Raw genomic sequence first — 72,089 nt, 5'->3', positions numbered from 1 at the left:
TGTTTATGTAGATGATATTATTTTTGGCAGCAATGAAGAAACTATGAGTCAAAACTTTGCCTTGGTTATGCAGAAAAGTTCGAAATGTCACTTCTTGGAGAATTGACATATTTTCTTGGATTGCAAATCCAACAAAATGAAGGAGGTATCTTCTTGTCTCAAACCAAATACCTCAAGCAGATCTTGAAGAAGTATGGCATGGAAGAATCAAAACCAGTATGTACACCCATGGTTACAGGATGCAGCCTCAGTGCAAATGATGAATCAGCAGCAGTTCACCAACCCACTTATAGATCCATGATTGGGAGTTTGCTTTATTTGGCAGGTACTCGACCAGATATTACTCATGCAGTAGGGATGGTTGGAAGATTTCAAGCCAACCCAAAGGAAACCCATCTTCAGGCAGTCAAAAGAATCTTCAAATATCTTCAAGGGACCCAAAACTATGGCTTATGGTATCCTAGAAATACAGATCTCACTCTTCATGCTTACACAGATGCAGATTGGGCTGGAAGTGTGGATGATAGGAAAAGCACAAGTGGAGGTGCTTTCTTCATGGGTTCCAGATTAGTGTCTTGGTTCAGCAAGAAGCAAAGTTCGATTGCCTTATCTACAGCTGAAGCAGAATATGTGGCTGCAGCATCTTGTTGCACACAACTTCTTTGGATGATGCAGACCTTGCAGGACTTTCAAATCACTTGCACTCCACCTGTCTCTATCTTATGTGATAATACAAGTGCAATCAGCATTTCAAAGAATCCAGTCATGCACTCAAAGACCAAGCACATACCAATCAAGTACCATTTTCTTCGGGAACAAGTGCTTGAGCAGAAGGTCAAATTGGAGTATGTTCCTTCTAAGGAGCAAGTTACTGATATTCTCACAAAACCATTGCCCAGGGAAACTTTTGAATATCTCAGACAAAAGCTGGGAGTAGTTGATGCTTCATCCTGTTGTTGAAATTTGTTTTGTTCTACAGAAAAGTTGGTATACGCAGGTTACGGAAGGGATATGAGTGTATACACGCGGATTTATGGTGAGTAAGTCGCGTATATGCTGGACGCTTGTTGCAGAAAGAATATCCGCGTACATACGCTGTTTTATACAGGATAAAACGCGTATATGAAGTTCTGAACAGCAAAGGAAAACTCTGAAGTTCTGAACAGCAATAGGAATGTCAGAAGTATTCAGGCACAGTTTCAGGGAGTGCAACAGGCACAGGTTCAGGGGGAGCAGCTCAAAAGTCTCATAAAGCATTGTTGGCGTTCAGATGTTTTGGTTGTTGGTTTAAGAAGAAGGAGCTCAGAAAGCAATTCTAGTTGCTGATCTAACAAGATGTTTATCCGATGCTGCTGGTGTCTTTTCTAAATCTTGGTCTAGATCTGTTGTCTCTATGTCTTTCTTGTCTCTTTTATGGTGTCAAGGTCATGTAACGGCCTTTGTTGGTTTCCCCACTATGCCTGGGATGAATGATGAAATGTTCATGTATTATCATGTGTCTTCACATGGTTAGGTGGATGAGTCAATATTGGTATATCCCCACTAGATTGGGTGATGAATGTATGTTGAGTCTTTTGATGATAGGAAGGTCTTCTTTAATGTATAAGTCTTTGTTCTTCTTGAAGAACATATTTTGCAGATCTTGCCTACAGTCAAGGGGAGCATGAACAGCACTTGGTAAGCAGGACGGATAGATTGGTACACTTTGGCATACACAAAGGGGGAGCACACTTGGAGATTTCAGCATGTACTCAGGGGGAGTATGGACAGCAGAAGGAATACCAAGGAAGAGAATATTTTGGTCCACCCTTTGCCCTTGATGTCAAAGGGGGAGAGTGACTTGGTGTGGTGGTTGCCATCAAGTCCAAAGGGGGAGATTGTTGGCATTATGGTTCAAGTGTTGTCCTTGATGGCAACTCACTCAGTGGATGGTACAAGTGCTCAGAAGTTGGTACAGGTGATGGCAACTTAATCAGAAGACAGATCTCAGTACAGCATGCCAAGGAAACTCATACACGCTGTTTCGTTAAGCCCAAGTCGCGTGTACACGCAAGTTCGATTCAGAAAAAGCGCGTGTATGTGGAAAGGTTCCTTTGGTTCATGGTGGTTAGACCTTGGAAGTTGTGCCTATGATTTCGGACCATTATGTCTCGACGGGCGTGTCGATCCCTAGTTTTAAAGTTGATGGTATTGTGTTACTATGGTTTTGGCTCTTGGTATTGAGAAAGGCCTAAGGCTATATAAGGAGAAGAAGATCATTAGGCAAATATCATCTTTCGACAAGGCATGAATATCTAAGAGAGAAAGAGATCTGATATGCAGGTTCTGAGTTGGTTGATCTAAGCCAAGGAGAGATCACATCGGTTAATGGAAGACTAGATCTAAGGATAGATCGGGATCTAATGGTTTGAAATGCACTATCATGATATGGTTGATTATGCGTATTTCTAGATCTGCATATTGTCGCAATGTTACGTTCTGAGTCTAACTAATATCTGGTACAGCTGCAAGTTGAGAAAGTTTATTTTTAGATCTGTACGCAGGTTGGCTTCGGTAAAAGGGCGTGTATACGCGGTTTCTGCTCATTAAAGTAGCGTATATCTTTTGAAGCTTGATTTTGGTTTACAGTGGGGTCTGACTGTTATTACAGAGTTCTGTAGTCTGCTCTGTGTTCTGGTAACTGGTGATTGACAGGGTTCAGTGGTTCAGTGATTCAAAGTTGGGTTGTTTTATGCTTCAATGATCTGTTGTGAAAATTGAATGAATTGTGGTCTTCAGATTGTAATGTTGTGCTTCAGGAATATCCAAGTCTGAAAATGTATGAAAAGTGATACCTGGAAGAAGGAAGATTGTAGGTCAGCACCTACATACTAGTATCTTGGCTAGTACAAAAGCAAAGGGGGTTGGAGCTCCCTTCCAAGGAAGTTTGGAGAACGAGAGAAGGTTGAAGCCTTCTGCAGGTTGTAGCCTGCGTACTGGTATAAGGCTGCACCAGTACAAAAGATTGTAAACTGAAGTTTCATATTAAGAAAGATAGAGACAACTTGCAGCAGGTGGTTTTCACCCACATTGGGTTTCCACCTTATATCTTGGTGTTCATGTGTGTGGCTTTTTATCTGTTCTGTTATACTGCACATGTTTACTGTTAATATGATGAATAATGTCCTGATGCACTTAATTGAAGAATAAGCCAACTAAATTGTGAGTTTTCTGCTTATACGCTGTTTTACTTCGTCACAGTAGCGTGTACACGCTGGTTCACTTAACTGAAGTAGCGTATATGCTTTTGGGCATTTAAAAGTTTGATTAATCTGATAATACTGATTCACCCCCCCTCTCAGTATTATTTTCAACATGGTTTTGCAGTGTGGAAATGCAGCATCTCATTTATGCTCTCTGGGGTGATATGGAACAGAATTGAGCCTGTGGGGCTGAGGACAGCTCTTTGGCATGGATCATAGCACTCCTGGCATCTGTGGATCAATTCTGGCATAGGATTTACCTGGGGGAGGTTGTAGATGGGCAAGTTTGAGTCCCAAATCCCTAGGATATCAGCTCCACTAAGGTGCTGGGCTTTCAACTCTTTTAGCAACTGAATATTATATTTGGAGCCTAATGGAAAATAGTCTAACATTTGATAATCCATATCCCCCAGAGCTTTCCATTCTAACTCCCTGTGAGGGGTATTGAGAGGCTTGATGTTCAGTGCAATTGGAGTTTCCATGGTCTATCAAGCTTCTGACTTGCAGGTGAACTGGTTGAAATAAGCAGAACAACACAGAGGTGATTCCTTACAATGAAAGTATGAATTTTAGGGACCAGAGGGTTAATTGAGCACACAACAATTGAAATACTGTTTAACAGATTGATAGAGACAAATAGCAGGGCTGACCAGAACTTTTCTATGGTGAATTTAGCCAGCAGAGGTTTCTAGCTCACGGTTGCGCGAGCTACCTGTGAATTCAGGTTGTTTCAGTCGACTGCAGGTTTTATAAACCGTTCGTTGTCTTGCCAGAGGGAAATAGGTGCAGGTTACTGGATACTAGACGGTGAATTCGGTGTTTTAACACTCCCTTAACAGTTTGTTCGAAGAAATTTGGATAAAAACCAGGTGCAGAGAATAATTTCGAAAAATACCTTGCGGATTGTCACTGATAGTTGCAAATGCAGGTACGGCGGAGGCGCCCGTGGTTTCAGAGTTGGACGTGCAGGTTGGCGCTGGTATGGTCGTCAAATTCATGCAGCAACAACGACAGTCTCTTTCGGCAAAAGTAGAAAAAACACGAAATTTTGGCTTAAAATAGATTTTTGGCAATATTGGCGCGCTTTTGGGATGACGTCAGCATGACGTCATCAGGTGGGGTCAGAGTCGGATGACGTCAGCATGACGTCACCGGGTGATGTGGCAGGCCCTGGTTGGTCCACGGATATGCTGAGGTGGCGGACATGTCAGCGAAGGGACGGACGAATGAGGTGATGCGACGGCGGGGTGGCGGCGACGTGGCTCTGACGTGGGCATGACATGGGACCAGCAAACCGGGCGGTAAGTGCAATAGTGGTTACGGTTTTCTCGGACCGCTTACGATACGGCCCCGGTTTTGTCAGAGGCCGCTCCGAGAGCCTTGAGAGGGTGACGCGTGGCCGAGGACTGACGTAACCCTTCGTCATTTTCTCGGGCGCTAACTGTCAGGCGCGGGGGCCGCTCCGATATCAACGAGGGCCGTCGGATCACATGGGTCTGATCCGACGGTTGACGGAAGGGCGATGTGATCGAACAATACGGAGGGGGGGCGGGTTTAATTTATTATTTGTTTTGAAAGCTGCGCCCGGCGGAAAACATTAGGATATGGGTTTTTGCAAAGTTTTCAATGTATTTTGGAAAATCAAACATATGCGCCGAAACTTTGGATAAGCGGCAAAAGGTGGGTTTTTTTGGGTTTTTTCACAATTTCAAAGGGGTTTATGGGTAGGAGGGGCTTTTTACAAGGTTTTTTCTTTACAAACAAAGGCTTAATGGGTGGAATGACTTCAAAGAAGGGAGAGGGGTGATGTTTAGGTTCATCAAAGTGACCAGATGCCAATTTGATCCCTGACAGAGGATTTATTGGCTATAATGCCAAGGGGAGGGATATTTATACAAAATTTGGGGTTTATACACCATGGTGTTAATACTAGTAGGGGAAGGGTAACATAGGGGAATTACATAGTAGAGTTAGAGTAAATATGGGGGAAAATGTGAATGAGGGGGAAAATCACTAAGTTTATTTGAGACTTACTTAGTTTAGGGAGTAGATCAAAATGAAAAGAGTTTTAGACAAGAAATGTGGCTTCTAAAAAGATTAAGAACCACCATGAAACCATAATCTCTTCCATGAATCTCAGCTGATGAGGGAGTGTTAGTAATGAAATGGAAAGGGGAAGAAGGGAGGTTAGACATGCTTCTTGCTTGCTGCAACTTGATGAAGAATGACACCTTCTCAATTCATTGATTTTGCTTTGGTAAACAAAGTTAGCACATATGCAACTTATAAGAAATGACCTTTCTGCAACCCCAACTGCCTACCCATCTATTTGCCTAGCATTTTTTATTTCTTCTTGGAGGGTGCACTTGGACTTGCAGACCCTTACTAGCCTTTTCTTTTCTTTGGCTTTTTCTTTTGTTTTTCTATCTACTTCTACCCTTATTTCTTCCAAGGTCCCAGATTAAGCTGTTGGGAGCCTTTTTTCTCTACCTAAACTACTTGTCTGCCAAGATTAAACAGTTTGGACAGACTCCTTTCTCTATTCTACAACTGAAAATTCAAACATGGCATGATCCAGATTAGACTGTTGGACCATCCATCAAAATTTGAGTCTATATCAAGCTATAAGCACAGATTGTATTCTTATGGAAATATGTGATCTTTGCATCATCAAAGCAGAGCATATTTGGACCTTTCATTGCCAATCATGAAATATGAAACCTATTGGTATAGGTAGCTAACAGTTTCATTAGCATGGAATTCTTTAAATTATCTTGTTTGTTTCTTTTCTACAATATGTAGCCATAAAATCTCTATAAAAGATACAAAAAGGGTTAAAGCAAACAACTTTTAAAGTCCATCATATGGTTATCAAGCCATTAATCTAGAGGATTAATCCATTGCAAATAGGAAGGAGACTAATTGGGCCTTCTTCTTAGGTTTAATCCCTACTATTGAACATTGTGAATCCAACTCGGTCAACACATAAGCAAGGAACTAATGGTCACTAAGGAATAAGGATTGACACCATACAACTTACCCCTTAACAAGAATTTGCAAGTATTTAAATCTTTAGCCTACCCTTTTAACAACATGTAACTTCCAGAAACCATAAATCATATATTTTTCAACCCATTCATAATAGCAAAGAGGTTAGCCAACAAGAATAAGCAACATATATCTTCTATTCTTAATATTACTCATGTCACATCTCATCATAAAACCCTTTGCTTTAGTGCAAGTTTATTTGGACATTATTCTCTTTTCTATATGCATCTAGTAACAACTTATCAAATAACATTATCTAATAATCATAAATAAAAAATGTAAAAAATGAACAATAATATATACATGTGAACCTTACATAACATGACCCATCATGTGTTCACATATTTTGACTCAATTTAAAATTTATATGGACCAATGATTTTTTTTCACACCAACAAAAATATCAATAAAATTATATAATTCATATGTATTCATTTCATTTCCAACCTTCCATAGCATTATAGCAATATCACAACCTAAATCATAAAAGTTATATAAACATATAAAACAATAATTACATCAAATGAACATTCTTAAAAGTAGGATAGTCACATCATATTAGTCCAATAAAGTCAAACCTAAAGAGGGTTAGTACACATTTTTTTTTGCACGAAACTATTGTGTAATTATAGGGGGATTACACTAAGGGGCTAGAAAAATAAGTAACATTTTTTTTTTTTTCATAGAGCGAGTGATAATTACGGAGGGGTTTACACTAAATGTTTATAAAAATATTCAAAGATTTTAAAAACATGAGGATTTTAGAATTTTTGATAATGCATCTGTTTTGAATAATTAAGGTTTAGAATAAATTTTAGTAGATGATATTGTGTATGGTGGAATTTTGATTTATTATGGTTGTTAATGGTTGATTATGGCTGATGATAGTTGACTATCATTGATTTTTTTGACCAAATGTGATTTAATATGGCAAACCATGTTTGATTCAAATCCATGATTTGTTATACTTATGGTTGATTATGGTTGATTATGGTTGACTATAGTTATATTTTCATGATGGTTGACTATAGTTATATTCTCATAATTATGTATAGCATATTGTTGCTTATTCTTCACTATAATTATCTATGAATAACTATAATTACCCATAATTTGTCTTTGTACAAAAATAAAAATTCACAACATGTTACACACCAACAACTAGCAACTTACTTCATTAATAATTATAAAAGCAAAAAATCATCCAAAAACCAATAAAAAAGTATTTAACTAAATAATAATAATATGACCACTCTTAAAATATAAGTTTAACAAATAAATTTATAACTACACAATTTTGTAATAAATCTTAATTATAAATTTTATATAATACATACACACTACATTTTTAAACTATGTATAAATAAAAAATTATTTGTCCCAAATATTCTTATTCTTGTGAGATTTAACTCTTTTACAATCTGATTATATAAATTCTCTTTTCTGTTTTATTAATTATTATACTTACCATAAGCCTGGCATAACACATTTAATTTGTTTTTACCAAAAAAATTGATTTTTTCCCCATATTTTAACGTCATGCATTGATTTTTTATTTTATTTTTTTATTAATATTTAAAATTATTTATATGTAATTGATTTGGGTTTTATTTGGTAATAGTTGTTATTACAACTTTTTCACAACACAATGTCATCTGGACAACTACTTAAGCTTCATAGCTTTATAGAGAACAACCAAAAATTAAGATCCTTGAAAATAGCTCATAAATAACATATTTACCATCAATTACTAGCAACAATAATTTAAGCAAGTACATGCATAAAAAATGGATAGAAATAAATACACTTACCAAGTATATGTCAATTAGCATTTTAAAATTACTTAATTAACAATTTCAAAATTAATGAATATCGTTACTTAACATGTTTAAATTTTTATTACTAAAATTAAATAATTTGAATTTCGGATAACTGTGTGACATAATTGAAGAGCTCATTGTTAAATGTAGCACTTGTTAAATTATTCCGGAGAGATAACTGTGTGACATAATTGAAGAGCTCATTGTTAAATGTAGCACTTGTTAAATTATGCCGGAAAGAGATGCTCTCAAACTAATATAGTAGAGATGTTGTAAAGTATAATACAAATGATGTAATGTAATGTATGTCCTATAAACACTTAACTTACCAAAGTAAAAATAAAAATAACATCATGTTAAAATTTAAAAAAATGACATTATTAGTAATTTTTATTGGATAGTTAAAATAAAAATTTAATTTGGTCAAATTACTCGTAATATTAATCTTTAATTTGATCTTTCTAAATATTTAATAAATAAAAAATTAAAATAAACCACAACTAATTTAATATATTCATATCATTTATTATATATACATGTATATATATATATATATATATTCTAGAAACATGAATACTTTCACTTAAATACTTTAACTGAAACCACGATATGGATCGTTGACATCTGCTTTTTGGTAACGACATGAATGAAGAATTGAATATGATAGAGTAGAGTGGAAAACACTTAAAAGTGTATTATATTGAATAACAATGAAATATAGTTTATTACGATGGTTCATCGTAATTATATTTAATTATAATTGAACATAAAGAATTAAAACTTATTTTAATAAATTATAATAATTTATACGATATTATCATCGCACCAAATGAAAGAATATAAATAGCCATGAATCAAGGCATTCTTCGCTTTTCTCAAATACCTTAAATTAGGAAATCCAATCTTGGTTTCCAAACCTCCTCCTCAACCGAGACATGACAACTACGATGGTTGTTAAGTAAATAAAGTGAAATTTGCGTAATCTTTCCCTACTTTCCATTTGAAAATTAAGTTTTAAAATGTGAATTTGTCCGCTAAACCAACGACAATCTCGTAGGAATTGTAGCAGCAATTAGCCAAATGTGGACCAACCAGTTAAAACATCCTGCTGGTTCAGTGAGAATGAAGCTTGAAATTCGTGAGTTAATGCAACTTGTCATTATTTTGATTCCGTTGAATGCTGCCTATACTTTTGAACCAATACCTTTGTTTATTGGTCAGGTCATTTGGAATTTGTTCTTATTATTCATGATTATTCATGAAGTAGGGTGTAGTGTAATTTATAGGTAAAATGATTTTTTTAATATTTTTTAGGTAATTTTAATTATTTTTAAAAATTTGAATTTAAGCTATTTAATATGTAGGATTGGAGTGTTTATGGGATATTTAAGTCTTGAATCTAATTATATATTTAAAAAGTATTTTGAATAACAACAAAAATCACGATCATTTTTAAAATTGTCTCATTTGATTAGTGAAAAAACCTATTTTATCTATAAATTAAATTAAGCCGCATTCAACATTAAAAAAAATAACATTTATCATCATCCTCTCGATTTTTCCCCAAATACTTTTTGACATTCTTCGGGCCACCAAAAATTTATGCGATAATTATGCTAAGTACCATACTACATCTCGTATATTTTGTAATCTAATTGATATATAAAAATAAATTTATTTATTTTACTCAAAAAAACCTCACATCCTCTTAAAAAAATTATATTTAAAACAAAATGTCACAACTTCTATTAAAAAAACATATTTATTAATTTATTTACACTCAAAGATAAGTAGTCAAAAAGTAACCCAGCCTTCCATTAATAGTGCATCGGATAGATTAAAAAAAAGCTTTTAGTCAGTATTGCGATGCTCGTTAAATACCGTCGGTAGTGTGATGTCTTCAATAGATGTCGTTGGAATACCACAAATTCGGGCTAATTAAAAAGAAAATTCAAAATTTTACATTAATTCTTATAATTTTAAATGGTACGAGTTTACCTTTATAGCTTTCCGTCGAAGTTTATTACCATATATAATAGTGATTCATTTCCAATATTCCATAGCATCATACAATATCAAAACAAAATCATAAAAGACATATGTACATATCAATCAATAATCACATCAAATTAAATCAAAGGTCTACATCACATCATAAATGTATCTGTCAACTATGTCATTCTTGTAACTAGGATTCCTTTAAACAGTGACATCATATTAATCGAATAAATTCATAACCTAAAGAGGGTAGTATACATTTTTTTGCATGAAGCTATCGATAATTATAGAGGGGATGAAAAATAAGTAATGATTTTAAAAATATGGGAAGAATCGTTAGAATTTTGATAATGTATGAGTTTTGAATAATTTTTATTATATGAAATGATATTTTTTTGGGGCTGAGGGAGTTGAAGGCGAAAAATTAAAAAACTAGGGTTTCTGAGTTGTTGCAGGAGCGATGATCCATGGAGGGGCATAAAGGAGGGAGCTCCACTCCCTCCTTCAAACATGCCGTGACCAGCAGGGGAAAAAACTATGGAATATGAAAACAAGATGGACAGAAATCCAAGGAGAATATTATTAATAAAGAAAATGAGGAAGAGGACAAGGAACAGGGAACAAAAAACAAAGCACACATCGGCCCATGTAAGCCCAAAGCTGTTGTAACTCCTAGAGTTACGTTAAATGAGCCTGCTCTGTAAGAGCACAGCGACCATATGCAAACCAATGCAATCATTTGCAAATTCATGGGTTTATGGCCCACTGAAAAAGCCTTACAAATGTGGATAAGATACCACTGGAAACCAAAAGGAAGCATTGACCTACACCTAGGATCAAAGGGTTTCTTTACCGTGGTTTTTGTGAACATCGAAGATAAGGATAGAGTTTTTGAAGGCAGGCCTTACTTCTTTGCTGCTGCGGGTCTCTATATGATACCTTGGATCGTGAATTTTGTCCCAGAACGTGAGACCTTTACTTCAGTCCTGGTTTGGGTAAGGCTCTATTCTCTTCCGCTTGATTATTGGCAAACAGAGTCCTTAACAGCCATAGGAAATAAGTTAGGACGGTTTGTTAAAGTTTCTAAAGCCACTAGGAGGGGAAAGGGGGAAGAAAAGAAAAAATGGGCCTTGGTAGCCTGGGAAAAAATCTGCAAACCCAGAAATCATGGAGGCCTAGGATTGGATGATCATGAAATTTTAAGCAAAGCTCTAGGGCCTAAATTATGGTGGCGATGGCTAAAAGAACCAAAGGCTCAATGGGCTACAATTTGGAAAGAAAAATATGTCAGTTCATGGCCAAGTGAGGATCACATAAGAATGGATGGTAATATCAAGAGATCATACATATGGAACAAGGCTTGGGACAATAGAGGTCTAGTCCAAGATAATGGTTTCTGGGAAATTGGAGAGGGAAACTTAGCTCTGTTTTGGGAGGACAAATGGCAACAGGAACCCATTCTTTTAAAAGAAGAATTGAAGGAGCTTAAGACAGAGGCAGATGCTAAAGGATTAATCAAAGTTAAGGATTTCTAGGATCAAACCAACAATGTAGGAAAGTGGAGAAAATGGAGGAAATTTGATCTTAAAGATAACAACTATTTAAAAGACAAAGCTGAAATGCTAATGCAAGAGTTAGATCGAAGGAAAATTCTAGTTTTAGAAGGGAATGACCAGCTAAGATGGGGCAGTAACAATGAGGGCACCTTTAATCTTAAGGATGCCAAAATAATTCTCCTTGGTTTAGCTTCCCAGGTTCTGGACAAAGCATGGCAAAGACTTTGGAGACAACAAGGCTGGATGAAAATTAAACTCTTTAATCTTAAGGATGCCAAAATAATTCTCCTTGGTTTGGCTTCCCAGGTTCCGAACAAAGCATGGCAAAGACTTTGGAGACAACAAGGTTGGATGAAAATTAAACTCTTCATGTGGCTGGTGCAACACAGGAAGATTTTGACTTGGGACAATATTAGGAAAAGAGGTGTTTTGGGGCCTTCCAGGTGCCAGCTATGTGAAGTGCAAGAGGAAACAACGGAGCATCTTCTCAACAACTGCTCCTTTTCCTCCAAGCTGTGGGATTCTTTCGCCTCCATCTTCCAACAGTCGGATAGAGACCAAGGAAGCATCATCAACACCCTAAGCAAGTGGAGAAGCAATTTTACGAATAACGAAGTCCTTAGCATTGCCTGGGCTCTAACGTTGGGCTTCATCATCTGGAACACTTGGAAAGAAAGGAATAACAGGATTTTCAAGGAGGAAAAAAAACCACCCCTTTACCTTTTTTATCAGATCCTAAAACAGCTTCAAGAGACTGTGGGTTCTATTGTCCGAAATCTCCCTGAGAATCCTCCCTCGGCTCCTGAGTGGAGGATTCTATGCTAGCTAGGATTACAGGGTTTTATTCCTCAGAGCCTGGGCGGGAAGAATCTCTTTAGAGACTCTGAGCTCGATTTTTGGCAACCTCCCCCCAAGGGTTTTTTGAAGTTCAACATTGACGGAGCCTCAAAGGGCAACCCGGGCACAGCGGGTCATGGCGGAGTTTTAAGGGATGAAAAAGGAAACATCCTGTTTATTTTCCATGGTCATCTTGGAAAGGCCACCAATAATATGGCAGAAATTCTGGCTATGGAACATTGTTTAGAATTCTTGCTTCAAGATAATCGACACAATGTGATTGTTGAAGTTGATTCTGAGTTAATCATTAACTCAGCCAAGAGAATCAGCTGGGGTACGACACCAGAAAAGGTCTCAAAGAATTGGAGGCTCATCCAGATCTTTCAATGGATCCACAACCACCTTCTAGGCCTCCGTACAATAACTTTTAAACATGTTCGAAGATCAACCAATAAGTTGGCGGATCTCCTGGCTAATCAAGGAGTGAATTGCGCAGCAGAAAAGTTTGCAACAAAATGGCAAGAGCTACCTCAACTCAGTCTCAAGGCGAAATGCCATGATCAGGCCGAGGAAGATTGGTTGATGTTCAGAAGCAGGACCATGGAGGGCAGCACAGATAACTCAGAAGCGTGATGAGCAGAGGAGTGTACATTTTTGGTTTTACAGCGAATAGTGAGCTGTGGCGGTTTAATGTTTGGAGAAGTGAGCTCAATCAGGGCTTCAGTGGTGGCAAAGCGGGTGGCTTTTCTCTGAGGGTTTCAGACAGGCTGGCAGTGGCCTCTTCTCACAATGTCACTGGCAGAGCTGGTTTGTCATGCAGTCGGGAGCAGGGAGCTCTTGGCGCCCCCGACATCCTTAATCTCTCGCCTCCGAGAGGTTTTCCGTATCCTAAGCGGTTTTGGAGTGATCGCAAGCCCCGCGAGCGAGAAGCGGTTTCACCTTTTTTGCAGCGATCCCATTCAGTGAATAACACGTGGCAGGGGGACCATTTGGAAAACCACCATGATCGCACGTTAAATAGCGGCATGTGGGGTTGTGCGATTTTCTTTTCCGTCGTTGGATCTGTTGATTGAGATCAACGGTCGGGCTTTTTCGGGCATCTTTGTGGGGCCGGGGTGTTAAGTTCGGTTAGTCGTTCCTGGTCAGATGTTCATCTCCGCCGTTGGTTTATGATATAGTTTAGATCATGTCTTTTTTGGCATTTTTAGAGAGTGCTGCTACGGACAACTGTTCGTTAAGCTTTTGTCTGTTCGTTGGTCTCCTTTCGGGTCTGTCGTCCATTTGTTTTGGGTTATAAGTTCGTACCATTAGTAGACAACACCTTGGTTTTGTGTCCACTCGGTGCGTGAGTGGTTGTAATATATGTAAGTTATTTTTTGAATTAATGCTATAGAAGGTTCATCTCTTGCACCAACAAAAAAAGAATAATTTTTATTATATGATATTGTATATGGTTGAATTTTGGTTTATTATGGTTAATTGATTATGGTTGAACATTAGTAAAATGTGATGGATTAGAGTAGTCAATTATGTTTAATTGAAATCTATAATTTGTTATAATTATAGTTACCTAGAAATAATTATAATTAATTAAAATTATATTTTCATAATTAACTATAATATATAATTGATTATCTTTCATTATAATTAATTATAATTAACTATATTTAATCACAATTTACCTTTCTATAACAATGCAAAATTCACATGTTTCACATCAAAAAAACTAAAAAACCAGTTACTTATTCATTAATAATTATAAACTAAAAACGTCATCCAACCACTAATAAATAATATAACCAAATAATATGAGAACACTTAGAATACAAGTTTAGTAGCTAATCTTATAAAAGTAAAATTATTGGGAAATTTTGTAAAATCATATATATAATATTAATAATAAAGAACCAATTTATTTAAAACTTTCCTATTGTCTAGATAATTTTCGGCAAAATCACATGATCAATCTTTTGTCGACGCGTTTCGAACCAACCAGTGTGGTTCATCGTCAGGACAAGTTGAAGAACTGATCTGGCTTAGCTGATTAAATAGAGTGTGCAGAGACTCCAACGGTTATATTACAACGGCTAAATTTGACCTGAGGATCAAAGTCAAACCACTGACTTTATTATTAATAGAAGTTAATTTAATAATATAATAAATTTATTGTTTTAAATATAATGGTCATTATATCTTCGAATTTATTAAATAACTTATATTTATTATTATCCCTAAATTATTTAAATATAAATCAATAGTATTAAATTACTTATTATACTTAGAATTTAGTTACAATAGGTAACTTGGTATTTATTTAATAATAAATGTTTAAATTAAAGGGTCCAATGGTAACCAAATAATGGTAAACTAAACAAAATGGTCATTAATAAAATTATAACTACATATAACCTATATTTATTATTATTCCCAAATAATTTAAATACAATAAATAGTATTAAATTACTATTATTATAAAGTTACAATAGGTAACTATGTATTTATTTAATAATAATTATTAAAATTAAGGGTCAAATAAATCATTTTTATTAATTATCTAAATGGCCTATTTGAAACTAAAATACTAAGTTCATACAATAGTTTAGTTTATTAATAATCTATATTTACTTAATAATTTATAATTCTAATATTATAAATCATTATTATGTAAATCAAAGTACAAAAAATAGTATATCCATTAACTTAATCATATATTTCTAATAATTTCTTGTTTATCATTACACCTCTTATAATTAATTTAGTAATTTATGTTCATTAAACAATCAATATTTATTATTAAAATTTTTAAAAATTAACTATGTTATTACTTATAAGTTGTAAAAAGGGAATCTTTATTAATTCAATATATAGGAAATCAGTTAAAGGAAATAACAAGGGGTAGAAGAATTAAAAATCGATGCAAAATCTAACTTTAATCTACCCCCTGGGATAAGGTTAATACCATAATTAGCCTGAAATTACTTAATAACATATTACTCCTCCTGCACCCCATGACAAACCCGCTAGAAACAGAACTTGAGGCGAGGGACGACAGAAACCCTAAGACCTAACACAAGGGGAATGAGGAGACTAGGAAGCCAAGGCTGGGACCCAGCAACTGCTAATCTTCCAGCCATCATCCCTATTAAGATTGCTCGGCCTTTTCTCAATCTCCAGGGCCTCTCTAAATTTGCGATGGTGAAACTGCGCAACTTTGGCAATGACTTGAGCATCTTCTATACAAACATGATGCATAGTCTTCCCTGCATGCTCAGCTAGGGTTGAGGACTTGGTCCTACCATGCCTTAAGTCAACCGAATGCTCACTAATCCTTTGATTGATAGAGCGACCAGTCTCACCAATATAAGGGGTCCCACAGGAACAGGGAATGACATAGACGCCTTTCATGTCCTTAGGGTCAATCGGGTCTTCCACAGACCTGAGGGAGCTATGGATAGTGCGGAGAGGTCTAAAAGTTGCGGGCACATCATACTTCCTCAGAACCCTTGCAATCCTATCTGTGGTCCCTTGGATGTAAGGAAGGTTCACACCAAGGTTATGGTCTTTAGGGACTCTTCGGATTGAAGGCTCCTTCTTGGCCCTGAAGAAGGCTTTTTGACCTAGGTGCCTATTGTAACCATTCTTCTCAAAGACATCTAGGAGATGAGCCTTCTTTGCTTCCAGGCTCTCCTCATCTCCAGGGCCTCTCTAAATTTGCATAGTTTCACCATCGCAAATTTAGAGAGGCCCTGGAGATTGAGAAAAGGCCGAGCAATCTTAATAGGGATGATGGCTGGAAGATTAGCAGTTGCTGGGTCCCAGCCTTGGCTTCCTAGTCTCCTCATTCCCCTTGTGTTAGGTCTTAGGGTTTGTGTCGTCCCTCGCCTCAAGTTCTGTTTCTGGCGGGTTTGTCATGGGGTGCAGGAGGAGTAATATGTTATTAAGTAATTTCAGGCTAATTATGGTATTAACCTTATCCCAGGGGGTAGATTAAAGTTAGATTTTGCATCAATTTTTAATTCTTCTACCCCTTGTTATTTCCTTTAACTGATTTCCTATATATTGAATTAATAAAGATTCCCTTTTTACAACTTATAAGTAATAACATAGTTAATTTTTAAAAATTTTAATAATAAATATTGATTGTTTAATGAACATAAATTACTAAATTAATTATAAGAGGTGTAATGATAAACAAGAAATTATTAGAAATATATGATTAAGTTAATGGATATACTATTTTTTGTACTTTGATTTACATAATAATGATTTATAATATTAGAATTATAAATTATTAAGTAAATATAGATTATTAATAAACTAAACTATTGTATGAACTTAGTATTTTAGTTTCAAATAGGCCATTTAGATAATTAATAAAAATGATTTATTTGACCCTTAATTTTAATAATTATTATTAAATAAATACATAGTTACCTATTGTAACTTTATAATAATAGTAATTTAATACTATTTATTGTATTTAAATTATTTGGGAATAATAATAAATATAGGTTATATGTAGTTATAATTTTATTAATGACCATTTTGTTTAGTTTACCATTATTTGGTTACCATTGGACCCTTTAATTTAAACATTTATTATTAAATAAATACCAAGTTACCTATTGTAACTAAATTCTAAGTATAATAAGTAATTTAATACTATTGATTTATATTTAAATAATTTAGGGTTAATAATAAATATAAGTTATTTAATAAATTCGAAGATATAATGACCATTATATTTAAAACAATAAATTTATTATATTATTAAATTAACTTCTATTAATAATAAAATCAGTGGTTTGACTTTGATCCTCAGGTCAAATTTAGCCGTTGTAATATAACCGTTGGAGTCTCTGCACACTCTATTTAATCAGCTAAGCCAGATCAGTTCTTCAACTTGTCCTGACGATGAACCACACTGGTTGGTTCGAAACGCGTCGACAAAAGATTGATCATGTGATTTTGCCGAAGATTATCTAGACAATGTTATGGATCACAGAAGTCTAAATTCCTTAACTTTCCTATTCATTTGAAATTCAATCATTTTATTATACAATATTTACATTTTAATTATATAATTTTTAATATAACCAAATAAGATGAGAACACTTAGAATACAAGTTTAGTAGCTAATCTTATAAAAGTAAAATTATTGGGAAATTTTGTAAAATCATATATATAATATTAATAATAAAGAACCAATTTATTTAAAACTTTCCTATTCATTTGAAATTCAATCATTTTATTATACAATATTTACATTTTAATTATATAATTTTTTTTAAATACTTATTTCATATAATGATTCCTGAATATTATATATATACTTTGACTATAATAGTTTGAAACCATCATTTGGATTACATCTACTTTCTCATCTAACACTGGGATGATAATTGACTATGGTAAACACTAAAGCAGGCCATCGTGAATTGACAATTAAAGTGGAATATATTGAATAACAATGCAATATAGTTTATTACGATAGTTTATATATATATGGTAATTAATTTAATTATTTATAATTGAATATAAATAATTATAAATATTTTAATTTTAATTTTAATAAATTATTATGTTTGAATTAATTATTATGAATGATAAAATTTGATTTCACAAAAAAAATATTATGTTAGTAGAAGTGTTTATTGGAGTAAGATTTTTAAAATTTTAATTTAATTATTAATAATATATATATATATATATATATTTTTATAAAATATTTTATAATGAATAATAGTTAGAAATTAAAGATTGAGATTATTTTTTAAAAGTAGTTATGTTTTTTTCATCTTTTAATTAAATTGATTAATTAAAAATATGTTAGATTAATATGAGTTATGTGTTTTTGGGCATGTGGTATTAATAAGCTATTGTATTGGCTCATAGTATTTTTAATAAAGCTTTCCATAATAAAGTGGGGTTGTTAGAGATGGATCAAATCTCTTAAGGTTCAAACCTCTTTTTTGAGTGCAAAACTTGAAGAGAGTTTTGCACCTTGAGAGATTTGATGTACTCAATAGATCCGAAATCAAAATGAATCTAGGAGATATATATATATATATATATATATATATATATATATATATATATATATATATATATATATATATATTCTTTTTATGGGACTGAATCAAAATGTTTAGATAACATAACATAATAGGAAAATTACATCTCTTCCGTATTGGGTTGGAGAGCGTCGGGTGTGTTATATTGTTTTCACTACTAGCCCCACGTGTGTAGCCTGGGGTCTGGGGCAACACCCTGGGAAAATATGTCTTTTTATGTAGACCCAATAATAGTTGGGTGGACACAAGGATGGGGGCGGACCCAAAGATGGTGGGTGGACCTACCCATCGTTTTATGCATGAGTTTTGCACATGGTTTTGGGCATGATGGTTTTCTACCCATGGTATTTTGTAGATCTAATAAAGGGAACTACAATTATATTCTAATCCAAGGTTATGGATTGTGGTTTATTAATGCTTCGGCATATGTATATATGTATATATATATATATATATATATACGTATGTATGTATGTATGTAATGTGAACACTGAGAAATTTTCTTGGTGTAGAGAAACAATGGGCGTTGCAGGCCTGGACCAATGACTAAAATCTTTTGTGATCGCTTATGTGGAAAGAAAACAAGTGGGAGAATGTTGGGTGTGTGTTTTATTTTTTCCACTACTAGCATCACATGTTGTACGTTGCGCCCGGTGCAACGGGAGGTCATAGTACCACATTGCAGTGCAATGGGGGGTCATAGTAACGCCTCCCTGTTGGGGGGTTTGCAGGGAGGCGATAGACCTCGTGGAATTGCAGGGAGGTAATAGCCCCCTGCACTAGGTCTGGGGTTGCACCCTAGGAATTTTTTTTTTATGCAAACACAATAATAGCTGGACGGACCTAAGAACGAGGGCAAACCCAAAGATGGTGGACGAACCTACCCATGATTTTGTGCATGGGTTTTGCACATTCTAATCCAGGGTTATGGATTCTGGTTTATGAATGCTTCGACATGTATCTATATGTATTGTAACATTGAAAAGAATATGATGTAAAATCGATCTGTGTATATTTATGGATTGTGGTTTATGAATGCTTTGACATGTATGTATATGTATTGTAACATTGAAAGGAATATGATGTAAAATCAATCTGTATATAATTGTTTTATGTTTTTACCATTGTTTATTTTTTTGTTTTAAGAATTTGTTTGTCAGTAATTTCTATAGAAGATTAAAGCCAGAAAACACCTTAAGTATAATCATGTTACATAATTTTTAATATATATAAATTTAACTCATATTAATTCTTTTATAATTAGTAATAATATTAAATAAAATTATAATTTAATTAATTTTTATTATATATATATATATATATATATTTTTTTTTTTTTTTAATATGAAATATATTATAAGCTAAATATTTTAATTACTAAAAATATTTAGCAATCATCTCATTTACCTAAGATGTTAAAATTAAAAATAAAAAAATAAACACAAGACACCAATATTATAATTTCTACCGCATTATCATTGTACAAAATGAAAAATAATAAATAAAGGCCCAATACCCTTTAGTTTTCTCAAATACCCTTAAATTAGGAAATCCGTATATCTTTTAAGTTTGTCAATGACGTATTGACATATTTTGGATCTTGGTTTCCAAACCTCCTAGTCATGACAACTATGATGGGTGTTAATTTCGAGTAAATAACGTGAAATTTGCGTAATCATTTCCTAGTTTCTCTTTTTGTAAATTAAGTTATAAAATGTAAACTTGTCTGGTAAACAAAAAACAATTTTATAGAAATTGTAGCAGCAATTAGTTTGTTAGTTCAGAGCATATATCACACACAACAGATTTGCTCTCAAAGACTTAGAGAACAATAGCAAAGAATAATTTCAGAGACAGAAAAATGGAGAAACAACAAGATTATTCATTCGGAAACAGCAGAATAGATAAAACAATCATGGGAGAACAAAAATCACTTTGCATTACGTAACAGGCTTGGACCTTGGCTTGCTTCCTTGGCTAGAGAAATTACAAATTTATAGAGGCTGAAGAAGGATCTAGAAACCTGCATGTGATTTAGATGGAGATCTAGAAACTAATGGTGGTGTAGAAGGATCTACAACCCTACATGAATTTGGCTTCACACTTAACATTCTCCCACTTAAAGCCAAATAAGAGTCATGAATCAAATCACACCGAGTCCTACCATGCCTCTACATAACTTATGTTTATTTCATCTTAGTGAGCATATCAGCAAGGTTCTTATCTGTATGGATCTTTTCCAAGGATAATTGTTCTTCCTCCAACACATGCCGGATCCAATGGTACCTTAAGTCAATGTGCTTGGTTTTTGAATGAAATGCTGGGTTTTTCACCAAGTGAATGGCACCCGGACTATCACAATACAACACATACTTGTCCTGATTTATTCCTATCTCTCCTAGGAATTGTTGCATCCACAACATCTCTTTACAAGTTTCTGTTGCAGCTATGTACTCTGCTTCTATTGTAGAGAGGGCTACTATTCTTTGTATCCTTGACACCCAAGACACTGTTGCACCTGCAAGTGTATACAAATAACCTGTAGTGGACTTTCTGGTGTCCATATCTCCAGCCATATCCGCATCTGTAAATCCTTCAAGTACAGTTTCATCATGACTTAAACATAAACAATAATGACTAGTACCCTTGAGATACCTCAAAATCCATTTTACTGCTTGCCAATGTTGTTTGCCTGGATTGGCAAGGAACCTGCTCACTACTCCCATTGAATATGCAATGTCTGGTCGTGTGCATACCATGGCATACATTAAGCTGCCAACTGCTGAAGCATAAGGAATCCTGCTCATCTCTTCCTTCTCCTTGTCATCACTAGGACATAATTCAGTACTCAGCTTGAAGTGGGCTGCAAGGGGTGTACCAACTGGCTTGGCATCCTTCATATTAAACTTGTCAAGCACCTTCTTGATATATTTTTCTTGTGACAACCACAACCTTTTGTTTTTCCTGTCACGCATAATCCGCATGCCCAATATCTATTGTGCTAGTCCCAAATCCTTCATTGCAAATTTTCTACCCAAATCTTTCTTCAACCTATTGATCTTATTCTTATCATGCCCAACAATCAACATGTCATCCACTTATAACAATAATATGATATATGTTCCTTGATCATACCTCTTGATATAGACACAATGGTCAGCTTCCAACCTCTGAAAACCATGTTCCAACATGAATGAATCAAATTTCTTGTACCATTGACGAGGTGCCTGTTTCAACCCATAAAGACTCTTCTTCAACTTGCAAACAAGGTCTTCTTTTCCTTTTTCTATGAAGCCTTTTAGCTGCTCCATATAAATTTCTTCCTCCAATTCACCATGAAGGAATGCAGTTTTTACATCTCACTGTTCACATTCTAGGTCTAAAGCAGCAACTAGACCAAGAATGACTCTAATGGATGACATTTTAACAACAGGTGAGAAAATTTCAGTGAAGTCAATACCTTCCTTTTGGGCAAAACCTTTCACCACTAGCCTTGCTTTATACCTCTCCTTCTTTTCGTCACCTTCATGCTTAATCTTGTACACCCATTTGTTTTGTAGAGCCTTTCTAACTTTTGGGAGGTTTACCAACTCCCAAGTTTTATTTTTCTGCAAAGAGTTCATTTCTTCTTCTATTTCTTTCTTCCATTATTTACTGTGCTCGACTTTACAAGCTTCTTGAAAACAATTAGGCTCACCTTCCTCAGTCAACAAAATATAGTTTGAAGGAGGATACCTTTGTGAAGGCTTATGAGGCCTAGAAGATCCGTGAACCAACTATGGTGGTGCATTATCAGGTTGAATCTCCTGTAAAGGTTCTTGCAAGATTCCTTCTTCTTGTTGTTCATCATTTTCCACTTGTTGATCTTCATGCTCCTGAATTTGCTGTTCATTTTCTTGTATTGGTGGTATGTTTTTCTGCTGCTCTTCAAACCTGTCAATAACCTTCTTGACCTCCAGCTCGCCTACAGTCCTCTTGAACATTTCTGACTCATTAAATATAACATCCATGCTTCTAATAATTTTATGTTTGACAAGATCCCATAGACGATAACCAAAATATTCATCCACATATCCCAAAAAAATGCATTTCATAGATTTATCATCTAGCTTAGTTCTATTTTGTTTGGGAATATGTACAAATGCTTCACATCCAAAGATTTTAAAGTGATAATAATTCAAATTCTTACCAGTCCAAACTTCTTCAGGGATCCCGCCATCCAAGGCTGTAGTTGGAGATCTATTTATGAGGTAGCAAGGGGTCTTGACTGCTTCAGCCCAAAAATTCTTCTCCAAACCGGAATTGGACAACATACTTCGCACCTTTTCCATAATGGTGCAATTCATCCTTTCTGCGACACCATTTTGTTGAGGAGTACCAAGCACAGTGTTCTCATGCTTTATGCCAAACCTATTACAATATTCCTTAAATGCATTTGAGCAATATTCTCCACCATTATCTATTCTTAAACACTTCAACAATTTGTTAGTCTCTCTTTCAACAGCAACATGGAATTTTTGAAATATTCCGAACACTTCACTTTTGTTTTTTATAGGATATGCCCAAACCTTCCTGGATGCATCATTTGTAAATGTTACAAAATATGATGCTCCTCCTAATGATTTGATGTTCACAGGCCCAAACAAATCTGAGTGTACCAATTCTAACACATTTTTCTTTTTGTCATGGCCACCTCTAAGGAATGAAACCCTTTTTTGTCTACCATATATACAATGCTCACAAAGATCAAGATTGCAGGATTTCAAACTTGGCAATAAATTTTTACCAACAAGGATTTTTAAGCCCTTCTCGCTCATGTGACCCAAACGCTTATGCCACAGACCTGCTGAATTTCCTTCTTTTGTGACAGTTGTTAGAGCCTAGATTTACCTCAGGCTGAGAAAGGTAGAATCCAGGGCCAACATCAAACCACGCTTAACCTGGTAGCTAGCCCTACCAGGTCGGGAGAGGGCTCTCTCCGGGTCAATCTCAGCAAATTATGATCGAAGAGGGCTTGAGATGACTGATAGAAATATTGATCTTAGGCCAGGTATATGTGTGAAAAAGGTTGATTGAATAAAATGATGTTTTTGTTGGCTCAGATGGAAAGGTAGATTTTGGGTGTGGGGATTGAGGCTCAGTCTTGCAGAGATCTCAATGGGGCAAGGTAGGCAATTGTCTTTGGCACTTAAAATTGAATGAGATGGAAGGATTAGACAGGTGAGGTGCTGAAGAGGGCAAGAAAACTCATGGATCCTCTCCAAATAGCTGAAAACATCAAGAAACTAAAGCAAACCTCAAGTAGAGCACTGTAATTTCAACGGATTCTACTTACACTCTTGTTTGTTTAGTTAAGAAGAAAAAAGATAGAGCATTGCATACATAACACATAAGCAAATTCACAATTACAAAAGAAAGCACTGTACCAAGGCAAATTGCCACATGGATCCCAAAGAGTGCTGCAAACCCTGGTCTTAATTCCTTAGCCAAAATACTGATATGAGTGTACAATGAAGCTCAAGGCTTTCTCAAAGGTCAAACCTTCTACTAAAATCCAACCCCTACACTATGAAATTCATAAAATATATACATTTTCTCATCCTTGTACTAAGGGATTGAGCTCAACCATTTTCTTCAAAATAGAATTAGTTACATTAAACTTGGGTCGAATTTCTGAAAATAGGTGTTGAAGATGAACTCGTATCTCCTAAACCATAGCACTTGTTACAAAACTGAAAGAGGTTTTTGTAGATAAGGTCATTTTGGAGAAAAACCTCTCTCAAATTTGGGAAATTCATTTCCAGTAGTTCGAAATCTGTTCCACAAAATCATCTCTAAAACAAAAAATCATTAAAAATTTAAATCTGTGAAAATGAGCTGTAAAGATCTAGTCACATATCCCAATACATGACACCTGTGAATAAACTGAAAGAGGTTTTGGTTATATGGCTCGTGCTTAATAAAAACCTCCTTGGGTTTTGCAAAATTACTTTCCATCTGTTGTAAAATGGCCTCGCACTAAAATGACTAAAATAGTAAAAAATATGAAAAAATTGCTTTGTTTTAATGTAGGCTCAAAATATCACTGTATATCTCCCACATAGTAGCACCTGTGCATAAAATGAAGGAGGTTTTTGTTATTTAGTATGTGATAAACAAAAACATCTTTCACTTTTGAAAACCTCCTTACCATTATTTCAGAAACTGATTTTGTACTAAACTTGTCATTGTGTGTAGCAACTGACCTCAAAACATGCATAACCAAGAATCACTCATTCATTTCTTCTAATCCAGGAACTGGTTACGGGAGTGTATACCATTGGAAATATTTTTTCGAGCTTCTGCTGATGGACACACTTGTGACATGTTTTGTGCTGAACATCATGTGCAAAACATCTAACAAAACCAGACATAGTAAGAGCTCATGTTGATCCCTGGTGACAGGCTACAGAGACTGGAACTAACATCGGCTCCAATGGGGATGGTAGCTCTTTGGAGGTGCCAAGAACTACAAATCTCTGGAAAGCAGACAGTGCCTCTTCCATTGGGCATGGATGGTCAAACAACTGCAAACCCAAAACAACTCATACAAATCCAAAAACATATACATACTGCAACCTGTACATAAAGAAATACCGAAAACTGAAATGTTGCCTCAGGCAACTTATTTATGTATAAATCTAACCTACTTTGCTGCATGAATAGATTAAAGGAAGTTTCTAGGAAAATATAAGAGAATTAAAAGAAGGTACATTTCAATTATCTATGGTGCATAGAGAGGTTATACGAAGGAATGAAAAGTGAGCGAAAACATGGGATCATATCAAGTTCATCAGGGAAATTAATAAGTCTTGAGGAGAAAATGGTCGCAATATTGGGATGTTGGTATAGGAAGGTATAGCTCACATACATGGACCAGTAATATATTAGGACAAGATGGCTATGGAATATGAACCTTTTGATTAATAAAGCTAAGGGATTGGTATTATAAACCCAAGTGAATAATAAACCCAAAGGATTAATACTAAAACCCTAGGGGAATAATATTAAACACTAAGATAATATTATAAACCCTAAAATAAACATGGTTGACCATGGTTTATTTTCATATTAGCACAATCTTTGTCAGAATGAAATGTTGGACCATAATTGACCATGCTTGTTTTTCATATGGAGACAATCTTTGTCACATTGTGACATTGGACAATGGTTGAGCATGATTGATTTTCTTATTGAGACAATTTTTGTCACAATGCGGCTTTGGACCATGGTTGCCCATGATTGATATTATAAACCCAAGGGCTTAATAATAAAAACCCAAGGGATTATAAACCCAAGGTAATAATACAAACACAAGGTATATAAACCCTAAGATAAATATTATAAATCCTAAAATAAACATGCTGGACCATGTTTTACCATAGTTGATTTTCATATTTAGACAATCTTTGTCACAAGGTGACATATGACCATGATTGACCATGGTTGATTTTCATATTGAGACAATCTTTGACACAATGTGGCATTGGACCATGGTTGACCATAATTGACCATGATTGAGCATGGTTGACAATAGTTGACAATGGTTAAACATGGTCGATTTTCATATTGAGACAATCTTTGTCACAATGTGACGTTGAACCATGGCTGACCATTAAAGTGCATTAACAATGGAATATTATGATGGTTTATCATAATGATAATTAATTATAATTATTAAAATTGAATATGAATAATTATAAATAACTAATATTTATTTTAATAAATTAATAATATAAATACTTAGAATTTATTTTAATAAATTATTATATTGATAGATATATATTTTTTGGAATAGAAATTTTAGAATTTTAATATAATTATCAATAATTATTAAGTGAGTGATAGGGATTTAATCTCTATAAAATATTTTACAATATTATTATATTTCTAATAATAGTCAAAGATTAAAGATTGACATTATTTGAAAAATAGTTGTGAATTTTAAATTTTTTAATCAATTTGATTAATTAAAAAAAATGTCATATGAACCAGAGTTATGATTTTTTTTGACATATGATATTAGTCATTCATAGTATTGGTTCATAGTATTGTAACAAAATTTATTTACAAGCTAAAATTTCCATAACAAATAGAAGTGAATCTCCCTATTTACAAATCAAACTAATTATTTTTAAAATATATATAAATTTAATTTTTATTAATATTTTTATAATTAATAATAATATAAAATAAAATTATATTTTTAAAATCTTGTGTTAATGTTAATTAAAATTTACCAACCATCACATTTATATTACTATGTGAAAATACTAAAATAATAAATAAATAAAAAATAAAAATCAGCTCTATATATTATAATTTATTATATATTATAATTTATACTACAAAATGAAAAATAATAGATAAAAGCTACCAATATTTTAATTAAATAAACTAATCTATACGCTATAATTTATACCGCATTATCATCGTACAAAATGAAAAATAATAAATAAAAGCTACCAATATTTTAATTAAATAAACTAATCAAAGCATTCTTTACTTTTCTCAAATGCCCTTAAATGGAAAATCCGTATATCTTTAAGCTTGGGAATGGCGTATTGACCTATTTGAATCTTGGTTTCCAAACCTCCTTGTCAACCGAGTCATGATAACTATGATTGTTGTTCATCTCCAGTAAATAAATAATCTTTTCATAGTTTCTCTATCTTCAAATGTGAACGTGTCCGCTAAACAAACGACAATCTCATAGGAATTGTAGCAGCAATTGGCCAAATGTAGACCAACCAGTTAAAACACCCTGCGGGTTTACCATTATTTTGAGTCCATTAAATGCTGCCTATTCTTTTGAAATGAATATTTTGGAGAAATACCCTTGTTTACTCGTTCATAACCATGAAGCATTGTTTACTCGTTAAGTTTATTGGAATTTACTCTCATTATTCATGGAGTACGGTGTAGTTAACTTATCCTGGCTGGTATATGTAGCACTCTTACTTAGATAGGGTATTTATTTTTCTCATATGATTGGATTATATCTCTTACTATTTGATATCACATTAATGTACTAGCTTATATCCCAAGTTTCAACGATATGTAGAGTTGGTGGCTTGTGCAGTGGTGGGATTAATTGTGTTTTATTAATTAGAGTATCACATTAATTTCCATACAGAAATCTGGGGTGGCAGAGATAGTTCGCTGGCTTTTAGTTTAGTTTCGTATGCACTATCCACTGTTTTTATAAGACTGCTAGTGAAAGTGACAAGGGAGGTACTATCTTATCCATGGGGCTTGCTGCCCACACTTCTCTTAGGTCCCTATACTACTAGTCTAACCCCTTATTGTTATTATTACAACCCCCTTATTATAATGTTTGCCCATGTAGTCCCCATATTGTTATTATTGTGCCCCATAGAAGGCCACTATTGTCATTATTGTGTCCGTACATTATTATTGTTATGTCAGCTTTGATTATATTATGACCCCTTAGACTCCTATATAAAGAAAGGAGGTCTTGTCATTTGTATCATCCAAGAATTGTTCATTTGTGTAATGTAAAGGAAGTTGCCCCCTCGAAGAGGCTGAATTCTAAGGCGTTGATCTATCTTTTCTATCTTTTTGTGAGTTGGTTTCATAACATTTGGTATCAGAGCTTTGGATTCTAAGGTTTCGTTGCTCCAAATAGGTCATCGTGGAATTTCACTATAACTTATTTTCAGCAATGTTTCAGAAGCTAAAAAAGAAACCCATTTTAGAAGAAATCTTGTTAAACCGCACCTCTGAGTTTCAGATTTTGTCTCGCTATATTTTCGGAGATATGATGTGAGGAAGTTAGGGTTTTTGCAAGCTCTAGAATTTCATCTAAAACATGTCATTGTAGAATGTGCGCTATACCTCTTTCGCTACAAAGTTTCAGAAGCTAAAAAATAAACCCATTTGAGAATAAATTGGTTTGAACCGCGGCTCCGAATTTTAGATCCTGTCTCGCTATATTTGCAGAGATATAATCTATGGAAGTTAGGGTTTTTGGAGACCCCCGAATTACATTCCAAACAGGTCACCTTGGGAAAATCGTCATAACTTTCTCTCTGAGCATCGGATTGAAATTTCGTAAGAAGTTATAGAAAGAAGATGGACTGTAGTTATTTGTGTGTATCTTTCAGATCTGAAGGTCAAAATAGTGACATGTGGCACGTCATACAATTTTGATATTCTGAAAAGGTGTATAATCAGGCCATCTTGGGAGATTGTGCATAACTCTTTCTTGGAGAATCGAATTTCGATCAAACTACTAGCATTGGAAAGAGGACGTAGAGGACTACTCTAGGTCATGATTTCAGAACTGGAAGATCTAAAATTATAGAGTTACAGTCGTTTCAAGATCGAGCTCCTAAAATCAAGAAAAAGCGAGATGAGGAAGTTTGATGGCAAGGATCTGGTAAATTGGATACTACAGATGGAGAAATATTTTGATCTACATGGTATACCACTGTTACAAAAGGTATGTGTTGCATCTAATTATTTAGAACCGAATCAATTTTTATGGTATAAAGGGCTTTGTTCTCATAAACCACTTGTCACGTGGTCAATTTTCATGGAGGAAATGATAGCACATTATGAGGATACAAAGAGAAACACCTTCTTTTTACAATTGATAAATCTCAAACAAAAGTGTTCAATGGCGGAGTAAATTGAGGACTTTCAAAAATTGAATATAAGGGAAAATGATATTCTAGAGAAGCAGAGGTTTTTGAGACTCCCAAAGGTCTCCCACGTATTCGTGATCATGAGCATGCTATTCATTTGATTCCAGGAAATGTTCCTCCAAACATCAGGCCTTATAAATATCCATATGCCCAAAGGAGTGAAATTGAACATATCATTGCAGAAATGGTAGAGGTTGGTATACTATCCAACCAAATTTGATAAGCAAAGCAAGTGATCAATGGAAGAATGACGAAGCAGGATGGGAACTCATTCAAAAGTTTCCGAAGATCCTAGTTCCAACAATATTGCCAGAACTTGACAAGGAAGGAAAAATCATATTGGAACTTGAAGCATTCACAGAACCGAGAAGTTGAAAACTATGAAATCTATCAACTTCAGAGTATCTCATCAAATGGAAGAACTTACCCGCTGAAGATTCCACATGGAAGGATGAGAAGTTTATACAAAAGCATCAAGAACTACTAAAGCATTGAGGACAACACTTTTTGAAGGAGAGGGGCATGTTAGGTCCTTATACTACTAGTGTAACCCCTTATTGTTATTATTACATCTCCCTTATTATATTGTTGTGCCCATGTAGTCCACATATTGTTATTATTGTGCCCTTACATTATTATTGTTATGTCGACTCTGATTATATTATGACCCCTTAGACTCCTATATATAGAAAGAAGGTCTTGTCATTTGTATCATTCAAGAATTTTTCATTTGTGTAATGTAAAGGAGGTTGCCCCCTCGAAGAGGCTAAATTCTAAGATGTTGATCTATATTTTCTATCTTTTTGTGAGCTGGTTTCATAACAACTTCTTACTCTATATCTACATGATTGACGTATTGGCACTATAGTAAAGTGAGCATACGAGTGTATTTTTCTATGCCACTTGGGCATACTATGGGATGGATTTCTTGGAACTCTTCAAGTGGGACATGTTGGATCATGAAGCATTTATCAAGGTTACTATGGGTGCTGCGCTGGCGCGCTTGCAAAGGGGGTTTTGGCTGGACCACTTGATGGACAATGGGCACACACTGGAAAAAGTTTGGCAATGTCGTGTCGACAGGTGTTGTACATGCACAACAAAGTACTACTCGCGTCACACATGTCCCCAATTCGTTCAAGCGGAAGAAACATTGGGTGAAGCCCATTGAGATTACATCGCAAACAACACTCCTGAGCTTTGAACATGATGTCTTAGTAGACCATGTTATCAGTTTGCAGAAGAGGGCTTTGGTAGGGTGCAAGTATTTCACGGATATGCAAGAAGCGGAGATGCGGGAATGGATCACCTCCAAATGGAATTTTCTCCTAGGTTATATGCCTACCATCAGTCGCGTGATGAATTCGTGTTATAGTATACACTTTCTTCATGAGGAGGATGTGGATTAGGTACTGGGACGCCTTGGGTGAGAGGGAGGAGTTTTATGTCTTTACATCCTTGGTATATTAGATTTAACCCTCTGTATGATACGCCGAAGCACAGACTAATATGGGTAAAGCTCCCGGGGTCTCCTATTGAATTTTGGACAAAGTGGATCATGGCGGAGATTAGGAATGCCATTGGGAAATTTGTTTATGTTGATTTATGTTGTTTGGGGGCCCATAATAAGTGGATTTCTTGGATTATTATCAAAATTGGACTCTCTGGAGGCCTCCCTGCACATATTTATTTGGCGTGGGAACAACTCCACATTTGCTAGCGGTTGGATTATTAATGTTTGTCATTTCGATGTCTCATATGTCACTGAACGAGCATTTGATGGCAGGATGCCCACATCGAATCAAGTGGCGTTGTGGGAGGGACGATGGATAATGTAGCGCTTAGGATAAGGAACACTCTCCTAATCAGGATCGGGCTCAGACTCGTCCGGGTAAATATCCTTTTACTGATTTATCATCTTCCTGTTTCTCTTTTAAAGGCCGCAACTCCTCTATTCTCCTCATATCTCTGCCAGTTGTGGCCTTCGCCCCCTTTGCTTTGGTGGATGGCCATTGTCATAGGTCTCCTGAATATTATCCTCCTCGACTGGAGCCTACCATTTATGCTTGCCTAGAAGCGCCTCGGGCCACCAAATATGCCCGCTCTAGTCCTGGGCACGATGACTCCACCCCTCCCATAATATTTGTATTATTGGAGTCCCCTCCTTATTGTTCCACCCTACCTACTCTCCACACCCCTTTCCCCCCTCTCACACAATCTCCTTTGGATGTGGACGCTCCATCTCCAACCAATTATGTGGGTAGCGATATCAAGATCCTCATGGAAAACCCCACACTGGACCTTGTTTCCCTGCCGATCCATTGCGGACCTCAACTCCCCTCCCCTACCATCAACCCAAACTCTGGACCTAACATTACAGTACGTTGTAAGGTGGGTGGGGGAGCCAACACTTCTAGGGGTGCCCCGATATTAAACCTATACCTTTCTGGATCTGTCAGACTTACATGACATTCTCGTTCGATCCACTATTGATTCCGGGTCCTTAGAGCATCTACACCCACAAATCATGCCCCATGATGAAGATTTTATCTTTAAACCTCAGGGGATTAGGGGATTCCCTTAAGTTTCTATCCCTCCGACATCTATTCATTACCACCTGACCATGTATCATCCTCCTACAAGAGGCTATGACGTCAAAGCAACGGGTTTTGGAATTTTTTGGGTGTATGTTACCTAATTGGAATATGGTTGTTGTGGATTCCCTGGGCCTCTCGGAAGGCACAACGACCTTTTGGGATCCTTGGTGGGCTCAATTACCCTCATAAAAATGTTTTACAGGTATCTTACTCTCTGGTTTTATGCGGGGTATGGCAGAACGTATACACCTTCTAAATATTTATGCTCCATATCGGGATGGTGCCCCATTCTGGGATCGACTTGAGGCCAACGACATCATGAAATTGGGATCTCTAATTATCGCAGGTGATTTCAATGCTACCATCACATCAGGGGAGGTGTGGGGAGTTCAGGGTAGGATGGACCCTATGGCGAATCAATTTCAAAGGATTTTTTTTTTAAACAATCTCATGGATATGCAGATCATACCCATCTCTCCCACCTTTCATAATGGTAGAGTGGGGGCACAACACATCGGAAAGCGTCTGGATAGGTTTTTAGCTCATGAGGACCTATGCACTCGACTGGTCCTTATACTGTCTTACGTTTTGAAAATTTTCCTCTCAGATCATTATCCTATTATCCTACTGTGGTAGTTGGAGACTACCAGACGAGGCATCCCATTTAAATTCAACTGTAACTGGCTTGAGGATGATGATTATAACTCATTGGTTCGTGATTTATGGGTTTCGGTACAATTGGGGTTGAATACTTCTCCCATGGACATTATCTTGTCGAAACTCCAAACGCTAAATACGAGGACACACATTTGGGAGTGACAAAAAAAGAAGGCTTGATATATAGAATTACAACAAATTATTGAGGAATCAGAGCGTCTGGGGAAAATATTGGAACACGATCTTCCACTCATAACAATTATAGAAAAATTGAAGAAGTTGGAGGAGAAAAAAATAGGATACTACAGGTACAAGAGGTCACATGGCGACTAAAGAGTCAAGCCCTCTATCTAAAAGAGGGCAACATAAATACAAAAAAATTTCACAGGTATGTGAACCACAAGAGGAAAATCAATACAATTTGGAAGGTTCAAGATCCCAGATATAACTATGTACACATCGAACATCTAGCGGGAGGCACAATCTCATTTTGAAATTTTTTACAAAGCCAGAGAAGGAATCCAGATAGAAGATCAGATATGGGGGTCTGAAGGATACCCTATTATGTTTGATCATGCTCAAAACCAGATCCTATTCTGTCCTATTGATTTAGAGGAGGTACACAAGGTTCTCAAATCATTTGCAAAGGATAAATGTTTGGGTCTGGTTGGCTGGACAATAGAATTTTTCTTTCACTTTTATGATCTTGTTGCAAATTATTTATTAATGATGGTCAAAGCATCTCGGAGACTTGGACAAATCTTGGGGGTCATTAACTCGACATTCATTTCCCTCATCCCCAAGATGTCTTCCCTGGAATCCTTCATGGACTTCCGACCTATATCACTTTGTAATATTACTTACAAGTTGATATTGAAGATCATTGTTGAGCGTATCAAACCGGTACTATCGACACAAATATCCAAGGAATAGTTCGGTTTTCTAAATGAAAGGTTGATCCATGATGCGGTCACTACGTCCCAGGAGTGCATAGATCTCCATAAAGCATATGATTGCATTGATTGGGCATGCCTCCACATCGTCCTGTCTAGGATTGGCATGGATATTCACAATACTGAATGGATCATGGCCTGTGTGAGGTCGGTAAAATTTGCGGTCATTATAAATGGATATCCTATTGATTTTTTCGGTGTTAGCAGGGGTTTGAGATAGGGGTGTTCCCTCTCACCCCTTCTATTTATCCTTGTAATGGATGGTCTTAGCCACCAAATCTGGATGACAGGTGAAGCAGGACATTACTCTGGCTTGAAGATGGGATGGGGTATTTATATTACTCCTAGCTTTTTTGTGGATGACATTCTTACATTTGGGATTATATCTCGGATGCAATGGAACTATCTACAACAGATTTTTGACAGATTTGGTATGGCATTAGGCTTAATCATTAATGCTGGTAAATCAATTTTATATTACGGCAACAGGGAACAAGATGAAATTTATCACATTGCTGATAATTTCGGGGTGACTGTCAGGCCCTTCAGTGAAGGTATTACATATATGGGATACAAGATCAAACCAAACAGTTACAGAAATGGAGATTGGACATGGATAGAGAATAAGGCGACGAATAAAATATATAGATGGGATCACCGCTATCTATTTCTCGGAGGTAGGGTCATAGTGGCGCAATCAATCTTGCAACAGATCACAATATACAGGGCACACTTGTATAGTATGTTCGTAGATATTTTGAACAAAATCTGCAGTGTTATGATGAACTTTATTTGGGCCAGATCGTGACAACACAAAATCCACCTCATCATATGGGAGAATATTTCTATCCCAAAGAGATATGGAGGTTGGGGAATCATGGACATAAAAAATTTCGACAGGGCATTACTGATGAAATCATTGTGGCGGGCACTTTTTTTCTGTGAGTACATGGAGTGACATTATCAGGGAAAAATATTTTACAAACAAAACAGTGGAGGAATGGATAAGGGAAGGGCTTATTGGAAAACATATTGGGTCAAATATTTGGAATGATTTCAACAAAATCTGACAATGTTTCTTGGAGCACATATGTTGGAAGATAGACAATGGACATAACATCATTATAGGCAGAGACAAAATAGAAGGGATGACCCAGAATCACATATTGGGGGCATAAATCATACAAAGACTACAATCGAGGGGATATTTCTTCATTGCACAGGTCATCGGGACATGGCGAGATCACTTCCCTATTTGGAAAACTGGGGCAGAAATTGGCCTCACAGGAATCAATGCTGACAGATAGAAAAGATATATATTTGATATCAATAGCACTGGTATATGTAGAACGGGTGATCCAGATATAAATAGGAACGAAACAAATTACAGATAGGACCATACATATGGAGATGCAACATAAATAATACTTCATTTCATTACTGTAAAATATTGAAATATGCTTACAAACAGAAATGGAAATAAACGAGCTAAGGCGATGGTAGCTTATCTCTGAGAAGAGATGTGGTGGCTACATGCCTCTGAGCTATGTTACAATGAGGCTCGAAGGCCTATTTATTGTTGAGAAACAATGGAAAACCCTAAACATCCAAAAACCTAACCCTAGAAGATGAAACGCCAAACTATGGGCCCTGTTTGGGTAAATTGGTACATCAACTTCCCGGGGTCGTAACTTTGGCATACGATCTTTGTTTGGCACGCACAATATCTTGCTAGAAAGATCTATCCAAGAATTACTATTTTTGGAAGAGCAACATCGGTCCTTGGATCCATCTTGCTCCCAGTTTTCCCAAAAAATGTCGTTTAGGGCCTCAAAACGGCTCCGGAAGTTTAGGACCCGAAAAATTGCTAAAAATAGTAAATTGTGCTACAATTAAGGAAACTGAAAAGCTGAAAAAAACAATGGTGGGGGTCCAAGTGGACTTGGTGGGTGGCCACCAATATCCACCTGGATCATTCCTCCCCCCTTAGGAAGCAATGGTCCCCATTGCATTGAGTTCCTCCATGAGATGAGGAAACTTCTGTTGAACTTGGTCCCTGGTGAGCCACTTGCCCTAGTGAAGGAGTTGGCCTGCTTTCACAATTCAATACAGTTGGATATTCTGTTGGTGAGTGTGCTTGATTTGTGTGTCCATGATCCGACCAGTTGCAGCTTGTTTCATGGAATCTAGATTTAACTCTGTGGGTGTGAGTTTTTCTGCAATGTCAGATGTGTCTAGTAATGGTGGAAAGTATGACTGAAGGCGGTCCACATTGAACACTGGGTTCAGGCCAAGGAATGGGAGAATGCTGAGCTCAAATGCATTGTCTCCCACAACCTTGGTAATGGTGTAAGGGCCATATTAGAGTGGTCTGAGTTTCCGATAAGCTCCGATAAGACATTCCTTTTGCAAATGAAACCAGACTTTGTCACCCACCTAAAACTTGTGTGGCACCCGATGTTCATCATGTCGCTGCTTGTACTTGGCATTTTGTTTCTCTAGAATGTCGTGGACCTGTTGGCGAATATGTTGGATGTGCTTAATGAAGTTGGTTGCCTTATCTGTTTCGGACTGGAAATGAGCCAAATCATGTGAGTAGCTGCAAATGGCATGGCCATATCAATGGGACATAGTGGCTGGAATCTCAAGCCCACCTGAAAAGGGTTGTGGCCAGTCGAGCTGTGGAGAGCCTAGTTGTAGTTGTGCTGAACATAGGGGAGGCTCTCATCCCATGTGTGTGGATGCTTTGAGCTGTACATGCACAGAATGTGTACGATTGTCTTGTTCACAACCTCTATCTAGCCATCAGTTTGAGGATGGAGGGTTGTGGACTTAGTGACTTTGGTGTCCAGCATTGACCAGAGACTGGACCAAAATGTGCTGAGGAACCTGCTATCCCGATCTGAGATGATAGATAGTGGGATCCCAAAGTGTACCCACACTCGTTCAAAGAAGAGTTTAGCAGTGGCTTCTGCTGTGATATTCTTCTTGTAGGCCGCCATAATGGCCATCTTCGAGAACCTGTTGACGACCACAAAAACACAGTCATTTCCATGCTTAGTAGAAGGAAGGCCCAACATGTAATCCATGAAGATGGATTCCCAAGGTCAACTAGGGGCAAGCAACGAGGTATAGAGGCCTTGATTCTTGATGGTCGGTTTGGCAATGGCACAGGCAGTGCATGATCTGATGTACTTCCCGACATCCTGAAGAAGATTCGTCCAATAGAAATACTTCTGCAGTACTGCCACCATTTTCTCGACCCTAAAATGCCCAGCAGCTTGACTGTAGTGTGCTTCCCAAATCATCTTGGCATGCTCACTTGAAGGAACACATAGGTGACCCAGGTGGCATAACAGGGCATCCTGGAGGTGAAAATCTGGAACCTGTTGACCCTCCAAGAGTGTCTGGTATGTGTGGCCGAATTCTGGGTCGCTTTTGTAGAGAAGTGGCCAATCACAAGTGTTGTTCCCACAAGAGTTGAGCACGGTGGTTAGCGCCATGATCGGTGGTCGACTGAGGCAATCTGCGACATTATTGGCGCTCTCCTTCTTATACTTGATATTCAAATGGAACTGTTGCAGGTATGTGGATCACTTCTGATGGCGATCATTTTGAAATTTCCCTTGGGTATGTATGAACTGCAGGGGTCGGTGGTCTGTGTGGATGATCGTTTCCTTCCAAAAAATGTAATGCTTCCATTGTCGGCAGGCCTACACAATGGAATACATCTCTTTGTCATAAGTGGGATACTTTTGGACTATGTCTAAAAGTGTCTCACTGTGATATGCCACTGGATGCCCGTGTTGAGTAAGGATGACCTCAATAAAATAGTTAGAGACATCTGTCTCGACCTCAAATGGTTGTTCCAAGTCTGGTAATGCAAGCACTGGTGCCGAGCAGAGGTGATCCTTCAACTCTGTGAATGCCTTGTGTTGAGATTCAGACCAAAAGAATTTTGCTTTCAATCCTCCTTTGGTGACTTGACTCAAAGGCCAAGTGATATGAGAAAATCCCAACACGAACCTACGATAGAAGTTGGCAAGACCTAGAAAGCTGTGGAGCTCTGTCAGAGTGGTTGGAGCTGACCAATCCCGAATGACTTAGATCTTGGCTAGATCCACATGCACCCCCCGTTCATCAATAATCTATCCCAAATACTGAACCTGGGTCATGGCAAAAGTGCATTTCTCCAAATTGGCACATAACTTGTGTTGCCGCAGTGTTTGGAGAACCTATCGGATGTGGTGGAGGTGTTCTTCCCAACTCTGGCTAAAGATCAGCATGTCATCCAAGTATACCACTACAAATGAGTTGGTGAATGGCTGCAAGATGTCATCCATTAGCCTCATGAAGGTTGCAGGAGCATTCGTCAATCCAAAAGGCATAACCAACCATTCGAAAAGGCCCTCCTTGGCTTTGAAGGCAGTCTTCCACACATCAGAGGGTTTGATTTGTACCTGGAGATATCCTGACTTCAAATCGATCTTGCTAAAATATTTTGTCCCCTTTAGTTGGTCTAGGAGGTCATCAATCCGTGGGATCAGGTACCTATTATGGACAGTGATCTTGTTCAGCGACCGATAGCCAATACAGAGTCTCCAAGTCCCACCCTTCTTCTGTACCAACACGATCGGGCTCCCACAGGGCGATGAACTCGGACGGATGTGACCTTTCTGCAACAGCTCCCGAATCTACCTTTTGATTTCATCGTTCTCTAGAACAGAGCACCGATAGATTGGTCTATTGGATAGCGGCACACCTGGGGTCAGATTTATGGAGTGCTTGACCTGACAGTGCAGAGGAACCCCTGCGGGGGAGGTGAAGATGTCCTCGTACTCCTCCATGACCTTGTCCATCTGTAGTTGTCGTGTGGAGGGGCCCTGTCTGGAGGTCATGGCCACCATATTCTTCTTTCCTTGAGGGCGTATCATCAGGAAAACAAATTTCCCGGTTTTGGAAATGAGCTTACTGCATTGTTTTGTAGTAACCAAAGAGATGGCGGTAGGTGGTGCTACCTCCGGTATCCTGTACAACTTATTTCCCAAAGTAATAATAACAGCATGGGGCCTTGATTCATACATAGCATGTCGCTTCCACAAGTATTTTTGTCCTAATAATACATCACAAACATCAAGGGGAGCAACATCACATAATACCTCATCTATGAAGGGCTTGATGTTGTATGGAAGGTGACATTGCTGGCTTATGCGAAGATCCCATCCTTGGTGAAGCCACCTGATCATGTACGGTTGTGGATGTGCTGTGGTTGGTAAGCCCAGTCGCTTCATGACCTCTGCCGAAATGAGGTTCTTTTGGCTCCTACTATCAACAATGAACTGTAGCGGGGAACCCTTTACCTACATCTGGGAGTGGAAGAGACGCTCCTCCTCCTCTAGATCTTTGGGTTCCTCCATCTGGATCATCGTGGTGGCAACTGTGGCATTGGGCTCTGTATCGATAATCTTCTTCCCTTTATCATTCCCCTTGTTGGGTTCTGACTCAGAGTCAGAATATGCGTCTGATTCTAAAACCTTTAGCTTGGCCACCAGTGACTGCTTGGCCCGACACTCACTTGTGTTGTGAGTGGAGCTCTTATGGAACTCACAACACCTTACTATGTCCTTTTTCGGCTTCATGGCGTTGTTCTTTGCTTGCAACTTTGGCAAGTTGTATTGGGCCACCCCGCCTTGGTTTTGTCCTTTGTTATACGGTTTGGGGGCACCTTTCCCTTGCTTCGGAATCGCAGATCTAAAGTCTCGCTTCTTCTGTTTAAACTTTTTCTCGATCTTGACGGCATATCGGTATGCTGTGCCGAGCGAGGAGATGTTCACGGATTCTATTTCTTCTTGGATGTACTTGTGCAGGCAGCGGTATTTGAGTACCAAATGCTGCTCTGAATCCTTGATACTCAACTTTGTGCAAAGGGTATGGAAAATATTGGTAAACTCTGGCACGTCTTGGTCCCTTCCCTGCTGCAGCGTGGTCGACTTTATTTATTGATCCTCATAGCTTCCAACAGGGTAGTACTGCTCCTTGATGGCAGTGCGGAATGAATCCCAAGTGGGTGTGGCTGAAAATAGAGAGCCTGTGCTTTCATCCTTCTGCTAGTAGTAGGTTTCCCACCAGTCCTTGACGTGGGGGGCAGCTTTGAGAAGAGGAAAAGTAATATTTTCCTGGCCGGAAAAATCATGAACATAAAAATACCCTTGTAGCAGATTTAACCATTTATCTATGACGTCTGCATCTATCTGACCCTCAAATATGGGAATGTCAAAGTTAACTTGTACCTTAAAGGGTGTGGTGCTTCCAGAGTAGCTGTTGGAAGTAGATGTGTCACCCCTGGGTAGCCGCTGAAGGATCTGGGCAAAGTTGTCCATCATTGCATTCCTTTGTCGCTCGAGGGCCTCTTCGAGCAAGATTTTGATAGGATCTCCTGTCCCCTCATCTTTCTTTTCATCCGCCATGGGAGGCCGTCAAGATTTGCGAGATTGGTCTTGCAAAGGTTCGACCAGTTCAAGCTCTAACTCCTTATAGCCCGACCTCGTTAGGGACATGCAAAGAAAGACAGAGAAAGAGCAGACCGCTCTGATACCACTGATCCGGATTTAAACAGGAACACAACAAATTACAGATATGACCTTACATATAGAGGTGTAGCAGAAATAATACTTCATTTCATTACTGTAAAATACTGAAATATTCTTACAAACAGAAATGGAAATAAACTAACTAGGGCGATGGTAGCTTATCTTTGAGAAGAGATGTGACGGCTACATGCCTATGAACTGTGTTACAATGAGGCTCGAAGGCCTATCTATTGTTGAGAAACAATGCAAAACCCTAAACATCCAAAAACCTAACCCTAGAAGATGAAACACTAAATTATGGGCCTCATTTGGGTAAATTGGTACATCAACTTCTCGGAGTCGTAACTTTGGCATACGATCTCCGTTTAACGTGCACAATATCTCGTTAGAAATATCTATCCGAGAACTACTACTTTAGAAAGAGAAACATCGCTTCATGGACCGATGTTGCTCCCAGTTTTCCCAAAAAAACGTCGTTTAGGGCCTCAAAACAGCTCCGGAAGTTCAGGACTCGAAAAATTGCTAAAATTAGTAAATTGTGCTACAGTTAAGGAAACTGAATAGCTGAAAGAAACAATGGTGGGGGTCCAAGTGGACTTGGCGGGTGGCCACCAATATTGACCTAGATCACTTAAACATCGAAAAACCTAACCCTAGAAGATGAAACGCCAAACTCTGGACCCTGTTTGGGTAAATTGGTACATCAACTTCCGAGGGTCGTAACTTTGGCATATGATCTCCATTTGACACACAATATCTCGTTAGAAAGATCTATCCGAGAACTACTACTTTGGGAAGAGCAACATTGATCCATAGACCCATGTTGCTCCTAGTTTTCCCAAAAAATGTCGTTTAAGGCCTCAAAATGGCTCCGGAAGTTTAGGAGCCGACAAATTGCTAAAAATAATAAACTGTGCTACAATTAAGGAAACTGAAAAGCTGAAAGAAACAATGGTGGGGGTCCAAGTGGACTTGGCGAGTGGCCACCAATATCCACCTGGATCATCCGGGATGGGGGAAAAGATCACATGGGATGGCATGGAACACAAGGGGGCCATTAGGGTGGCGGATAACTATCTGTTCATGCTAAATCAGAAAAATGGCTTTAAACCAAGATTGTATCTGCAAATAGTTCTGAAAATTACAGATTCCAATCAAGATGATATTATACACTTGGCTTGTGTGGCAGAACAAAACATTGACCTAGGATAATCTAGAAAAGAGGGGCTTTCATGGACCAGGGAGGTGTGTATTGTGCAGAGGGGCTTTGGAAACTAATCTACACCTTAAGCTGACTTGCCCAGTTGCTGCTCATGTATGGACATGGTCATCTAAAATGCTTTCTTTTATCTTACAATCACACATTACTATTGAGCAATTTCTAATTGGGTGCAATACAAAAAATTGTTGGCGTCGGACAATTCCTATTCTTATCTTCTCGGAACTGTGGATGGCCTTAAATGCCATAATATTTGAGGACTGGCCACTCAACACAAATCAGATTATGGCCAACATTGTGAAATGGATGGGTCCTATTGAGATAAAAACCTCTCCTCCTTGAGACATGAGCATCTAGCTACAACCAATATAGATTGGTTTCCCAATGAGATATTTTGACGGAGTTGCACAAATAAGACTATGTGGATGTGGAGGTTGGGTAAGAATCACACAAGAAAGGCACTACAAAATACACTGGCATGGTGGGAACAGATCCAATATGCGAGCAGAAACTCTGGCAATGTGGGGGACTATGTGGTATGCAAAACAATTGAATATTCAAAATCTTCTGATTATGGGAGACTCAAAAGTACTGATTGAGTATATGAATGGCAACAACTCCATATCTCTACTACACATGGTGGGTTGGTTCGAACATCTACGGATCCTCAAAGACTCTTTTCAACATATCACTTTCTCCCACATTCCCAGGGAACAAAATACAATTGTTGATTCTATGTCAAAAAGGGGACTTCGGACAATGGCAGATATCTTGATCATATACAGGTTTGATGGGGACGAGCTCATGGAAGAGACAAAGATTCCTCTCCCATGGCGATAAAATGGGGTATTACTATCATGCAAGATAATCATCTGTGGTTAACATGATAGGGGACTGTAATTTGGGTGTTTTTGTTACTATGTATGATGATACACCTCGGGGTATTTTTGTTACTATGTATTGCGAGTGTGGATACTAATTATATTACAACACTCCTCGGATACATTTGGTACGGGTAGATGATGAAAATCTGATATGTAGACAACTGTGATACTTTATGTTTGCCAAATTATGTATTTTTGAAAATTGTAGTGGTTCATATATAAATACCAGTAAGTTTTTTCTCTCTTATGAAAAAAAAAAAAATATTATGAAAAAAAATATTTTTTTAAGTTATTTTTAATCATTTTTAAAATTTAATTTTAAATTGTTTAATATGTAAAATTCTAACGTGCAAAAAAATTTAAGTGTTGAATGTAATTAGGCATTAAAAAAATAGTTTAAATAACAAAAAATAATTTCAAGAGTTGAATGTAATTAAACATTAAAAAATATCTTAAATAAGAAGAAAAATCACAATCTTACTTCAAATTAAATTATCTCATTAAAAAAAACCTATTTTGCCGGAATGAGCTGGCAGCTGCAATGCAACAAATAAAGGATGCATTTGCTCGGGTTATAAATCTGATAAGATTCCCATTGCGAACTGTATAATTCAGCCGATCGTCAGTGGTTCACAACAACATAGGCATTCGCAGATTTTAACGAATAAGACTTTCAATTTTTGAATGATTCCTTTGGGTGAACTGAGTTTCACAGTGCCTGCAAATGTTCAACTTTTCGTGAGGCGGGCGCCCCCTCGTGCTTCGTCGAAACGAAATAACGTTTTTATAATGTAACTGTAAATGCGTATGTTCCCCGTCGGTCTGCGAATTGATTAGATACCCCTACTCCACTTTCTGCACGCTAAACGAAAGCACCCGGAAGGAATCTCAAGAGCAGGCATGGTGTGGATTCTCGTGGCCACATGTGATGCCAGTCGTTACCCTCGGCGCAAGATTTGGAGCTCATCCTTACGGATCGCAAATCCAGGCGGTTTTCTCTGCAAAGAAAATCTTAAAAACTCGCTCACAGCCCAATTCTTCCAACAAGCATTGCTTCCTGCTCCTACTCGACTGATATACCGAATTCGAGTTTTGCAGAAGGAAAACAGACAGTTGTTGTTAAGGCTGCAATGGCTCTACTTGACGCGCTCACGCTCTGGTTGTTTCTCTTTGGGTTACTGTCACAGAGTGCTATATTATTGGTATGGGGCACAACCTCTTCAGTTCCAACTGCCGGAACAATGGTCCACTTCTACAAATTCGACAAGATCAGGAGATGTGCTGATGTAGAGGTTTTTGTAAAGGAAGTTGTGCAGAAATGGTATTTCAAAAATAAGAGTATCACTGCTGCGCTGCTTCGTATGCATTACAGTGACTGTTTTGTCCGTGTAAGCACTCTTTTCGACACTTGAACATCTATTTTCAAATCTGACGTTGTTTTCAACCCAGCACATCATTTTCTCACTGGGTTTATTTTTCCCACCATGATCTTCTTCGCCTAGTAGTATTTGGGTATCCTTAAGTCCATATTTTTCTCATTGAGTTTATTTTTCCCACCGTGATCTTTTTCTCTAGTAGTATTTGGCTATCCTTCAATCGATTATAGATTCCAGAATATTGTGTATCTTTAAATCGATTGCTGATGCCAGAATATTGTGAGATCTGACAGACACTTCACCCATATTCATTCCAAGATTCTATAATTTACTTCACCCATATTCATTCCAAGATTCTGTAATTTACTTAAGCTCACTCGTAATGTTGGGTATCTTTAGTTTCCAGTGAATGATCAGTTTTTTCATTTTGAGATTATTGTATAAGTAATTTTAAGCAGTTTTAATATGGACGATTCATCAAATGTGATTCATCAAACTTTTATTTTCAAAAACCACACTTAATAATGTGAAACAAAAACCACACTTAATAATGTGAAACATCAATACTATTTATCTTCAAAAATCACATTGGAAACATCGTTCATCTCTAAAAACCACACTTAATAATTCAAAACACCATTAATATTATCTGAAAACCAAAGTGAATCATATCTGATAGTATGTGGAAAAACAGTACTTTTGCCACCAAAATTACTTTCGAGGGACTTACTGGTTTTTTTTTTTTTTTTAAGCTTAGGTTAACACTGTATTGTTTCAGGGCTGCGATGCATCCATTCTTCTGGATGGCTATAATGATAACCTGCCGGAGAAGAAGGCTCCACAGAATTTGGGTCTGAGGGCATTCGATGTGATCGACGATATAAAGGCTGTGCTGGAAAAGAAATGTCCCGGTGTTGTGTCCTGTGCTGATATTCTTGCTTTGGCCGCAAGAGACGTATTATCATTGGTCGGTAGCAAATTCTCTGCATTTTGTCTGTATTCACCTCAGCAATACTCGCATCTCTGTCAATTACATGGTTGATATATTCTTCTTAGACTGGATAATCATAGTTTGATTTTGAAGTAAAATGGATGTATATATTGCAGGCAGGAGGCCCTGCGTACCCGGCACCCACGGGAAGAAAAGATGGGGTAGTGTCCTCCATTAAAGAAGTAAACCTACCAGGGCCAGATATTACGCTCAACGACGCAATCGCCTTATTTAAAACAAAGGGCTTGGAGTTGGAAGATCTTGTAACTCTATTGGGTAAGTCACTCTCTGCCATTTGAGTTATTAGTGGATAAAGGTTTCAGATTTTAAGAATATTTTGATGAACAAGAGGGAAATTATTAGTGGATAAAGGTTTCAGATTTTAAGAATATTTTGATGAATAGGAGTGAAATTTTGAAGTTAATTGTTTGATTTTATGTGTATATGAGTGTCTTGAATTATTTATATATGATTAATGGTTTAAATTTATTTTAAAATTTGTAATCTAAAATATCATTGGTTGAAATTAAAAATAATTGTTTAACATCTATGCAATTTATTAAATTTTTTGTTTAAGTAAGAGAAATTAAGTGTTTTTATATTTAAAACCAATATAGATCTATTTTAAATATGGATCTATTTAACATGAGCAGAAAGAGATCAAATTTTTTCATGTGTAAACTTCTTAAGAGTGAAAAATACAATATGTTATTTTTAATTATTTAAATTGTATTTTTGAATGCTAAATAATAAGACCAAATAACTTTTTTAGCCATAAAAACATATTTATTTATTTTTTTCTTCTATATATAGATATATATGAAGTTGATATTAACATATATTAGTTAACATAGATCTTCAAATAATTTATTTAAATATCTTGTTAAAGTATTTTTGAAAAATATAAAGATCTAAACATCTAATTCATACATTTCTTTTATTTCTAATTACTTTAGAGCATATTCATTTTCTTAATTATAGTTGATATTATTTTTCTATTTAAAACATAATTTTTATTTTAAAAAAGTGCTGATGGACAGACAAACTCACACATCCCCTCATACTAAACTGTAAAATAAATTTCTCTACTCACTAAAACCCATTTAAATTTTTATCATGTAAAATTTATAATCCAACCTAGAAGAAAATAAAAAAAAAAAGATTTACAACCAGTTGGAAGTATGTAGATACATTTCAAAAGCAACACTTAAAAAAGTTAATATTAAAAAAAAAGGCATTCATTTATATTTATGATATTATACTTAGTTTGGTTGATAATATTGATAAATTTATGACAAGATTGTAAAATAATTTTTTTGGATGAAGAATTTTGATTTTATAATTAGGAATTAACGATTTTAAGTGTTTTCTCTATAGAGTTTTCAATATTAATTTTTTTACATATTTAAATTCATGTATATATTGGCATCATAACTTATAAAATGGATAGTTGGTAGATGCACCAGGGTTTATGAAACGACTAGGTTTTCTTTAGCGTAAAATTTATTTGCAGGATTCTCCTCACCGTGTAGGTATTAGAAAGCTATTTAATGCAGACAGAATGTTTCTGTCTTTACAGTTGATTTTAAGTTTTCACTATCTTTTAGCTTTTGATAAAATAGGCTAGAAAATTATAATTAATTATTAATTATAAATATGCTAACTTTATTTAACTTATATACATCAATTTAATTTAATTTGAGTGTGTTATTAGATATAATTTTCTATAGATAAGAGGTTCTGTGAGTATAAATTAATAGAATCCTTGACTGTAAGATGTGAATTTCTGGTTCAGGAATGCATAATGTTGGAAAGGCCCACTGCCAATACTTCAGAGATCGACTGTACAATTTCAAGGGAACTGGGAAAGCAGACCCAACCATGGATCCATCTCTTGTAGCATCGTTGAAGCAAAAATGTCCTCTGGAGGGTGCGACCAACGACATAAAAAAGGACCCTACAGTGTTTATGACCCCAGCGTCTGGTAAAGATTACGTGTTTGACAATAGTTATTACATGCAAGTTCAGAGCCACAGAGCTCTTCTGGCGATTGATCAAGCTCTGGCCTATGACAATACCACATCTGCTCTTGTGAAGGAAAATGCCAAAAATTTCGATCTCTACAAGTTCTCAGTTGCTTACTCCATGAGCAGAATGAGCCTTATTGGCGTCTTAACAGGGACACAAGGAGAGATCCGCCACAACTGCAGGATCATCAATAAGAACAACCCAAACTACAGAAAGCCAATGACTTAATTCAGGACTCATACCAAATTCAATCTGTTGGTAGGATACGTTAGAATAAGGTGGTCACGGGTTCGAAACCCAATGTAGAAGATTGTGTGATTTTGATTTTGATTTTCAGTGGGTACTCATGTAAATTCCTACGTTGTAGTATCACAGCAGAATAACAAGGTTTCATGGTCGTTATGATCAAAATAAGTGCTCTATAGCCGACGCATTTTAGAAAAATAATATTGTACCATGATCACGGAGAGAAAGGGAGTCACAATTATATATATTTTATAACCATGGATGAGAGGAGGGGGCGTTGCTGTTTTACTCCAATGGTTTCATCGAGTATGAATTTTTTTATCTCAAATTCTCAAATATTTAATTATAGTTAATTGCTTGATTTTACTTTGTAGGATCAAATTTTCTCAAGTGTTCTAAATTGTGTTTCACTTTATACTTTCTCATCAAATTTTCTAAAATATTTCAAAATTTAAACTAAATAAATATAACTCACCAATATTCCAAAATTTAAACTAAATAAATATAATTCTCTAGAAGCTTCGGCTGAAATTAAGTTGAGTGAACGCCTCATATATAATGTAGAATTTGTAACTTTTATCTCATGTCACCAGGTTCTTCAAATTTTAACTTTGACGTGGTGAATTTGATCAAACCTTATATTTTAGAGTTATTGACTAAATTCATAGATCAAAATTCATTATCTCATGTAACAATTCAAATTTTTATTTATCTTTACAGTTAATCAAAATTCATTATCTCATGTAACAATTCAAATTTTTATTTATCTTTACAGTTAATTTTCGTAATAACATTTGATTTCTTACTATTTTATTTTATATATGCTAATTTAATGCCCAACCTCATCCAAATTTCATTAAAAAAAAATTCCAACCCAAACCAAACCTAATCCTTACCAAACCTTGCTTTTACCTAAAAATTATTCAGCTAAAAAAATCTATATTTTTAAAACGGTATAAAGCTTCATAATTTTGAAGATTTCAAATTTCTAATTCATAAATGCCATTACATTTAAGTACAAAGCCCAGTAACTTTTAAACGCTTCTACCTTTATCAAAAGTGAAATTGAAATATTGTTCCATGTTTTTTTTAATACTCATTCGTTCTATATTTTAAAACTTGTCGTTTTTCCTCGAATAAGAATATTAAAGAACAATATATTTATTTTTGTTTGTTTTTTAAATTATTAATATTCCATGCGCAGATAAGTTGTTCCATGTCTTTGGTATTCACCCTCTTTTTCAGGTTACAGAACTCCTAGTTTTCAGAAATTACAAGATTAAAGGTGGTCTTTTTTTTTTATTATATATTTTTATGGTAAGGATTTATTCTTTTAATTTTAATAATTATAGAAAATAAAAACTCAAATTAATAAAATCATTAATTTTTAAAATTTTAATATATTTAATTAAATTAATATATTTTTTTTAAATTTAAATTAACCCTAATATATTTAATTGTGTTGTAAAATATAAAAGTTTATATTTTTATGTTATTATTTTTTAAAATATTTTAAAATAATAATGAAATCTAACTTTTTTTTGTTAGTTAAACACAGTATTTAATTTTTATATATATATATATATATATTTTATTTTACATATAATTATATATAATATTTTTTTAATATAAAACTGATAGTTGTCTTTATATGTAATGTAATGTAATATTATATCTATATATATGATGATGATGATGGTGGTGGTTAACGTCCAAATAATGGTCTATCGGACCTAAAGAAACAAATTATCTATTTTGATTTAAGATTTTATTCCTATGCTCAAAAAGCTTGGAGAGAAGCCTCCCGAGCTCACTACAATTTTGACATTGTAAAAGGCTAGGAAGGTCAGTATTGTAACAAAGATTGTGAAACTGAGATCTAATGTGGTTATACGGGGGGCACTCTAAGAGGAAGTGGTTTTCATCCTCGATGTTCCTATTCTCACATATATGGCAGATCCTTTCCGTCCATGGCGTTTTAGGAACTGCCCAACGCCCTGTTTCACTATGGAGCTCATGAGAATTCGTTCTAATCTTTGCTATATTAATTTTCTTCTTTGAGCTAGTTAAAATAGAGAGATACTTTTGATCTTCTAGGGTGGGGTTGATGACCTTATTATAATAACTTAATTTTCTTTTAGCCGCTAAGTCTTTCTCACACCACATTTTTTCTTGAATATATATAATTTTAAAGTCTTTTCATTTAAAAAAATAATGGCTTATCATGTTTTGTTTTTTAAATATATAATCAATTGATATTTATATATCTTATTAAATAAATAAAAATATATTTTAAATATATAATCAATTGATATTTATATATCTTATTAAATAAATAAAAATATATTTTAAAAAATCATTGATATGAGGAAAACATATTGATAATTATAAAATATTAAAAGATAAAAGAAAATCATACAAAACCTCATCAACAAAACAAACATATTTTACCTCTTTCTATAATAGTTGACTTTTAATATCAATATTCCAAATCTTAACTTTTAGGCTTGTATAACATATTTTACTTCTTTCTATAATATAATAGTTGAGTTATAAGTATATGGTATCTAACAACTTTTATACATATGTATATATAGCAGGTTTTTCCCCTATCTTATTTTCCTTATCCAAGTAGGTCTTTCCCCTATTGAGAGCCTAGCTATGATTAGGTTTCTGCTATACAAGCACAAACTCAATAACATAGACGACCATAGACTTCCTAAGCTAGCTTTAAATTCCAGCCAAAACCACCTAAGGCTCAATCGGGGGTGGCATAAAGACACAAGGGCCTGGTTAAACTATTGGGAGATCAACGAGAATGATGCATTGCAAGACATAAATAACATTAAAGATATTGTTATTTCTAAGTTCAAAGAAAAAATGTGGTGTGAGAAAGATTTAGCGGCTAAAAGAAAATTAAGTTATTATAAGAAGGTCATCAACCCCACCCTAGAAGATCAAAAGTATCTCTCTATTTTAACTAGCTCAAAGAAGAAAATTAATATAGCAAAGATTAGAACGAATTCTCATGAGCTCCATAGTGAAACAGGTCGTTGAGTAGTTCCTAAAACGCCATGGATGGAAAGGATCTGCCATATATGTGAGAATAGGAACATCGAGGATGAAAACCACTTCCTCTTAGAGTGCCCCATGTACAACCACATTAGATCTCAGTTTCACAATCTTTGTTACAATACTAACCTTCCTAGCCTTTTACAATGTCAAAATTATAGTGAGCTCGGAAGGCTTCTCTCCAAGCTTTTTGAGCATAGGAATAAAATCTTAAATCAAATTAAATAATTTGTTTTTAGGTCCGATAGACCAATGTTTGGTCTCAGGGGACGTTAACCATCATCATCATCATAATTTAGAAAAGGCATTTCATAACATATATTTAGTCTACATTTATAAAGAGAAAATATATAAAATTGTTTCATACCACATATTTATAAAGAGAAAATAATATATATGACTTTTTATCTACAAAATTTTAGATTGGAAATTTTATTTTACTTAATGTTAATGTTGAATATTTCTCGTCAATAATCACATATAAAAAGCATTGAAAATAAGTAAAAAAATTCAAATTTAAAAAGTATGCTTTATCTTATTAAAGGTAGAGCAATAAAATTGTATGGAAAGACAATTAAAGAGTTATAAAAAGTATGCTTTATCTTATTAAAAGTAGAGTAAGTTAAAAAAATTGGTGTAATCTTCAACTTCCTTTGTGTCAAAGTTTTTACAAATTGGCTCATTTCAATATTTGGAATCTATATAGTGGATCTATATAAGTATGTAGTATTATTATATCATATTTATAAATAATATGAAAATTGGAGCTGCCAAAATGGAAATGGTAATTTGGTTGTTTTTGAAACCCATACTACCAAAGATTTACATCAAAGATAAATCTAGATAGACCAAGTTAACAAACACATAAGGATCCAAAATTAAATGATTAAACTTCCTTTGTATGAAATTTTGTTAATTAGATAAACTTGATAAAGTTTAATGAGCATTGAAAAAATGGAATTGCATAATAAACAATAAGTAAGAAAAATAATAGCAAGTTTTTAATGGAGTTCACCAATCCTAATCTACACCTTTGAGTTTGCTTCACATAAGCATCCTATCTAGTGAAAAGATGCAAAAAATACATCAAAAGGATGTCTAACCCACAACAAAAATGTCTTTAAGACTTTTCTAGGAAGACTATAGCACTGCTTGAAGACTCTAGACTCACCTCTTCCCACAAATAAAATTACTTTGTAACCTTTATTATTTATAAAAAACATTGTTGTGTTTTTCTCCAATATATAATAATGTATTGGTCTATGGCCTAGTGGTAAGTCACTGGATTTTTGTGGAGGAGATCATAGTTCAAATTACATAATATCTCCTCCTACTTTTTCACGTGGTTTTAATTCAATTAAAAGTATTATGATTAAACACATAATACATGGATGGAAAAATAAAGGTATGAATTGAGACAAGTTTGAATTTATTAATACCAACTTGCATGAGGCACATACTTCTAGAAGATTTGATGGGTTGGATAATAAAATATTCTATTTCAAATACTTGGAAAATTTCAACCTCCACACATGATTTGATGTTCTTGTATAGATTAATGAATTAAATGGATCTTTTAGATGAACTTCCTAACTGTATCTACATCATTATGTCCATCCACTACTGAATCTTTCCCAAAAGTGAATTCCAAAGGAAACTCAAGGAAATATCCAAAAAATGTCTCAAAAGGATACCTCCATGTAAAAGAATGTATGGCACAGTTATAGGCATGATGTACATAATGCAACTTCTCATCCCAAAGCTTAGGATGCTTGCTACAATACCCTTGGAATAGATGTATCAAGTCATGTTGATATACTAGCGTAGTCTTCTCTCTTGTCACTTCGTTCTTATAAGGCATCAAGACACACAGTTTGCTAAATATATCCACTACACATAGAAGTAATCATGCCCTATTCTAGCCATAGGCATAACCCGTATGAAATCCATAGACACACTTTCTCATGGATGAGAAGGTATAGGAAGTGGCATGTTCATACCTATTTTTTTGTTACTTTGCTTGCTAGTAGTACATATGGAACATCCCTTTATATATTTGGACATTATTTCATCCATTTACCTGGTGCTTGAATCTCCTTGCCAAACGCTCCAAACCCTTAGCTCCTTTCCCACAACTCACTGTTTGCAAAAAGGAATGAGAGAAATGGTAAAAAATAAAAGAAAAGTGTTGTTTTAAAGTTCACGTGTTTCACTTTTATGGGATTCAAATCCTAAAATCGGGACATGATGTGTCCTAACGGGACACGACCGAGATTCGGTTGTGTCCCATTATGACACGTCGTGTCCCATTTTTGGGATTCGAATCCCCTCGAATCGTGCCCAATTCGTATGATTCAAACACTTCACCAGATTTGGACGAATTTGGTTTCAGAGGTTTTAACTAAGTTATATTTTGAAGTAAAAAAAATTAGCATTGGTAGTATCACCATTTAATTTGAAGGTCAATGTTAAAGTTATAATTTTAATCATGTTAAAAGAAATGGTGTTATCAAAAGCATCATTTTATTCAAAAGTAAAAAATATCACTAAATATGAATTGTAGAAAAATAAGAACCATGGAGAGTTTTCCTTAAATTGGAAACTTTATTCTGCATGTTGAATAGAGATTTGTTGTTTATATTAAGACATATTCTTAGATTAAAAAATGTTTTTGAGAACAATAATTCTATCATATGCCAAAAGATGAAGATAACTACAATGAAAATGTGTATTAACACCGATAGAAATTTCTATTGTGGGGTTCTTCTTAGTGACATTGTAGAGATTCATCGTCCTCTATTGTAGAGATTCAGATGACATCATGCAGTCTGGTCGAGGTTGTCATGATAGTTTGGTCAAGGTCATCATGACTTGCAATGTCAAAGCTTGCAGTATCTGTGTCACATGGTTATGTCTACATAGCGTGTGAATGGGCCAAGGTGTCAGTTCCTTCTTTCTGTAATTCCTCATTCCTTCTTCCTGCAATTCCCCTCTCTCTATGTAGAGTGCGAAAGGCACAATTCCCCTCTATCTACATAGTGTGCGAAAGGGGCCAAGGAGCTAAGGAGTCAGTTCCTTCTTCCCTCCTCAGGTAATATTTGCTACTCACATTTCCTCTACTACTCATTTTTCCTCTGCCATTGACTTCCAAAGTTTCATTTTGTTTGTTCCTGCTGCTTAATGTATCAATTGCTGCTTAATGTATTAATTAAGTAGGTTGGTTGAGACGTGCCCCGGTTGAGTCTATTAGCTCCCAAACCCCCATAATGAAATACATTGCATTTGCTTCTGTTTCTATTCGGTTGAATGAAATACACTGCAGAAGTCATTTTGTTCATACATACCCAGAAAATAAGAAGATAAAGAACAATGAAGAGTAGAGAATGATGAAGATTAGGCTTACCTTGATCAGGGAATACGATGTAGCTACAGAGGTCTTCCATGTATCTAGGTATCCACCAAGATCCATATGAGATTCTCCATAACCTCCACCAATTCATAATCATGCCCAAATCTTGACAAAAAATGCAACAACTTATAAACAAGGGTTGGATATGTTGAAGAAGGAACTATTCATATTGAAGGAGCATGGTAGGTATCTCTTTTGCTAGTTGTTTTTCTTAAAATATGATGCAAACTATTTGCAACAATTTCATCGACTAAAGTCAAGTTACTTGAAATTTCTAACTAGCTTAAAAACTATTTGCAGCGTTGATTCAACTATTAACATAACATTGTGACTCAATTCTTAGAAAAACCTAGAAATGGGAAAATATGCATGATGCTTCTCCTTTCACCCAAAGTGAAAATATTGCACATTAAAACTATAATTGGCTGAATAGGTATTACTCATACAGATTCAAAACCAAGAAATATAAATGTCATGATTGCACAAAAAAATATTGATCTCTGTAGAAATGGCATATTTTCTTCCCCTTTTATTTCAATGTTACTGTAATAGAGGTGCCCAACAAAATCAACTAGAATCTAGAAAACGTGAGGGGAAAGATAGTAGGCCAAGTAAAAATGCCACTTCTTGACGAGATCTTCAACACTCACATGAATCAAACGATCTAAATTCAATAAAACATTCAATATCAACATTAACACAACAAACACATGTGCACCATCTGAAATATCAAATGGCACAGCACCAAAAACATATTACCTTCATCGCTCTTGATATTGCCTAGAGGAAGAGCCATATCTTCCATGCCTATTTGATGACTAAGAGTATGACCTATTGTAAGATGGAAACCTACTTTTTGAATATGGACGATATCTAAAAGATTGTCTTGGACTGGGAGACCGATTCAACCATTAGTAAGTGAAATTCACGAAAATCACTCTAAAACAACTTCAAACATATCTATACTTAGGAAGAAATAAGAAATTTGAGTTTAAAAGGTAGAATCAAACCTGATGTACGTAATTGTCTTTACTCATATGCACATAAATTTTGGACGGTGATTCTAAGTGAGACAATAAAAAATTGACAGCAACCCTCCCATAACAAAATAAATTCCATATTCTTAGTCATACCACCATGGGATTCCAGAGCCCAGCTCTCTGCTCGTCAAAACGAGAATGAAACATAGCAGTGAAAGGACAAAAGGGTAGGCCATTGCCCTAATGGTGATGCAGCGATTCACACCCCTGATCAAAGAAAAAATATTGTACGATACAAGCACTTATCTAGGTTTCAACCAGCCTAAAATGTGGTATTTCATAAAAGCTTTCCGGGTGCACCGATCTGCCATAAGTCGTGCCACCATAGATACTCTCCACCAGGCCCATGGTTGAGCTGCTAGTGGGTCAGGTCACCATCTTTCCACAAAATAATAAATAGCATGGGATGATTATTATCAATCATAGTCTTCATGGTTTTTCTTTCTTCCAAATTATTTGAGCCTCTGGAATTGTAATAATGAAATTCAAAATAATAACAAGAAAAAATCTCATTTGGTGTAGGGCGGTAATTATAAATAAAATCTTCAAAACAGGGGAATATCTCTTTAAAAAGTAATTTTCATTTTCAATTAAATAGCAAACAACGAAACTCGTGAAAAATTTCTCTATGAGAGTTGTGAGGGTTCAATGCCAATATTTTTATGTCCCGAGAAGGAAAAATTTAATGAGAACTATTGTGAAAGGAATCTTCATCTGGACATTTTTGGTGGTTTAGGGCCCAAAAGTTGGAGAGACTAGTCAACAACTTGAATTTCCACGAACTCCTCTTTTCTGCCTTCTGATAGAGATAAGTCTTTGTCGTTGGATGGTTTGGTGAGCTGGCCATTGGTTTAAAGTTACAAATTCGTATATAACTTAGTCTGAATTTGTGTTTCCACCATGACCATGGTGCATGAGTTTACATTAAATCCATTTTGCAATTATAATGGTTTGTATAATATATACAATATGTAAAGTGAAATTATATTTTACGAAATATATGCTTTTTATGCTTTAATATGTAATGGTTTTATATAAAAAATAGTTTATAATGACCTATAATGTAGGATAATAATATTAATATATTGCAACTTGAAAATAAATGTTAAATTTCAGATATGATACCTTGAAATGTCAAGCACCTGTTTTTCTTGCTTCTACATATTTATTTGTGCTCATCTCATTACCAATTTTAAAGTTGATTTTTTAAATTGTACATCTTTTCTGTGAAAAATCTCAATGGTCTTGTAGGCACCATCTTAGAACATGGTGGTTAAAATCTTATTGAATACATCATAGCATCTGGAGATTCAATGAGGTAAATGATTTGTAATGGGAATTATTAACATGGAAATTATTATTTGATCCAGACTTATGTAGGAACCCAACAAAACACAGATATACACATAAACACAGGTGTGCAAAAAAATAAAACTTCATGTCATTAATATCAAAGAACCGAAATATGCTTACATACAAAAAAGGAAATAAACTAGCTCAGGCGATGGTAGCTTATCTCTGAGAAGAGATGTGGTGGCTACATACCTCTGTTGGGTGCAGCCCAACTTGGCCCAATTTTGGGCAAAGAATACAAATTTTGTGGATAGAGCGCACAATAGAAAGGATGTAGCAGAGTGCGAAGTGGATTGCGCAGTGGAGCACAACAAGGACCACATAGAAAAGTCACCACGTAGTATAGGGGCTTCGTGGTGAAGCCCCTCCCCTTTTGTAAAAGCATATAATATTGTAAAAGTTGAAGGGTTTTGGACGATAGTCCCTCGTATTTGGAAACCATGGTATTTGGTCCATGCTAATGTGGTGATGTAATCCCTAAATGTAATAGTATATATAGGGATGAATAATAAATAAGGAAGGCATCATGTTTAAATCTAGATATATGTTTATGGTCGCATTTTCGTGATCTGTACTTCAGAAAAAATGGGCAAGCTGAGTGCGTAGAGGCCTGGCTCTGCAACTTAAAGCGCAGACCATATGCAACTTAGTTCACAGACAACCTGCAGGTTTGTGTGCAAGTGAAGAACTGTTTGTTGTACCAAATTATCTATTATAATAAATAGTTCTTGTGGACGTAGTCCTACATTGGGATGAACCATGGTAAAATATGTGTCTTCATGTGTCAATTTGCTTATTATCAACACTTTATTTTAGTATTGCGAAGTTTACAGTTGTTTATGATATGTTTAAGTGATGAATGTAATTCTGCGAAGTGATATATAAGTGCGAAGTAGTTTATAAGTGTTAAAGCATAAGAAAAATACAAAATTGCCACATCGCAGTATCCCTCAAGGCTACAGAAACCTGGTTCTACAACCTTCCATAGTCACTTCGGATGAGAGTGCGACTTGCTCACAGGTCATTGTCAAAAGGGTCAGTGATTCACAGTTTTGTTGGTGTGCAGTAAAGAATCGAACCTGGGTCAGCCCGGCTTAAGGTAGCAAATGGTTCCATTGCTGGGACCAGGATCTATTTGAAGGATATGTTTATGTGTCGTCCATCGAAGAAAGAAATCTAATATTGTGTGGAACAGAAGGAACGAGAATTTGCAGAACAAGAAAATATAAGCCCTCATCTATCAACGAGGAGGTGGTTGGAGAAGAATATTTTCGAAGATTAGTACAAAATATTCTTCAGTTCATTTCATGTTGAGCTATATGAGTGGATATCAAGGTTGACTGAGAGAAATAATAATTTTAAAGGATACTAACCTAAGGTGTGGACTCCTGAATTGATACAACAACTAAAGAACACCGACAACAAGATCTCAAGAGTTGTTGACTTCTGGATTGATAGCATTTTAGGAGGATTCATAACTGAGTTTGTGGTAGACTTGATTGTGTTGTATAGTGAAGAATATTTTTTTTACCATGAGGTAAGTTCTTGAAATATCTAAAACTTTGGATTAAGATTCTTTTGTGCGAAAAGGGAATTTTACGAATGCAATCAGATTATTAGTTGCTTATGTTTTGGAGAAGATCCGAAGAAGAAACTAGAACAATGCGAAGTGCAAAAAGATATAGAATAGACACTAGGAAGAGATCTTGTGGCCAATATCCGAAGAAGTTTATAGAAACTAACTATAGCCCCCTGTTGAGTGAGTCTAAAAGTGAAGAAAACCACCATGATAACCCTGAAGTAACTCCACAGTATTCATCCTTCTAGCCTGAAGGTTCGTCGAAGCTAGAATCAAGTAGTAATCAGGGTGCTTTTGGGTTTCTTCATCCCTCGACCCCCCCTACCTCCCATCCCACTCCCCATACAAATTCCCATCCCTCGCACCCTCACCCTCCAAGAAGAACTATGGCTGTTGATATTAAACTACCTATCCTTAAAGGGACTGGATTGGAGGATCCAGAGAAATTCTAGTTTATATGCGAACCAGTATGGACAACGAAGCAGGTCCATGATGAAACTATAAAGAAAGAGCAAATTTTCACAACATTCTGAGATAGAGCGCTGACATGGTACATGAAGTATTCGAGCAATCAAATAAAATCATTTGTAGACATTAAAACATCGTTGGTAAAATAATTTAATAAATAGAAGTCCTAGTTGAAGTGTATCACAAAATTAAAAGAAATCAAACAAAAGCCTATTGAGTCTGTTTGGGAATTTGATCAAATATTCAAGATATTATTAGATCAGGTAAGCTTCAAAATAGCTTTATAAAAACATAAAGAATGGTTTATATTTGTGTTGCTTCCACATATAAGATTTCCTTTGTTGCAACAGAAGATAGAAAATCAAGCCAAAGCTTTAAAACTTGCGATGAAATTAGAAGCTTCACCTATAGGGGATACCAATCCAAGTATGTAGCAGATCCAGAGTCAGCTGGAAAATTTGACTCTGGAGATACAATAAATGAAGAAAAGTAAGGAAGTAAGAGAAGAAGTGTGGTGCACAAAGTGAAAATCAGAAGGCCACTCTAAGGAACAATGCCCTCTCTTCAGAAATTACATGGCTAGTGGAGCTCTGAACCCTTTGAATGTCAGATCCAACTTATGGTGCAAGATATGTAAACCTAGAGGTGAAGATTGCGCAGAATATTTCTACCTATTGTAGAAGTATGTCTAGATTCCAAGAAACTTATATTCCAAATTCTGCAAATCAGTAGGGCATGATGAGAACAACTGTCGAGCTTATGAATTGATGATAGAGCACAATACTGATGCCTATATAATGTAAGCTGAAGAACATGGACAACGCAACGGTCGAGGTGGTTATCAAGGAATACGTCGAGGTGGCAGAGTTGGTCGAGGTCATGGATAGATTATTTGTTACAACTGTGGCTAGACAGGTCACTTTGCAAGAGATGTCAGAATCCTACTATGACGTGTAAGTATTGCAAATCATTTGATCATGTAATTGAGGAGTGTCTGGTACTTACGGAAAAAATGCAAGAAAAAAATATCAACAGTCGGCACAGAACATTTAGATGATGATTGCGGAATCAAGGACCGATGAACCTCACATTAATATTGTAACAAGGAGTGGAGTTGTGACTGGAAATGATAAAGCAGATGGAAAGAAGGAAGTTGAAGCTACATGGGTTAGAAAGAATACTGAAAAATCCCTTGTGTTTGATATTCTAAAGGAAAAAGAAGTATTCATGGAAGCGAAGGGAAGCTCTATGGATGCAGGAGCTTCGACATCTAGCGCTCAACAAAATCAGAAGAATAGTTATGGTATATCATCTTCGACACAAGGCCAAGCTTTGACAATACAAGAACATGATGGAGCATATAAGGTAGATACTTTAAAATATTTTCTTCAAACTTGTATGAAATTGTTGCGAGATCAAAGAGCTGTAGAAGGATTTCAGGAATTGATAAATTCCTGTGCATATAAAGAATTATCGCAGAGTGGAATGCGTGAAGTTAACAATGTACATAGAGAGAAGAGATCTGAAAAGGAAATGAGGCTTAGTGCACAAATAGGAGAATATGACATGGACCAAGTTATTTTAAATCTAGGATCTGAAGCTAATGTAACATAGAAAACATGGGAGTTAATGGGTAAACCTAAGTTGCAATGGTCACCTATCCAACTAAGAATGGTGAATCAACAAAATATTGTTCCTCTAGGAAGATTATCAGGCATTACAGTGGACATTGAAGGGGTGCACACTACTACTGATTTTGAAGTAATATAAATTATGGATGACAGTAACCCGTATCCTGCATTAGTTGTACTAGATTGGGCATTTTCCAACATGGTTATAATCAACTTAAAGAAGAGGAAAATGATATTTGAAAGAAACAGTATGAGAGTGATCGTTCCCTTGGATCCATCAAAAGGAGTGAGGTATATTGATCTAGTTAAATAGGAGTACAACACAGTTGATATAGATAACATCTATCAGATGACAACAAAAGAACAAGAATGCATTAACGCTACTGGAAGCAAGTTGAGTTGGAAGCATGACAGTCCGTGTGCTTCAAATTTAGAAGAAGAATTGGAAAATTGGAAAAATAGGTTACATGAAGTGTCTACAAGGCGATGTGCAAGAGTTACTAAAGCAGTTTGTTGTATGACAACTGAGGTATGTGGCTTACCTTGCTATGATGGTTTTGGTGATATAAATTATTTTCTTGAAGAATATGAAGAATAGGTATTAGAGTGTCAAATATTGTTAGCTCTGGATATAGCGCTAAGAGCTACTCCTACTAGATGATGGGATACACATAAGAAGAATTTAGGAACTTGGCAAGAATGTCAAAGGTTGATATGGATAAGGCTTGGTCAAGTAGAAACAGAGTTGGAAAATAAGTATTATGGTCAAACTGATCCTAGAAATCACATCCAACTCTGCATGACAACATGGAAGGAGATTCTAGGAGAAGAATGGGTGCTTGGGTTCATCCATACATTAGAGACAATTCCTCAAAATTGGTACTTAGAAACAAAACTTTGATAGGGTACTGCGAACTGGGCAGCGATGGTTGATGGGTTCATATTGACATTTAGATTTGAAGATGATTGCCCATATATAGATTCATCTCTTTAGATATTTAAAATTAAGATGATTGAGAATGAAATTCCACTCACTTGGCAGCCTGATTAGGCTGCATAGCTACAGAATGTACTAGAATGCTATAACATCACCACAAAAGAAGATGGAGACCCTCTCAATATTGACATAGAAGAATCTGAAGGCTACTGCGAAGTGAATTGATCTGAGTTAGAAATGCTTAATATAATGAAGCCATTGAGGATAAGTAAGGTGAATATAAGATTGAGGAGCCGAAGTTTGCAATGATAGGAGATTATTAGGATGAAGAAACAATCAACACATTGATAGATATACTGCATGAATACCAGGAGTTATTTCCCACTAAGTTTTTAGATATGAAGGGCGTAGTAGGAGATTTAGGAGTTATGAAGATTACTCTAAAGCCTAATGTGAAGCCAGTTAAGCAGAGGCTTTATAGACTGAATCCAAAATACAAAGAAAAAGTGAAGAAAGAACTTGACAAAATGATAGAAGCTGGCATCATTGAACCTGTGGAAGAATCAAAGTGGGTAAGTCCGATGGTGGTACAAGAAAAGAAAACACAAGGAGAAATCAATATTTTTATTGATTTAAGGAAGTTTAATGATACATGTATACATGACCCATTCCGTACTCCTTTCACTGATGAAGTATTGGACAATGTAGGAGGTCAGGAAGCCTATTCATTTACAGATGGATTTTCAGGATACCATCATATTAGAATTGCACCAAAGGATCGACATAAGACCACCTTCACTACAGAATGGGGTTCATATCAGTATACAGTGATACCTTTTGGACTGAAGAATGCCCCTACCATATTTTCAAGAGTGATGGTTGTAACTTTCAAAGAATATATTCACAAGTTTTTAGAAGTATACTTCGATGATTGGACAGTATTTGGGTTATTGAAGAAACATGTTGCGAGCTTAAGATTGATGCTCGACACATGCATATAGTATCAGATTTCTTTGAATATCAAGAAGTGCATATTATTTGTACCTTTAGGTATATTTCTAGGACATATTGTTTGAAAGCAAGGGTTGATGGTGGATCCTGTGGAGATTTCTATTATTGTGAATTTACCTCCACCAAAGACAGTGAGATAGCTTCACACCACATTGGAACATACAGGATATTACATAAAATTTATCAAAGAATATGGACAAATCACTGTGCCTGTGGAAAAAACTATTGAAGAAATATGTAACATTCCTATGGAATGAAGAATGTCAAAAGAGCCTTGACACACTAAAGGAAAAGATGGTAACTACTCCTTTACTAGTATTCCTAGACTGGAATAAGGAATTTGATGTTCATGTGGATGCTTCATGCATAGCTTTAGGAGTGGTATTGGCATAGCCTGGTGCTGGAGAAATCGATCACCCTATAGCTTTTGCAAGTAATAAACTATCTAAAGTAGAAAAGAACTATACAACTATAAAAGGAAGGACTGGCTATGGTAGACATTATTTGTTGTGATCACATTTCAAGATGTCGACAGATCAATCTACACTAAAATATTTTGTCAATAAGCCTATTTTAGGAGGAAAAAATTATAGATGGCTATTATTATTTCAGGAATATGACTTTGGAGTTGTTGTTAAGCCAGGAAGAGTAAATGGTGGACCTAATTATTTGTCAAGGTTGGAAACAAGAGAAGAGCCAATGAATATAGAGGATAATCTTCCCGATGCACAATTTTTTGTGATCAAGATAACAGATGATCACTTCACTGATATTATTTAGTTCTTAACCACAAGGATGGCTCCTTAAGAATACACTACGCAGAAGGAGAAATAATTGGTGGTTAAGACAACAATTTTTTCACTAAAGTAGGACATTTGTATAAGTTGGGACTAGATGAAATACTGTGCAGGTATGTCCCCGAGCATGAAAGACATAATTTTAACAGAAGCTCACAGTGGCGCAGCTAGTGGACATTATGCAGGGAATGCTATTGCAAAAAAAATTTTAAGAGTAGGATTATGGTGGCCTACACTACACAAAGATGCAAAAGAGTACTGTCGAGCTTGTGATGTCTACAAAAGAACACGAAAACCTTCAAGAAGAGATGAGATGCCACTAGTACCACAAGTAACATTGCAGGCTTTGGATAAGTGGACTATTGATTTTGTTGGACCTATTAATCCACCAGGAAAAAGCACTGGTGCGAGATATATAATCATTGTGACAGATTATTTGATAAGGTGGGCCAAAGCACAACATGTGATGGATTGCAATGCAAAGACTACTGTGAAGTTCATCTTTGAACGCGTACTGTCCAGATTTGGGTGTCCAAAGATATTGATAAGTGACCAAGGATCACATTTCTTGAATAAGATCATTGAAGCACTAACTAGGGAATTTCAAGTTTACCACCAAAAGAGAACCCGTTATCATCCCCAGGCAAATGGAACAGTGGAATCATTCAATAAAACTTTGGAGAATGCACTGACCAAGTTACGTAATGTAAATAGGGATGACTAGGGTCTTAGGATTCCAGCAGTATTATGGGCTTATAGGACTACATGCAAAAATTTGACATGTTAGACACCCTTTAAGTTGGTTTATGGGAAAGAAGCTGTGATTCCCATGGAATACATTGTCCCTAGCCTAAGAATTGTAGCTTTTACAAATATGGCAGACCTAACATAATGGAAGAAAGGATGTCGCAGTTACTTGCTCTGGAAGAAGACAGGTTTATAGCAAGATTTCATAAACAATTACAAAAAGCAAGAGAAAAGGCTTGGCATGACAAACACATTAAGTAAAAGATGTTTCAAGTAGGAGACCTCGTTCTCCTCTATGACAGTAATTTTGTGAAATTTCCAGGGAAATTCAAAACACACTGGTTAGGCCCATATATTATTAAGTATATTACTAATAAAGGCACAGTGCACTTAGCAAAGTTAAATGGACAATTAATTAAGGGAAAAGTAAATGGTAGTAGGTTCAAGTTGTACAGGGACAACCCTGCCCCTACAACTTCGCCCTAAAGAAGAAAAAGGGAAATTCTTAGTGTCACATGTAGTGGAAAGTGGGCACTGGACTATAAACTACATTGTAGAAAGAGATTTGACGAAGAAAGTACTTTGCTATAGTTGGGAATATGTTGAAGTCCGAAGGAAGTCGCGACATAAGAGAGAGGTGTGCTACAATAGGGGACATGTTGAAGTTTGATGGGAAAGTAGAAATATGACTGTTAAAAGGGCAAAGATATGCGCAAAATTTCATTTAAGATGACAGACTGGAATAATTTAAGGATAGATATGCATTTAATGATGAAATCTGAACAGTATCGGGACAAAATAAAATCTAATGATGAGGTTCAAAGGCTGGAATTGTTATAAATAGCCGATTCCTACTCAGATTAAGAACTTTACTAAATCGAGAACTCAAGTGATTAATAGTGAAAATAAGTTGCAAGAGACTTCACTGTATGTCATCTCAGCAATCTTGGGAGGATATTGTGCGAATTTTTGTAAGCAGTGATTTTCTGGAGTCATGGAAGTCACATATATGTCTATGCATTGAAACACCCATAATAGCATCACCTATAGTAGCAACATTGTCACCATAGAAATAACGACAATCACCAAGGACAAAACAAACCAAGGAAGAAAGAACCAGGAAAAAGCAAGATAATAAGCCTAGAAAACCTGTGAAACCTCAAAAGGAACCTGAGCAGGTCAATATTGAAGAAGAAGTGGAGGAAATATAGGCGGAGGAAGATGGTGCAACGTTCATCTCACCTCAGGGAAAATTTTAAGAACCCCCACTAAATTTATAAATATAATAAATGGGCGAATCTCCATGGTATATAGGAAAAATGGAAGGCGATTTTATCAATAATATAATATATATATATATAATTTTTTGGCGAATCTCTCACTAGGCGTGGCGAATATTTTACTCAATTATAAAATCTTGTAAGATCTTGGCGAGTCTTTCACTAAATAAAACTTTGTAAAGTCCTAGTGAATCTTAGCGTAGGCTACATGCTGGTTTAATTCCCCCATTTAAATAGGCTACATTCCACGTGAATACCATGGGTCAATACCATGTGCCATTTTGGTGAATACCATGGGACAATACCATGTGCCATTTTGGTGAATACCATGGGTCAATACCATATGCTATTTTTATTTTTATTAATTCTAATATTAGGGTTAATAATGGTTTTTTGCATGGTATTAATAACAATCTAGTCCATGGTATTTGTCCCATAGTATTTTGGTAATAGGTTTCACCTAAATATAACCCATTTTTTGAGTGTTCGTAAATATAAGGTGACTTATGGAGTAAATATAAAAAAATGTTTTATTTGTTTACCATACCTCTCGTTTATTTATATTTTTATTAATTTACCATACCTCTTTTACAAATATGGTATTTGGCCCATAGGATTCACTTAAATAAAACCTCTTTCTTGAGCCTTCATAAATAGAACGAGGGTTATGGACTAAATATAAAAAGAGGTTTTATTTATTTACGATACGTCTAGTTTATTTATATTTATATTTTATTTGGCCCATAGGATTCACTTAAATAAAACCTCTTTCTTGAGCCTTCATAAATAGAATGAGGGTTATGGACTAAATATAAAAAGAGGTTTTATTTATTTACGATACGTCTAGTTTATTTATATTTTTATTTATTTACCATACCTTTTGAGTAAGTATAAAAAGACATTTTATTTATTTACCATACCTCCACTTTACTTATATTTTTATTTGTTTACACCCTTACATGTATATAAGGTGACTTATGGAGTAAATATAAAAAATGTTTTATTTAGTTACCATACCTCTCATTTATTTATATTTTTATTAATTTACCATACCTCTCATTTATTTATATTTTTATTAATTTACCATACCTCTTTTATAAATATGGTATTTGGCCCATAGGATTCACTTAAGTAAAACCTATTCTTGAAAATGGGCGAATGGATTCACTTAAATAAAACCTATTCTTGAAAATGGGCGAATGGAAGGTTGTAAGTCCTAATTTCAAGGGCTAAATTTACCTTTTTTACCCTCTCCCTTAAAATAAGGTGGGCTATTTGAGGTGATTTGTAAAAATGTACTATGATACAAAATATCCGCCCACTAAAAATTTAAAACCCCTTAATTTCGCCAAAGGGCGAACATTCGCCCCTAAAATTATCCTTGTCTCACCTCTACTGTCATATATCTCGTTGAGGAAGCCAATTGCCAAACTAGTAAAGGATTCCAAAGATGCGAAGTATGGAACACTCACACCACTATTGTCAGAAGCTGTGCCGTTTTCGGGAGAGATTTTAGGAAAATCTACAGCTCAAATTTGCATATTATGATTTTAATGACCGCAAGAAGTACCCTTAGTTCGCACCAAATCGATACTTGTAGCAGGTTCACTACCCAGATACCAGAGTGACGAGATTGGAACCACAACGGTGGGCGAATGGGTTGGTGTAGTCAGGACTGCTCAATATGTTGAATGTGCTGCACTTCGACAGAAGTTCAACAAACACAACTTGTGTGCACCAATTGCTGGTATTGATACGTGATGGATAACCATGGATGGGAAATAAAATCCCCATAGACCAAATGTTGATCTGGAGGATCACAAGATTACCATATCAAGGGCTGAACCCCATGGAGGAGTTCATGGGAAAGGATGAGGACCAAAATTTGGCAGAGAATATGATGAAAAAGTAAGGGCTGGTCAAAGGAAACAGGGGCTATGACATAAACTCGATTAGTGACCAAGCAGTTCACCTCGTTGCACACATTTTGGCTGGAAAAATTATGAGGAAGTGTTGCACAAATGAAGTTCCTGCGTCAGTGGTGTCTTTAGCCACGTAGTCCACAAATGGAGTCTAGTATAAATGGGTTGGATACTTATGTAAGGAATTTCTGGACGACTGCCACGAGGTCCAGGAGAAAGGAACATATTTCCATTACGCCTAGTTAATCTTGATCACTGCTATGTTGGCATGGAAGGAGACAGAGGATATGTAATTTCCTCTGATAGAAGCATATGTATGTGAGGCCGCGAGGTATGCTTCACTGCAACATACCCCTCAAGCATCGCGAGTGCAAGATAATATAATATTCTTCATATTATATCAAATGGATCTACACATGTTAGTAAACCAACATCCATGCCTTTCACCAAGTTTACACAAATAATACAACCCTGTGGCAAGGTTCAAGGCAGATTTTCATAAATTGTACATACAGGCACGCAGAGACACGAAGAAGGAATGTCATGCATTTCCATATATGGTCAAAGAGGATGATCTGGTAGAAGTAATATAGACATGGCCCTAAGAATGGGTGACTCCACTAGAGGAAGCAAGAGACAGCGCAATGGAAGAAGAAGATTTGGACACTTCGCACCATGGAAAAGCTAGTGGAAAAGATAAGGAATATGAAGTAAAGGAAGAGGAAGAGGAAGAAGAACACCACGAAGAATAAAACCATGGGGAGTATCCTCAATGAGGCGAGCATACAACTAAGGAGAAATAAAATCCACAAACAAGAAAAATGTTGCCGATAAAAGAAAGATCCAAGGTGAAGCTACCATTAAGAGAAAAAAGAAGCATAAGGCGGACAAAACAAAATAAATCACACCAAGGGTTCTCACTGAAGGTGACTTGGATCAAATCAAAGACAAGGTTTAGGGGATAACCATGGAATCTTAGAATAGGGTGGAAGATCGCTATGGGGAGCTTATCATAGGTACACAACAAAGTATTGCAGAGCTGAATATTTGGGCACAAACATCTAGACCACCAACGGAGATAGGACAAGGGCTCCATCAAGAAATATTGATAGAAACAACATTCGGGATGAGGATAATGCAGATACATGTCGAAGCTCTACAGTTCAACTCCACCAAATTCAAACATCAGGCAAAAATATGGAACCATGTCAATATGAACATGGCACCACTGCCCACCCCGATCCTACATGGATTTCACCAAGGTATCACAAATGAGATCAAAGAGTGTGAACGATGCACCTCCCACTTAAACATTCATATAGAACAAGAGCACATTGCACCGAAGAAATAGATCGACCATGCCATCAAGGACAAGGAATATGCAAAGATACAGTAGTAGAGACTAAAGTAGGTGGTCGAAGCCACTTGTAGGGAAGTTCCAAACATCGATGTCCACGAGGATGAATCATTAGAAGACAAGGTCACGAAGCTCGACCTTGTAGTCAAGGAGCAGAAGGATAAAATTGTTGTAGTGCAATTCAAGTATGAGATGTAGATCAATGAGCTGCAAATGAAGTTGCAACCAACCACGCTGCCAGAAGTGCGCGAACAAAGGGAGCTTAACTTAAAGAGAGGGATGGCCAACATCTCCACAGCATTAGAAAACTATGGAAAAATGTTGGATGAGAGCATGAAAATTTGGATTTCACTGCAGGAAGATCCAAATGTTCAGAAATTGTAGGAGGAAATGTAGAAAAAGTAGCATAAATTGGAAGAGAGTCGGGAAACTACAAAGACTTTGCCAATCTCGTAGAGGCTTGCAAAAATTAATGAGTCAAAGGAGCTACATAAGAAAATCAAAGAGTTGAAGAATGAGGAGTAGAGTTTGATAGAAATGAATTAGCCTTGGCAAGATGAGGCCCTCCAACTATCATAGGTAGTGGATTTCAAGCTTCAGTAGCTTCGACAAAGGGAGATAGAAGTGGTAATGAAGGTTGCAGAACATGTCACAGAAGCACTATTAGAAGAAGTGTACAGCAAGGAAAAGAAGCTGGCAGATATTCTGCAATAATTCAACAAAACATACAACAACATTGTAGACAAGATCAGAGGCAAAGAAACTGAGTGACTCAGGACATGTCACATGTGAGCATTGGGGCATGTTGGGTGCAACCCAACTTGGCCAGATTTTCCGCAAAGAATCCGACTTTTGTGGATAGAGCGCGTAGTGGAAAGGATGCCGTAGAGTACGAACTGGACCGCGTAGTGGAGCAGTGGAGCACAATGAGGACTGCAAAGTAAAGTCACCCCGAAGTATAGGGGATTCATGGAAATGCCCCTCCCTTTTTGTAAAAGAATATAATATTGTAAAATTTGAATGGTTTTGGACCATAGTCCCTTGTATTTTTGAAACCATGGTATTGGGTCCATGGTAATGTAGCGATGTAATCCCTCAATGTAATCGTATATATAGGGATGAATAATAAAGAAGGAAGGAATCATGATTGGATCCAAATATATGTTTATGGTTGCATTTTCATGATCTATACTTCGAAGAAAAGGGGAAAGGCTCTGCAGTTGAGTGCGCAGAGGTCTGGGTCTGCAACTTAGTGCAAAAACTTTCTGTAGCTTAGTGCATTGACAACCTACAGCTGTGTGCGCATGTGAATAACTGTTTGTTGTACCAAATTATCTATTATAAGAAACAATTATTGTGCACATAGTCCCACATTGGGATGAACCACGATAAAATATGTGTCTTCATGTGTTGATTTTTTTATTTATTTCACTTTATTTTAGTACTTCAAAGTTTATGGATGTTTATGATATGTTTAAGTGATGAATGTAATTCTATGAAGTAATATATGAGTGCGAAGTAGTTTATAAATGTTAAAGCATAAGAAAAATAAAAAATTTCCACATTGCAGTATCCCTCAAGGTTGTAGAAACCTAGTTCTACAGCCTCCCATAGTCACTTCAGGTGAGACTGCGACTTGCTTGCAGGTCATTCCCGAAAGGGCCAGTGATTGAGGGTTTTGTTGGTGCATAGTAAAGAATCAAACTTGGGTCAGCCCAACCTAATCCAACAACCTCTGAATTGTGTTATAATGAGGCTTGAAGGCCTATTTTCTTATTGAGAAATAATGGAAAACCCTAAACATTCAAAAACCTAACCCTAGGATATGAAGTGCCAAAACTATGGGCCCCATTGGGGTAAATTGGTACATCAACTTCCCGAGGTCGTAACTTTGGCATACTATCTTCGTTTGACACGAATGATACCTCATGAGAAAGATCTATCCGATGAATATAAATTTCAACTAAAAGCATTATTTAAAATTTTGTGTTTTTTTTTTCCAAAAAAATGTCATTTAGGGCTTCAAAACAACTTTGGAAGTTTAGCACCCGAAAAGCTGCCAAAAATAGTAAATTGTGCTATAATTAAGGAAAGTGAAAAAAATGAAAGAAACAATTGTGAGGGTCCAAGTGGAATAGGCAGGTGGCCACCAATATCCACCTCGATCATTCCTTGCTCCTTAGGAAGCAATGGTCCCCATTGCGTTGAGTGACTCCATGAGATGGGGAAACTTCTATTAAACTTGGTCCCTGGTGAGCCATTTGCCCTGGTGAAGGAGCTAACCTGCTTTGACAACTTGATATAGCTGGATCCTCCATTGAAGATTGTTCTTGATATGCGTGTCCATGATCTGATCAATTGTGGCATGTTCCATGTAGTCTGGGTTTAACTTCTTTGGTGTGAGTTTTTCTGCAATGTCGGATGTGTCCAACAATGGCAAAAGGTATGGTCGAAGGTGGTCCACATTGAATATTGGGTGAAGGCTAAGGAATGGTGTAATGTTGAGCTCGAAGGCATTATCCCCTACAACCTTGGTGATGGTGTATGATCCATATCAGAGTGGGTGAAGCTTGTGGTGGGGCCCAGCGAGGTGTTCCTTCTGCAAATGTAGCCAAAATTTGTCGCCCACCTAGAACTTGTGTGGCACCTGATGTTGATCATGTTACTACTTGCACTTAGCATTAGCTCTGTCCAATATGTCATGGGCTTGCTGGTGTATGTGTTGAATGTGCTCAATGAAGTTGTTAGCCCTGTTAGCTTCGGACTAGACATGATCTGACTCTATATGAGTAGCTTCAAATGGTATGGCCACATCAATGGGACATAGTGGCTGGAATCCCAATCCCACCTGAAAGGGGTTGTGGCCAGTTGAGCTATGGAGAACTCTATTGTAGCTATGATGGACATAAGGGAGGCTTTCATCCCATGTGCATGGATGCTTCAAGTTGTACATGCACAAAATGTGTATGATCATCCTGTTGACGATGTCTTTTTCACCATTAGTTTGGGGGTGGAAAGTCATGGACTTTGTGAGCTTGGTACCTAACATAAACTAGAGACTTGACCAAAATGTACTTAAAAACCGGCTGTCCTGATTTGAGATAATGGACTGTGTGATCCCAAAGTGTACCCACACTCATTCAGAGAAGAGCTTAGCAGTGGTTTCTACGGTGATACTCTTCTTGCAAGCTGCCAGAATGGCCATATTAGAGAATCTGTTGACAACCACGAAAATGTGCTCATTTCCATGCTTAGTAGAAGGAAGGCCCGACATGTAATCTATGGAGATGGATTCCCAAGGTCGACTAGGAGTAGGTAGAGGAGTATATAGACCTTGCTTCTTGATGACTGGTTTGGAAATTGCGCAGACAGTGCAAGATTTTAGGTACTTCCCAACATATTGTCAAAGTTTTGGCCAATAAAAATACTTTTGTAGCAATGCCATTGTTTTCTCTACCCTGAAATATCTAGCGACCCCACTGTAGTGCGCCTCCCAAATCATCTTGGCATGCTCGCTTGAAGGAACACAAAGGTGTCCCAAGTGAAATAAAAGTTCATCCCGGAGGTGAAAATTTGGAACTTTCTTGCCTTCCAAGAGCATCTGGTATGTGTTGCCGAATTTTGGATCACTCTTGTAAAGATGCAGCCACCCCACAATATCGTTTCCATAAGAGTCGAGCACAGTGGTCAACGCCATGACTGGCGGGCGACTGAGGAAGTCTGCAACATTGTTGGTGTTTCCATTCTTGTACTTAATGTTCAAATGGAATTGTTGTAGCTATTTGGACCATTTCTGATGGCATTCATTCTACAACTTCCCCTATGTCTGTATGAATTGCAAGGGTTGGTACTCTAAGTGGATGACCGTTTCCTTCCCCAGTATGTAATTCTTCCATTGTCGGTAGGCCTATAAAATGGAATACATCTCTTTGTCATAGGTGGGATATTTTTGGACTATGTTTGAAAGTGTCTCACTATGATATGCCACCGGATGCCCTTGTTGAGTAAGAAATGCACCAATTGCATTGTAATAGGCATTTGTCTTGATCTCAAATGGTTGTTGTAGGTCTGGTAATGTGAGCACTAGTGTATAGCAGAGGCAAAGATTCAACTCAGAAAACACCTTCTATTGGGATTTAGAACAAAATAACTTTTCTTTTTCTCCTCCCTTGGTGACTTGACTCAAAGTCCATTAACCTCATGAAGGTTGCGGGGGAATTCATCAACCCGAAAGGCATGACGAACCATTCGAAAAAGCCTTCCTTGGATTTGAAGGTAGTCTTCCACACATTAGAGGGTTCGATTGGTGCGTGGTGATAATCGGACTTCAAGTCAATCTTGTTGAAATACTTGGCCCCCTTGAGTTGGTCCAAAATGTCATCAATCCATAGGATTGGACACCTATTCTGGATAATGATATTTTTTTAGTGCCTGATAGTTAATACAAAGTCTTTAAGTCCCATCCTTTTTCTGTACCAACACGATCAGGCTCCCACATGGTGATGAAATTGGACTGATGTGTGCTTTCTGCAACAACTCCTGAATCAACCTCTTGATTTCATCGTTCTTTAGAACAGAATGTCGATAGGTCGTTCCATTGGGTAGTGGCACGCTTGGGGTCAAATCGATGGAGTTCTTAACCTGACAATGTAGAGGTGCTC

At 36.2% G+C, this 72,089-nt stretch overlaps 1 protein-coding gene across 1 annotated transcript; it reads left to right on the top strand.

The window, feature by feature from the left end:
- The first annotated feature begins 33,747 nt into the window (after positions 1 to 33,747).
- LOC149262532 (putative peroxidase 61) lies at positions 33,748 to 46,807 on the top strand. Its single transcript, XM_089380336.1, has 5 exons — positions 33,748 to 34,168; positions 43,283 to 43,572; positions 44,339 to 44,527; positions 44,668 to 44,827; positions 46,347 to 46,807. The coding sequence occupies exons 1-5, from the start codon at positions 33,748 to 33,750 to the stop codon at positions 46,805 to 46,807; spliced, it is 1,521 nt and encodes a 506-aa protein (XP_089236462.1).
- The last annotated feature ends 25,282 nt before the right edge of the window (positions 46,808 to 72,089 follow it).

The sequence above is a fragment of the Pinus tabuliformis genome, chromosome 6 (assembly GCF_031772625.1).
Source record: "Pinus tabuliformis cultivar Carrire ecotype Pingquan chromosome 6, CPIR1, whole genome shotgun sequence".
NCBI classification, from domain to species: domain Eukaryota; kingdom Viridiplantae; phylum Streptophyta; class Pinopsida; order Pinales; family Pinaceae; genus Pinus; species Pinus tabuliformis.
The sequence above is the reverse complement of the archived record's forward strand: the minus strand, read 5'-3'. Positions and strand labels throughout refer to the sequence as shown.

What these genes read in the sequence shown, in the direction of transcription:
- LOC149262532 (XM_089380336.1), top strand. Translation starts at nt 33,748, where the DNA reads ATGGATGGTCTTAGCCACCAAATCTGGATGACAGGTGAAGCAGGACAT. An exon ending in CCGCTATCTATTTCTCGGAG is followed by an intron (nt 34,169 to 43,282) that starts GTAGGGTCATAG and finishes CGAGTTTTGCAG; the next exon opens with AAGGAAAACAGACAGTTGTT. An exon ending in AGATCTTGTAACTCTATTGG is followed by an intron (nt 44,828 to 46,346) that starts GTAAGTCACTCT and finishes TTTCTGGTTCAG; the next exon opens with GAATGCATAATGTTGGAAAG.